The sequence below is a fragment of the Charadrius vociferus genome, unplaced genomic scaffold (genome assembly GCF_000708025.1).
Source record: "Charadrius vociferus isolate BGI_N301 unplaced genomic scaffold, ASM70802v2 scaffold169, whole genome shotgun sequence".
Lineage (NCBI taxonomy): Eukaryota > Metazoa > Chordata > Aves > Charadriiformes > Charadriidae > Charadrius > Charadrius vociferus.
The window spans coordinates 432,619-484,549 of record NW_009652966.1 but is presented as its reverse complement, the minus strand read 5'-3'; the positions used below and the strand labels follow the sequence as shown (position 1 = coordinate 484,549).

General features: G+C 40.1%; 1 protein-coding gene across 1 annotated transcript; it reads right to left on the bottom strand.

Annotated features, from left to right (window-relative positions):
- Positions 1–16,824: 16,824 nt before the first annotated feature.
- On the bottom strand, positions 16,825–49,920 carry SMS (spermine synthase). The gene is made up of 10 exons (XM_009893104.1): positions 49,793–49,920; positions 40,597–40,690; positions 39,749–39,813; positions 36,954–37,129; positions 34,927–35,081; positions 34,148–34,237; positions 32,983–33,097; positions 32,360–32,439; positions 21,310–21,425; positions 16,825–18,163 (listed from the first exon to the last, which is right to left on the bottom strand). The coding sequence occupies exons 1-10, from the start codon at positions 49,858–49,860 to the stop codon at positions 18,121–18,123; spliced, it is 1,002 nt and encodes a 333-aa protein (XP_009891406.1). The 5' UTR covers positions 49,861–49,920; the 3' UTR covers positions 16,825–18,120.
- Positions 49,921–51,931: the final 2,011 nt, after the last annotated feature.

The window sequence follows — 51,931 nt, the reverse complement described above, 5'->3', positions numbered from 1 at the left end:
AAGAGATACCCACTCAGTGGACAAATCCCTTTTTAAAGCTTCCTAAGAGCTCTTAGAATATCATGTAGCATTTTATTTTGGGAATTTGGTATGTGACACCACGTGCCAAAAATCACAGTCATGCAGCACAAAGCAATAATCAGCACAACCTACAGAATAGTGCTGCTTTAAAAACTAGGATGTTTTGGTTTTTTTTCCCCAGGCACAATATTTCAGTTCTTGCTGACACACAATGAATCTTAGGAGGCAATCCTATGCTTCCAAGTCAAGGACTACTATGAGCTTAGTGGAAAGTATCTATTTGGCACTTCAAGACTGTAGGGATTTAAAAAAAAAAAAAAAAAAAAAAAACACATTATTTATATGGACTTCTCAGTTTCTGGCTAAGACTTGATGCTCTCTCCAAGTGGCAAGGTTTCCCCATTCATCAAGTAACAAAATTAACCATTTCAATTTGGAAATTCTCTGAGCTGACTGTGACATTCAGCCCTCGGAGGAGTTTTTGCTTCCTCCAGAGCCAGACTCCCACGCAAAACATAAGGATGCAGGGAGAGGCAGCACCATGCTCATGCTCCCAACAGTTTATGTGTCTGAGTTACTTCTACGTGGTTTTATGAGTTCTTATCTCAGCTTCCCCCCTTTCTGATAAAATATTGCGCAAGTAGAGGGAAGAAAGGCACATGTCACAAGGTGTATGTGATGGCAAAGCTATCCATTTCGAGACTGAATAGCTTTTCCCTATGAGCACCTGCACACAAATGGTACTGGATCCAAGATGGGCATAAAGGGAAAACCCACTCCATCCACAAGACAGAGTTCAAAGGTCCTGAAACCCCTTCACTCCTCAACCCCCTCTACAACCTGACTGGCATCCTGCAAACAAAATGCCCTCATTTCTTCTTCCCGTCCCTCTTCTCCAGGAAGCTCCAGGAGGGCATTCTCATCTCCGCTTGGCGCAGAACAGGAAAAAAGCATTTTTTTATTTTCACCTGCCTACTTGTCCCACATTTAACACAATTTTTGACAATTTTTGACATCCATCAGCTGAGGAAGAAGAGGGAAATGATGTCACAGAACCAATAGGACCATGTACCTCCCAGTACAAGCATTCCCATTCAAGCATGAATGATTCCATGGGTGTGAGCAGATCCCTGGTTATAAACAATCCCCAGTACAAGTCTGTTACCAGTACAAGTTTGAGAAGGTATTTAAGTGACGCTGGTGTTATTGAGTCTTCATATCAGAAATCACTAGTTGTCTCAAAGGTGCTGCCAAAAGGGCGGGGTGTTGACACAGAAAATGTAGTCTTGCTGTGATCTCAACGCTTAATCACCTTTGCCCATGATCTGAACCCAGAGTAAATCTCGAAAGGACTCTTTGAGAAGCTTTTGCTATTAGTTGCCCGATCGTTTCCCTTCTTTGTCAATATTGAACCACCAACAGTACAAATACTCAACAGTTATTAGGTGTCTGCATACTGTGTCCATCAGCTTTATATCCCCCCAACAACATCAAACGATCACATCCCTACTCAAATTCCCCCATACTCTTTAACTTCAAAGTTTTGCTCCCTAGAGAAGTACTAGCGTGTACTGAATACCATCCTCTATTAGTATTTCACTAACAGCATTTTGCTTTCAAGGTATGACCTCTTTCTATGACAACATCAGGCTAGAAACCAAGAACAGCTTTCAACAGTGCAAAGCAGCAACCAGTTACTTCTTTAGGAAAACTGTGAGGGGAAGAGTTGAAAAGGGGGGTAGGGAAGCAGATAAGAGGGAGAGGTTGGACACTTCAATCCCCTCTCCTGAACAGCCAAAGAGAAGGTGAGGGCTATGGGAACATGGAGATATCCCAACAAGAACCAGCAAGCTCCAGCTACAGGACTCCTCTGCAGAGTCAGCCTCAAGCAGTGCATGATCTTTCTGGCAAGAAAATCACAAATCAGCTTCCAGCGACAGAATGACTTCTCTAAGTTTAGGTTTGTGGGCTTATTTACACTGTGGCATAGTATGTGACACAGCATGTCCTTCCCTCCGGCTCTAGGGCCTGGTTGTAGTCAGTAACTCATCCTGGTTTCCCCAGAATGTACAGAACTATGAAATTAGGGCTAAAACACAAACAGCTGTAGGCAACAGCTGCAGAAGTCCATTTCTGGCAGTATTTGAAAGGTGCACAGAGCATATGTGAATCGGCTTCTGATACTGCTGATTAGTAACAGAAGTTTGTGGAATTTGATACGTGTTTCTGATGAATGTGCTAGGATTTGGTTGCCTTGCTCATCATAGCTCCAGCAGCTCTTTGGCAGCTACACGATACGCGGCCACGCTTACGGCTGGAACTGCTAACAGCACTCCTGGCTATTACAGCCCACTAAGGCACTTAACGAGGCTGTGCAAAGACTCTGTTAAATGTTCATAAAACATTGAATAGACATGGCGGGGGGGGGAGTAATAATTAATTGCAACATGCTCTAAATCAGTCTTCATTCACTCAGAATTGCCTCTGACCAAGAACCCACTCAAACAATGGGATCGCTCTGGCACTTATAATGATGCCAGGACAATGTGCAAACATTTCCACCCAAACCCATATGCAAGAGCTGGCAAACCCTCTGGAACATGCTCCGGGCTGAACCACAGCAAGACTGTCCCAGCTTCTAGAAAAAAAAATCTGTCTACACATGTAAGTGTCCGTGCACGCTCACGCATGGACACTCACAAACACAAGCATGTCCATGTTACCTTGCTGTTTCACAGGCAGATGCAATTCCGTCTTCCACTGATTATGCCAGTCAGGCAAGAGTGCTTGATCAGAGCTAAAAATCAATAGTACTATGTCAGCTTCTCCCCACATAGCTTGGTTCAAGGAAGTTCCCATTTCTTGAGGTTTGATCATTCGATAGACACACAAAGCCCCACGTTTTGCCTAGTTTTCACTGGCAACAGACAAAACCAGAGTTACACAGGTGTCGTTGAACGTCTCAAGCAACAAAACAGCCCGAGGCCAACACACGTTCAGCCCAAGCTTGCTGAAAGACCTGCTTGCCATGAGTCCGAGCACTGTGAAACATTGTCTTTCTTGCATTTAGGTAACTTCAAAATGTATTAAAACAATTATTGATACTTTTAATGTGGACAGAAAACACAGTTCAGTTTTAAGTGTAAAAAACAAAATAATACATGTAAAATACATTAGGTTACACTAATATATTAGTTACAGAAGGTATTTCCTCAGAAGACGCTGTCCTCATGGTGCATGCTGAAGACTTACCCTATCTGGGAGGCAACTGACAGGTTACCTTAGAGGAATTTGTTAAGCTTGACAGAAGCAGTTCACAATTGAAGCATCAAAGCTTTGGCGATGCCCTATCGAGCATTTTCAGCTCATGATAAAAGGAAGAATATAGCCACTGCGTCATATGAATATAATATAATGAATATGCACTGTTGGATGCAGAGCCACCAGATACAGCTTGATTGGCTTCAGCAGAAAAGCAGAGGTATACGCTGACTTTGTTGAAAGAGATTAATTAGCGCAGGTCAGAGTACAGACCGTATTCCATTTCCTTTCAAGTGTTCCACTATGGGGCCTTGAACTGTTTTTTCAAACTACGCAGCTGTTGTAGCCAGAATTGGCCAACTGGGCTTTACGTACACACGATGTGCTTGAGAAAAACCCAACACGTTGCATTTGAAGACAGCTTGACCATTCGTCCTCAGACCTCTGAATCTTATAAATGATAGTCTCTTGGCTACAACCCCCCTCAAATTTCCGTGCTCTAGCCAACAGCAACCACACTCTGGCACAAATAGGTCCTTTATTCATGTGACAGATACAGCTGGAGATAAATAACTCCATTGTTTTCTACTGGTACAGCCACATCACAGAAGGTTTCTGTGCAGCTGTGAGAATGTGGATCATTAATTAAGAGCCAAACGCAGAGCCAGCAGGCCTTGCAGGGCTCTGAACATTGCTGGTGGCAAGCTTTTCCACTAATCCAAACTGCAACTGTGGAGAGAACACCCTGCAAAGCAGAAAACTTTGTCCTCCAACACTTAATTCCCGAAATATTTTTTTTTTCTTTTTTAATTCTAAGTAGGCTAAACTATTCTTATTGCTCCAAGAAAAACTTGTCCTTGCTACAGTAAACATTGCTTTCTCTGACCAAAAGGTGCTTGTATCTAACCCAAACAGCAACTCACTACACAAAAGCCAACATCTGGGATGATTAAAGTTAAACCACTCAAGTCTGCAAGCTTTTTCAGAGCTGCTTTTGAAAAAGCACTTTAATGAAACAATGCATATGTTCTTGAGCAGAAAGAAGAACTGCTTTAGGTCTTCCAGCAATTTTTCTTCAAGAAGCAGATTAAATTATAGCTAAACAAAACACTACTTCTCCTGAAGGCCATATTCACACTCTAACAAGAGTGTGTTTACATATAGGCATCACATGTGCATACTCCTCATCTGTCGTCCCACTGTATAGATTAAACCTGGAGTCCATGTCCAGCGTATAGCTGACAGGGACTGTAGAAAGGCACGTTAGTTGGGGATTAAGAAATATATAAAATACTCTGGAGTAACTCAGAGCAAAGGTTTTGGGTTTTTTTTCCATGTGATCTAACTGTGAACAGAAGCTGAAAAGGCACTGAAAAAGACATTTCTGGGAAATGTGACATTTCCAATGGCCACAGCAGTAGGTGCAGGGGTGTAGACAGGACACAACTATCTGTTGTCTTTAAAATATTGCATCGGGGCCACCAGAGCTTTAACCACTTATTTTGCTCTGTTCAGGCGTTTGCTCACAGATGTCAAAGACTACTGGTATGAACAGCAGAAGAAAGGAAGCTTAGTTTCCAATGTGTGTGCCTCATGGATGAATTTTCAAGTGTGTAATGAGATATATATTCACAGACATTTGAAATCAAAAGAGGAGAGTGTGGAGCACCAGGCAGGTTGGTGCCAAATACAGTCACCAGGAGTTGGTAGAAAGTAGTGGGGGGTCTGACATGAGCAAGAGCGCAGCTTGGGCAGCGTGCTTATCTGGCAAAGTCAACTGAGCAAGAGTTGCATAACTCGTTTATCTTGCGAAGGCCAGGACAGATGCAACGGCCTGTGATCTAACACTCGAATCAACTGGTGCTGCTGAACAGGAAACTGAGAGCACCCTGTCACTGCAAGAGGGTATCCACTCACTTGTTTGTGCTAACTTTTGTAGAAAACCTGAAAAAGCAGAGCAAAAACTTCTCCAAATGCTTTACTATCCAAGGCAGTAGAGCTCAGCAGTCCCGTAGGTACCAGCTCTGGTGAAAGTTCTTGCACAAAGGCTGTTTGGTCACATCCCTCTGCATGATGAATTCTCCTCTCCCTAGCAATGGCTATACTCACACTGAAGCCTTTGTAGCAGAAACAAGAGACCTTTTCACCCAGGCAACAAGTTACCAAAATTTAATCTTTGAGCCCAAATCCACTCTGTCAAATTTGGTTGAAGCTGGCTGACAAGGTCCAGCATTACTGAGCAAGGCTGGACAGGAGGGAAGGGGGAGACAGAGCAAGAGAAATCATAACTGCATAGCCTCCGTTTTCAGAGGAAAACAGGCAGGCCAAAAGAAAAAAAAAAAAAAAAGCCAAAAAAAAAACCCATCAAAAAAAACCTACCTTGCTCTTCCAGGGTATTCCTACAGCCAGCTCGGGAGCCTCCTACCTAAAGCTAGTTTTATTTTACTCAAGTGGATTCTTTTTCTTCTTTTTCATCTCAAAATGAGATTACAATTAACTCTGCACACAGTTAAAAGCCAGAAAAATCCCATATTAAATACGATGTCCTAAATACAACGCCCCACGACAACATGAGATTTTATGTCTCTCCTTCAATGGAGGTATATCCAGCTATTGTCTGTTCTTCTACTAGTCTTGGTGCTACTCCAGTAATTGTGCCCACGTCTAATAATGATCTACAGCAGCACCTCAGGAGGGTTTAAATGCATTTGGTCATCAAGTTCTCGGGAAAGGGGAGGCCAGAGTCAGCTCAGGTTGAAACCACAGCATGAGGCCCCACAGGACAAGATCGTCAAGATTAAACATTTGCTTTCCTGAAGTCACAGAAATTCTCAAGAACCAAACAGTCAGGCACTAAATATAATTATCTTTACAAACCAAATTGCTATGTCTCTGACAGCCCTTCCCTGAAGTTTCCAACATCTCTATTTAAAATAAAGCTTTGGTTTGGGTTTGTTGGTTTTTGGTTTTGTTTTTTTTGTTTTCCTATTGACACAAGGCTATAAAACACAGATTTGTCACTGCCTTTCATTTTTACAGATTTATAACCAAACCTGATTAAAAACAAAACAAAACTTTGAGTAAAACCTGTGGACACTCGCATGGAGCATTTGCTGTACTCATATATATTTCTCAAAGTCAGTGCTTCAGATTTTCAACTAAAATTGAAATGAAGATTATACTAAATTCAATCTTATTGTGCTGCTTGGGTAGAGGATTTAGCTAGGACCAAAGAAAAACATATATTGATTTTCTTCTTTGGTGACTTATCTGCATACACCAGAGTAGGAAAGTAGGTGTTCTGGATTGTTTGGTTTCAACTTCTAGTATCACAAAAAAATTTGCATGAGGAGAGCACACATCTGAAAGGGGCTTAAGCAAAAATGTCAAACATGGTTTCTGCTGCAAGCAGAATAATTTAAGAAAAACACTCATACCTCTGTAAAAGGCAAAAACGGAATAGAAACTTAGCAGTACAGTTAAAAATGTATTAGAAAAGGTGGTTGCAGCTTGTAAGAGGATCTAAAGACTCAAGGAGGGTACAGTGCTGAAGGCATCAACAACTTTGCCTTCTTAGCCATCACAGGCCAAAGGAAGAATAAATGGAATAATGAAAATTTGAAGGGAAACTGACAAAGAAAGGTGCGAGTCTGCAGCTGCTGCGAGGCTGCAGGATGAAAAAGTCAGTGGCAATGCACTGTCACTGTCTGTAACTACCTCTGAGGAAAAAGTGAAAGGCAAAATGAGCATGAGAATGCAGATTTCTATACCAAGTTTGTGTCACAAACCCCCAAACTACTTGTTAAATATCAAAAGCTGGATCACTGTGCGATAAATTTTCACTAGAACCTGAGAACAAGTAGATGGACTAGGGACCCTCTGATGAAAGTGCCTCAGTATGGCTCTAACTAGCTACTTTTAGACATTTAAATAACTGTGCAAAGAAACCAGCAATGTTCTTAGCAAAGCTAGTAATGATGACAATAATGATGACAAAAATAGTGGTGATCAAGCACGCTTACAGGGAAGGAAGAGCCTGCTGACCAAAGCTAAATCCTTTTCTAAAGCTTGCAGAAAGGATCATGGTCTTATGAAAAAGTTTCCTTAGGCTCTTCAACATGCACTTCTCAAGCAAATGACAGAACCTTAGTCCACTAAAAGACACTGGTGAACTCACAGATCTTTAGCAATTGGGTGTTATTTCTGCTCACAGTTCTTTGAAATTACTGCACGATCAGCCTCTTCCTTGGTTGAACTGGTTGACTGAACTGGGAGATTCATTACCCAATTTAACAACAATAGTCAACTCAAACTTTCATGAAGATTGTGCTTTTAGTAAAAAGTGATAGTCATTGTAAGTGTCTTGCAATTTGGACTATGAACAGAAATAAGATTGGCCAGAACATACTAATAGCATCTGCTTTACCTGGGCAAAACTCTACAGCCAGGAAACACATTTCCAGAAGCAGCAATTAATGAGAGAAATTAAGAGCCTGTGCAGGCATATTCTACCTCCCCAACCCCGAGAGAAAGCACTCACACCTGGACTGTGTGTGGACTAAGACACACAAGAGAATTTCCTACCGGCCTCCCAAACATGACTTGACTCTGCATCTGGGCACAACCCACATCCAGGTTCAGGGCGACCAGGCACAGAACACTGATAACAAGACCTTGATGAGAATTACAGTGTGTTAGGGGCAACAGAGAGATCAGGATCCCGGGCTGTGCCGGCCAGCCATGATGTGGTGATGTAGCCCAGGCCAACTATTTCAAGTGTAAGACCTCCATTTCCTCACAGGTCTTTCTTACACCTCCTAGAGCCCAAGACCTGCTCCTCTTCCATGGGCACTTCCTTACTTTATCTGGTACATCTTACCCTAGAAAAGCAGTCAGAAAATGCAGTGCTGTGTTCCAGCTTTCCGCCAAGCTGCTGGCCTTTGCCAGAGTTACTTCGTTCCCTTTTGCAGTCACGACTCACACCTTTCAGAGCACCAGAACAGGTTATCAGGAATGATGCAAACACAGCTCATTTCATTGTGGGTCAATTGGACAAACGCAAGGTCCCATCCAAACTTTCACATTGCGATGCCGCGACTGCACTCTCAGGCCATTGCAGCCTTTGCCCTCAGAAAACATGCTTTTAAGAGGAATCACGTGTTTTCATCTTCATTTCATAAAATTGTTTGTGGCTTGCTGTTTTTATTTTAACCATCTATTTTTCTTTACTTTATCAGGGGATAAAAATAGTGCTTTATAGTTTCTTTTAAGTTACATAAAATATTGAATGAAATGCATCCACTGTTGCATGAATCTGGAAGCACTATAAAACATTTAAAGCTATTAAAATGTATTTTGATTGGCATGACATAAAATGTATTTCAGTGTGTCTGAAGTTCAGATGTATTCCAATATCATTTGTCCACAACTGAATGCTTGAGAGAGGCCAAATTTCTGCCACCCACTGAAAAAATGATTCACCCGCTGCCACCAGGCAACCGAGCAGGTCCCAAGCAGCCAGCTCACAAGCGTGACCCAGACCTAGCCCATGTTCTTCTGCTCTCCCAAGTAATGCACGTTCAGTATGAAGCACTTCTGTGAGATGAAGCAAACCCCCTTGGAGTGCTTCACTGTGGCCCACCAGCTTCCTTCCAGCTGTAGCTCACTGAGGAGCTCCTGACTTTTGTAAAAACATATTACTCCTTCTGCACGTGGATCTAACCACATTGCTGATTTTGCTCGCAGTGAAAATAAAATAAAATAATAGATCTTGCGTTTTGTTCTTTTTAAAGAACATAGCAAAGCAGATCAACAGCCAGGAAGTTCACGCTGCATGAAATCAGTGCTGCCCATATATTCTTTAAAACAAACCCCTCATGAGAAAGTGTACCTAAAACTTGAGTGACATTATCATCATCATTTTTAACGTAACCTCAGAAAACAGAACAAAATCAGTCCATTTACCTGAAATTAGCTGGGAGAGCTAAGGTATTAACATAAACAGAATTTTATTTAAAATTTTTGAAGGTATGAATGGCAACAAGTAATTGAAAAATAATACACACCCCTACCAAAGCTACATGCAGAGTAACAACACAGATAAAGCTCTTTATTTCCATTAGAACAAAGTGTCATGCAGTTTCTGCTGGATCACCTTTTAGCTGCTCCTGAAAATTCAAACTATTTGAAATTTCTGGATGGCCAAAATCATAGAATATCTCAAGTTGGAAGGGACCTATAAATGATTCAGTAGATGCGATTAGAGAAAAACAGTAACAAGAAAAAAACCAAGGGGTAACTCCTTAACAAGTCCTCCCCTGTATTTCTAAAGCAGGTATAAATTAAGATGCCACAGCCTTTACTTTGAACATTTTTTCCTTATCCTGCACCTTCCTCTGACCTGCTCCCCCCCATCACTCATTCCCATGCCTGCACACCACTCAGGTCTGTCAGCCCAACTGCTTGTCTGGCAACACGATGAACCAGACAGGTCCATTTTAAGCACAGATTACTTTTTCATCCATTCATTTCAGCAGCGTAGCTGAAGCGAGATCAGTTCCCCATCTCCCTTTAATGTCTCTGCTTGCTCGTTTTTAACCTAATCAGTTTGCCACATGGCCACAGGAGAGCTGGCTGCAGCTCTCACAGCAGAGGAGGTAATGCAGGGTGAGAACAAAGAGGTGGGAGTGTAGAGAAGATGGCTGGAACCATTTACATGGCATAGCTACCAAAAGAAATGCCTTCACAGCAACCCCTTCACGCAAGCTGTAGCCCTGAGGGAACAGATTTTAGAAAACACTCCGTTATTCAGTCAGGAAAGTCTGAAATATTTTTGATCTTGGAGAAGTTATGGCTAATTAAACTTTCATACATCTCTGCATATTCATGTGCATTTGCAGCACATCTAGAAATAGAAGTTCAAAGAGACAGGGGACAAGGGCGACTATACCTTCTTGTCTCAGCAAACCTAGTAGTTAGATCAGTCTTGTGAGCAAGCTCTTACAATAGTTCTAGCACGACCCATAGACTAAAAATACACACTACGTAAGAAAGCCTTCGGCAGCAGTCCAACTCATAGAACCACAGAATGGTTTGGGTTGGAAGGGACCTTAAAGATCACCTAGTTCCACCCCCCCTGCCATGGGCAGGGACTCCTCCCACTAGACCAGGTTGCTCAAAGCCCCATCCAGCCTGGCCTTGAACGCCTCCAGGGATGGAGCATCCACTTCTCTGGGCAGCCTGTTCCAGTGCCTCACCACCCTCAGAGTAAAGAATTTCTTCCTAATATCTAACCTAAATCTCTCCTCTTTCAGTTTAAAACTATTACCCCCCTCCTCCTTTCACTATACTCCCTGATAAAGAGTCCCTCCCCAACTCTCCTGTAGGCCCCTTTTAGGTACTGGAAGGCCACAATAAGGTCTCCCTGGAGCCTTCTCCAGGCTCAACATGACCAACTCTCTCAGCCTGTCCTCATAAGGGAGGTGCTCCATCCCTCTGATCATCTTCATGGCCCTCCTCTGGACCCACTCCAACAGGTCCCTGTCTTTCCTGTGCTGAGGGCTCCAGAGCTGGGCACAGTACTCCAGGTGGGGTCTCACCAGAACAGAGTAGAGGGGGAGAACCACCTCCCTCAACCTGCTTTGGATGCAGCCCAGGCTACAATTGGCCTTCTGGACTGCGAGTGCACATTGCCAGCTCATGTCAAGTTTCTCAACAACCAACACCCCCAAGTCCTTCTTCTCAGGGCTGTTCTTGATCCATTCCCTGCAGAGACTGTATTTGTCCTTGGGATTGCCCTGGCTCAGATGTAGGACCTTGCACTTGGCCTTGTTGAACTTCATGAGGTTTGCACAGGCCCACCTATCCAGCCTGTCCAGGTCCCTCTGGATGGCATCCCTTCCCTCCAGCACACCAACCGCTCCACACAGCTTGGTGTCATCAGCAAAATTCCTGAGGGTGCACTCAATCCCACTGTCCATTTCGCAAGCAAAGATGTTAAACAGCACCAGCCCTGAGGAACTCCACTCATCACTGCTCACCACTTGGAGGCTGAGCCATTGACTGCAACTTTTAGAGTGCAGCCACCCAGCCAACTTCTTATCCACAGAGCAGTCCATCCATCAAATCCATGTCTCTCCAATTTAGAGACAAGGATGTCATGTGGGAGAGTATCAAATGCTTTGCACAAGTCTACGATTTGCCCTTAGTGAAGCCATGCTGGCTGTCACCAATCACCTCATTTTCCATGTGTCTTAGCAGAGTTTCCAGGAGGACCTGCTCCATGATCTTGCCAGGCACAGAGGTGAGACTGATCGGCCTGGTAGTTCGCTGGGTCTTCCCTTTTTTGCTTTTTTAAAAACGGGGGGTTATGTTTCCCTTTTTCCAGTCAGTGGGAACTTCACTGGACTCTCACAACTTCTCAAATACGATGGATAGCGGCTAAGTCTTTTGATTGAGCTCAAGAGAACAACCAATCTCATTATTAGCAATAAAACTTCCAAAAATTGTCAATATTTTCATGCGTCCAGGCTAAGCACTCAGCAACTTCAAAAATGTTGGGACTTAAAAATGGTTTTAAATGAGGCTGTCTCTTTCTCTACTTACCTTGAAGAGCACTAAATTCCTCTCGTCTTGTTTATTGTCTTCCCAGTCACTCACATTTAAAGTATCAGCATTTCCTTCTTACTTTCTTTTTTTTTTAGGTTAAAGGTGTTCCAGGAAGGCATTCTTTGCACATGGTCCTCCAGAAGAATCCAGGTGACCAGTGCCCACTGCCTCACCCACCCCCTATCAGCAGGGAACCCATAAATAGGCTGTGGGCTGCAAACTTCCCTTGTGGTGAGAACAGTGGTCTACCCACTTCCACCAGTCTCATTTCTGTCCCTGTCCTGTAGCTGTGTGTCCTGTGCAATTCATCTGGCACTCCTAGAAGGGAGTCTTCTGGGTGAGCACTGCACCTCACATCTGAGTTGGCCAAATATATCCAGTGCTCCCGGACCGCTCTGGTCTTACCGCCCAGGTGCAAACAGCGCCCGCAGCAAGTCTGCCACACAACGCAGCACAAGCTTATTGATAGGAAAAGGGTCCAACTGCGTGCACACAACTTGGGGATAGACAAACACACTGCCTAATATCTGCTGCAGTCTAAGGCACGCTCAACCATTTCTGCATTTCATGTAGCCAGAGGTGTGGTATCCGATCCCAGCCACCACAGAGGTAAAAGCACACATGACTTCACTGAGTAGAAGGTCAAAATCCCAAAGAAGTAGACTTGAAGCGCATCTCAACTATAACTTCTTAAAGGCACATGGCTGCCTCAAAGCCAGCTCCAGAAATTGTGAGCTGATATTTTCCCTTTCCCTATTATTTAACTGTTAAATATATGGTAAGAATTTTATGATGACAGTAGAAACTTTTTTACTACATGACACGGGTAAAAATCTCAAAAAGGATGCCAACCTTTTCAACAGAAGTCAGTGCATGTTCCTTTAATTATTCTGTCAGTCTTCAGTTTTAAACAATAAACTGTCAAAAATTTGTTGCCTGAAAAAAACCCTCATTTTCAGTCATCCTTTCACCCCAAATAACCAGTGGTTACAAAACATCATCGAACACGTAAGTGTAACAAGAGACGCCAATCATTAGGAAGCAATTTCCCAGGATGTCTCATTGTGAAGCTGAAGAGCAGAATCTGGACAAAGCATGGAATAAAATAATTTTTAAAAAGCAAAACCATTAGTTTTGATAATTAATTCACAAAAAGTTAAACAGGGAAGTGTTAGATAACATTAGCAGCTACCAGAACAAAAAAAAAAAAGCTTCACACAGCTGTGTATACTCACCTTTGTCATTCTCATCTACTAGAACTATTGTTTTAAAATTCCATTGTTGCTTGTCTTTGTATCTACAAAGACTACTAAGATGTTTCCATTATACATCAATAAAATACTTTAGTCTTTGGGTCTTTCAAAGTAAATCATACTAGTAGTGCTGCTCAGGCAATATGGCACGGAATGTGTTGTGCATTCATCACTGAGGCCATGAAACTTATTGTCCTCTCAAGTAAGATATAATGAAGTTGTCATGGCACTTTGAAGTCAGATGAAAAAAAACCTGTAATAGCTGTAGCAGTGCTTTTGGTCTGTTTGTTTTCATATGTTTACTGGTTCCGACTGGTTTTCCCAATTCCATAAGCTGAAGACAGCAGAGGTGCCACTGGTGTGGTTCTGCCTTTCACTCTTCTGTGCTCACAATAACAACCCATGACAGTTAAATGCCACAGATCCTTTTCCTTGGGCTTCATTAACTTTGTATTTATTTGCTTGGGTTATCTGTCTACCCTAAGCACACCTTAATCAGAATAGTTTCCTTTTGGTCACCATTTCATTTCCAGCAGTTATGTTCTTTTCCTCCTAAAAATACTTAGGAGCCATCTTGCAATTGTTACTCACTAAAAAAAACAAAACAAAAACAAACAAACATTTCCAGTCTCTCCTCCTTCACCATATTTACAGAAGACAAGCTAGGCAGCATGACTGGCACTCCTTTTTTGTATGTCTCAACATGCTCCCCAAATCCCCACCACGTCTGCTGTGCTGTCCTGTTTCTGGTTCCTCCTCCTAGCTCATGTCCCCAGTGTCCTCCCATCTTAACTGCTCTTGCTCCTGCATCCTTTCTTCCCTTGACACTGCACAGGAGTACTTGTCATCATGCTTCCAATTATGAAGTGCATTTCACCCTCTTCTTTCCTTCCCTTCTACTTTCTCCACTTCTACCGCTGAAGCTCAAGTTCACTAAAATGTGTGACCACTACAACTAGTCACATCCTTCCACCATTCCCATTCCACATTTCTAACTCCTTGCTTCCTAAAGCATCCCACCTTTCAAAAAGGCACTTCTGTGTTGCTCAGTGCTATTATTAATCATTCTTGCACTCACTTCCTTTGCTAGTTCTCTCACTTGCTCCTTCATCATCTCCTTCAATGATTCCAACCAATGTTTTCTTCTGTCAGCAAGGTTTGTCAACTTCCTCCTATTAGCCTCAGGCAACATCATCTGCAGTCTCCTATTCCTAAATTAAAATAAGAAATTGAGTACTCTTCTTCTTACTTGTCCCTTCCAGCAAGCTGTCAACACACCAAGCTCTAAACAGTGAAAATAAAAAAACATGAGATATTTATCTTCCCTGTCATGCATGTAGGCACTCTAAAATTACTCTTTATCCTACCCTTAAAGTCTGTATGCGAGACCTTTTTTTCCTCCCTCAAAAAGTTCAGCCTTCCGCCTTCTTTTTCCCAACTACTAAACTATTTAATATCACTGTACTTCGGACAGATGTAAATACTTCTCCTTTCCAGTTAGCTGGAATTTATGTGAACCTCTCTACAATATCTTTTAGAAGCCACAGTCTTCTTTAATTCTCTGACATTATTAATCTTTCTGAATCACACCCCAGAGAAACTTCTTCAATGTGCCCATCCTATTCATGCCCTTCTCTCTCTTCCTTAAACTTCTGTGCCAAAACTTGCATCATTCTTAATGTCTCACTTATTTCTCCTCACGTATCTCTTCTCTACGCCACACAGTGAGTCACACTGCACCCCAAGCCAACTTGCCACTTCAGCATAAAAACTAAAACTTACACTTATAGACCTCCAAAGAATTCACATCTACAGCACTGTACAGAAAGTTAACTCTTTCTAGGCAAAGATCACCAAAGCCTCAAGCGATTCTCCCAATTGCAAAGATCAGTGTGCTGTTCCATACTACCGAGTATCTTATCTGAACATATATTATATGAAAAATAATTGAAATTATTTATCTGAGAGAGACAGAAAAGATACTCAATAAAAGGACCATTAAGTACCTTTATGTTTGTTAGGTGACAAGGAAAAGAAAAAAGAGGTACAATGGTAAGCATAATACCCATCCATTCTGTCATTTTAACACTGACTGCACAATGCATTTAACAATTCAAACACACAAGTAATAATTGTGTACCTTTATTTTCACATGTGCACTGCACTGATGCAGTAGATATGATGCCAGCATTCTTCTCTTTGCACAATCTACTATCAATCAAGTTTTTAAATACTTACATCACATTTCTAGGTTGATGCAGCATTTAGTGCAAAGAATAATTAAGAAAACCCTAATGTTAACCGTATCTTGGGAACTGTCTGCATACATAGTGCAGCAATCAGCTATTTTCCAACTGGCCTTCAATATGGAAAACTGATCCGCTATAGCAGTTTGCATTTGAAAATTCTAACACAAAGACACTTGTTTTCCTTTTTAAAAAATCTACACTACAGCAACAAATAAATAAACTGACTGTGTGTATATATTTGCTCAGAACCAATTCAGCAACTTAAAAAATAAAAAGATAACATTCAGTGTTTGCTGGATTGCTTTATACTGCATCTATCACTTTAAAAAAACTACATTAAAAAAAGTTTAAAGAAAAAATAATACCTCCAACTCTTTGTACTGTATCAGTTGAAAAGGAAAGACTTGCAAGCACTGCTGCCTTTCACCTATCAATATGTAATTGAGGTCCCTGGTCATTCCAGGAACTGATTACAGAACATCTCTGCACACCGAAACATCTCTGTGCTCAGGCAGCCTTGTGCAGTGATGCTAAAGAAAAGTGCCAGCCTTGGTACAGCAAGCATATTACACCATCTTCCAGTTCACAAGTTTCTTCGCTAAAAAACAACCACCCCCACCTGTTGTGACCAATTTCTACATCTATCAGTCTCACTCAGGAACACATATGCTGTACGCCCCATCCCAGTGAATGCCCGTGTGCTTAATTTCACCTACATGAGCAATCACACTAGGAATCAAGGGAATAGTCATGCTTGCAAAGTTAAAGATACATGTAACTTTATATGACATCTGCCGTCATTTGCAGGTATACAATATATTGATTGCAGTCCCATATCACAAATGAAGGGTCACTACTAGGTCATAGGCAATAATATCAAGGTATTTTCTGGGATGTATATAACAAAGCTAAAATACTCAGAGAAATGCAACACACTTCTCTCCTGTTTAGAGGAAGGCTCTGCTCTTTGAGAATATTTAGGGATGCAGAAGCTGTAAGGCCATGGAAGAACCGTGTGCATTAAAGAATTAACATCAACTGCAATAATTTAAAACAATGACTGAAGAATACTTCTATTGGCTCTCCGAACTGAAAGCATTTTAAGAGCACAACTGTACAATACAAAAATAATTATACATCAAATCAAGACCAAATTTTTAGAAGTTTTCCAGTATCACTCTGGAATTCTACATAGGCTGCTCAGATTTCATGAGCAGTTTATGTATGTGGGATGCAGTAAAATTTTTTTATGTCTGATTTAAGGATACAGATCTCAGGAGTGGGGTTTTTTTTGTTTGTTCGTTTTGTTTTCATTGGCAGCATCTTGGCAGGAGGGGGGAATCATCTGCCTCCAACAAAACTAAGAAAATGTTGATACTAGGTGTTGAAGGAAAAAAACATCATTATGGTTCAGGATTTGACTGTTTAGGGAAATAGTGCACTTTTTATTCTATCTTGGAAATGTACAGAAATGCACAGAATGGTTATAGCCTTCCTACCTCCTTTCAAGTGGTGGGATCTTTTAAACACTGAAAGCAAAGTTTTAGTCAGTACGTAGCATGTTAATACAAAAATATAACTTTTCAGGCAACATGAGAAACAGTTAAAAGAAAAATGCTTTATCTTTCAGAATAAAACTACAATGCAACCTAGGTTCCACTGACTTTTACACTGTAAGTGGATCTAATTCAGCAAGAGCCCCACACAACACGGTCAATCTAGGGCAATACGACCAGGACTTACCCTACTGAAGTATACATACTTGCCTCAAAGCATTCAATACTGGCGCACATGAATCTAATCACACCCACATTCCTTTGCTCTGTAAAACCACCTTTCCTTCTTCAAGAACCTAGTGCTTCCCGTAAGGCTGAGGAGTGTATGCCCACAAGAACCTCGTTACACTCAATTTCTTGCACTGCAGTGGGATGGAAAACCAGCTTTAATTTTCATGCTGATAGAGTTCAAAGTGCCTCTACAACCTACTGTTAAATCCATACCAAAATCCAAACGATCAATGCGGCAGCAGCTAAAGAATTCCATGAGGTGAAAGGTCAAAGATTCTTCTACTGCAGAAGAGATTACAGCAATGATGAATGAAACTAGAGTAAATAATCAAAATTTAAGACTCACTTTCTTCTCTTTGCAATGAAGGATTTGGAGTATCCTTTTAGAAGACTTTTTTCCTTCCCCCCCCCCCAAGTTATGCCCTTCTCTATATGAAAGCACTGCAGTGTTCATTTAAAAAAAAAAAAAAAAATCAAACAAAACCCCCTCCATCCTTAAAAAGCACCATAGATTAAAAAAATCTGGTGGAAAACCGAAAAAAAACAAACCCAAAACAAACTCCATGGACAACCCTTCAGGGATGAAATGCTAAAGATGTCTTTTTTAATCAATCAGCTTGTGAAGTTCTACAAAAAAATAAAAAGGATCACATTCTAAAGGTTCAGTGCATTCAGCAGCTATATAGTTTTGCTGCTAATTCGTCTTTAAGTTGACTTTCAAAAATAACACCCTAGCTCATCAAAATATACATTTTCCATTTGCTTTTAAATTAAAATAATAATAAAAACATTTAAAGAATTCACAATCAATAGCATGACTAAGTTTCAGGATCATCTACAGCGTATAATTTAAAGGTTCAAGATGCCAATATGCAGCACGTAGCAGGCCTATATGCTCCATGCAGCATGTACATTTAGGATAATCTCAAATAATCTTGATGTTCAGATGTCAGTTTGCTTCTTCCAAATAGTGTAGAATACCCATCTGGAGAAAATAAGCAGTTAAGGAAAAAAAGAAAAAAAAAAAGGTAAGTTTGCAGTACACAGGTAAAACGGAAGTAGTTCTTTTCACTTATATTTTGATTCTGAAAACTTCTGGTAACTCATAAAGATGGGGTAGGTAAGAATCTCCACAGTGGAATCTCCCTGAATCCTCTTTTTGGCTCAGCAGTTCAAAACACCATCCCATTTCCATTGAAACTGAAATCCTCTGCAATCCCACACTTTCTAACTCCCGCTGCAGATTTTCAGGTGGTGCATTTTTTTTTGCATTGCAACCCCTGAACAAACTAGAGAAATACTTCGGGAACAGTGATCAAAACTTCGATCAGGAGTTCACCAAGTAGGGATCCCTCTTGCTCATCTTCTCAATTGTAAAGTAGCAAGCTTCACTCGGAAAGAAACATCCAGCTACCTAATTTGTGAATTCTTAATGCAGACACAATCAGACACAAAATTAATACTGAGATGTTCAACAGCTGAACACTAGGTGTCCAGGTATCTTACTGGGCAAAGATTTAAATGTCTACTGCCTCTTAAATGCCTCAACAGGGGTTCTGTTGAACGCTCACTTAACAGACGCATCTAAATTTTGCCTGGGCTTTTCTGTAAAAAGCTTCTGTGGTGTTTGCCTTAGGTACCTAATCATTTTTCAGAGAGCAGACCTTTACGTTGCCCAGACTGAGCTAGAAGCAAACACAAAGCAACCGGCAGCTGTATCGGTGCTCTTTGTGCTGCTCCTCTGGGGCGAGATGGACCCAGCTTCAGCACAGTCACACAGAAGTGTTATGCTTAAACCACAGTCCTCTGGGGTACTCCTGGCAGGACAAACAACTGATCCTCAAGAGCTCTCTTGCCATGCTGGGCACACGAGATCGGTCAGAGCTACGTAATTCCACCTGTTTCTGGAGACAGGAACATCAGGAGTCATGAGACATGAACATCACCTTTTTTTGGAGCTGCAGCAACAGCTGCAGAGTAAGGCATAGATTTCTGGGATTTATAACTTAGTAAAACTACACAAAGACATATGGTCTTCTGATTACACAGCAAGGTCACACATGCTGCAGATGGGAGCCTCCATGTTCACCATAAGGTCCTGGTGGAGACCTCAGAGACACATATGCTTTCCTTACAATAGAGAGTTGGCTTTTATGTCAACAGCTACTTGAATTTCAGATAACCCCCACAGCAACACTGCTAAACACCAGAATTTGAAGTAACAATTACACACGAAACAATTCTTGAAGTAGGCAAAACAAGTAACAATAAAAAGTGATAAGCCAGCTTAGTGCTTTGGCTGCATTCAGGTACCCACGCAGGTAACTTTTGGTCAGATTACAAAAATGAACATTTGCCTAAGTAAAAAGATTTGTTCAATGGCTCAAGAGATTTCAGGCACTTAAATGAATGTCACAAATGTGTCGCATTCTTCAAAAAGACATAACCCCCTAATTTTTTGATTACTTATCACAATTCTATTGTAAACTATCAAATCTCTCAGTCATCTGTGAAACAGCATTTAGGTATAAACTCCCATTCAGATACATACTCCTACTTGGAAATCTTCAAGTTTCAAGACAGGTGATAATCTGTACCTGAAATGCAGGTAAAGGGCTATCAGAAGTCCAAGGCCAAATTACTTTGGGCTAATCTGAAGTCATCTAGATGACTTCTCCTTTAAGATTCCTGTACCTACATCATTATATCGTGGTTAATCTATTCAGAAAAAGCAAACTAATAAAGCCTGCCCCGTTTCTCTAAGAACTGTTTACTTTCAAGCATCGTTATACCTATTTAATGGCCAGTTTTTATAAATTTATTGCTAAAAATTTTTCATATCTGCTAGCTTACTAAAAATATTTAAATGCATTTTTTAAAGGAATGAAGTAGCATTTCCTACTCAATTGTTTTAGAAACATTTTACATACTTCCAAATAAACAACACAGTAAGTATTCAGAAGACTTTCTGAGGATGCGTACTTCAAATCACGTACATGTTACACGAAGGCCTGGTAGTTGTAAAGGCAAAAATAACTTAACCAGTTTCTCTGAAATGGTAAGCTACAAGGGCAAATATCTCCATATCCTCTTTCACTCTTTCTTTTTTTGTCTTGAAAATGTTAAAATTGAATCTGAGTTTCACTGGAGAGCTGACAATAATGAAAAACAGGAGGAGCTTGTTACAGTCAGTATGGAGTCCAGAACAGCAGGCTGCAGCATTAAACAGTATCAAGATCAGAGACAGAAGGGAGGCAAAATGAACACGCTGACGAGAAAGGCCATGCCAGAGTTTCACAAGCTTAACGTATTATGAATAAGCAGATCCTGGAAAGATCTCTCCTGTCAAGAGAGGGAGAGCCACAGCAGGCATTACCCTGCAGAAATATTTCCTGGGAGATTACACAAAAGTGGTAATCACTCAAGGCAAATGCAGCCAGCAGAGCCACCCTATAGTAGATCAGAATGCCCCTCTAGAGCTAATGGCTTGAAGCCAAAACTTCTAGCTCCTTGTGTAACTTGCCTGCCACCCACAAAATGAAGAAATTCTGAAGGATTATTTTAGGAATGGGATGTTACCGAGAAACGTGTATACTGCTCCACTTGGAATATTTTTTCCAGGAACACTAACCAGTGATGATTGACATATTTTTTCACCCATTAAAAATCCATTTTGAGCTGTATGTTCAAGAATAAATCTATCAGAGAATATTTAAAGATCTGCATCATGCTGATCTGTAGGAAGTTAGTTTGGGTTTTATTGTGAAAGAAAAAAAAAAAGAAAATACAGCCTTGCCAGGACTCCCAGGCAGCATTACCCTCATCATACCGTTTGTCCTACACCGCATAAACAATACACTTGGAAACACTCAAAAACATTTAACAAAAACATAGCCTGATCTTGAAAGGTGCTGAACATTTCACCAGCTGCAAATTTATGGCACCTTTAAAAAATAATGCCTGCAATTATCCTCAAAATAAAACTGCAGTGGTTCATTTACTATGAAAAAATATTAATAGCATTTAAATTAGAACTGCCTTCTTGCACTTGAGTTCATTACCTCCAAACCATCTAGGCTTGCTTGATTTATTAATACATACTCTCCACTCTTTTTCAATCTTTAAGGATACAATTCCATGTAGGAGGGAACGCACACAGTTTCCTTTGAAAACTCCACAGGACAATAAAGCCTGCTAAGCTGTTCTTCATACAGAGTCAAGGCATCGGTAAGATTGATACAGTTTCCCTGAAAAAAAAAAAAAAAGAAAAGTCCCAGTTACAATCAAACAAATAAGCAAAATTGCAGATGAATATATACATTTTGACATTAATGCAAGGCTCCCACATACTTCAGAACCAGATACATGCTGTTCTAAATATTTAATATTTACAAGGCAAACACTGAACAGCTTGTCTTCATTCTGCCTACAGCAAACAATAATTTGTATCTTTTCAAGAAAGGGTAAGTATGGGGGATTATCTATCTTCTCATTAGCAGAAGCAACCATTACATTAGGGCTTCTGGTTAAAACAGGATCACCATGTGTTGTTTACCTATAACATCTACTCAATAACCATTTTCTTTATGATTGCTTAAATATATTAGTAAACAGTATTACAACATCCAGATTTTCTCCATTACATAACATTGCCTAGGTCTTACAATGGTAAAATGTGTTGTTTACAAATTACTCGGCTTTTGTTTTCCAGGTAGGACACGTCAAGTACAGACCCACCAAATATGAATGTACTGTTGCTGTGACACAGCACAGAGACAAGACATTCTGCGATTCTGGTCAAGGGGGACATGATGTTAATAGTCCTTGGCACACTGACACCCAGATTAATTGCTTTGTGGTCTTCTACCTCCTCCACTCTCATGAGGAACCTTCAGATCAACCTGTAAGTCCCAAATACGATGACCAAACGTGCTGCCACACTACACATGAACAGCAAGTTTTATGATGATGATGGCCACACGGGCACGTGCACATCTGTTCATATGTGGGGCAGGACTAGACATCTTCAGATGTGTGTCCCCATCCTTCCCTAATGGTTGGGTTTAATAGCTTATAGTATAAATGCATTTTACCTTGACCTAGCACAAATCCTACTTTCTTTTTCTGATTGCTTATCAGTAGAAACAGAAGCATTAACTAGCATTTCTCCACAGTTACTTTCAACATAAAAATATTCAGCTTTCCCACAAATTTTACCACTTCTAGTAGAGGAACAACAAATAATGTTTACCACAGAAGACAAAAAAAGACAACAAAAAGGGAACTTTCATGTTAATGAATACACAGTTCCTAGTAACCTAGCATACGAGCCGCAGTCCTGCAAAATTATGGCAAGAGACCCAAGTTTGCTATTTGTCTCAGATCACAAGAACATTAGTCTAGATGATACAATGATATGCATTAGACAGAAAGGTCTAGTTAAATCAAAAAAATAAGGGAAGAAACAGTCATTTACTAAATACAGCCAGCTTCTTGGGTTCTAGATAACTCCCTCTGTTCATGACTGGACAGGCCAAAAGCCTTCCAGCATAAGCACTTTCGAGCAGAGTACTGCTTTTGATCTTCAAAGGTATTGAACTTTGCAAGAAAAAGAGATGTGAACAAGAAAGCCTAAAGCAATAGACTACACCTATGGAATGACAATATCTTTCCTCTGCTCTGAATGACTTCTGGAAATGTTTGCGCACATACACACACACAATTTTGTTTGGGTTTTTTTTTTTTCCAATTACTGAATGAGGTAGCTTGTGCCTTCCTGCCCTTAGATAACGTGTAACTCACATCTGACTGAAAGTATGCAATTGTTCAACTAAAAAAAGAGTTAGTTTTAATTAAAAACTATAGCTCTCTTACAGTCACAGCTTATTCAATATTTTAAGACTTAACTTGAAACGGAGGTCAAGTTCTATAGGACCCCAGGAACAAAGGATTTATTCAACACTTCCAAAATGTCTGCACTACCTACGTTTCACACGTGTGCATTGTTCTACTAACACATTGTGAAGCTTTTAACTCCAAGCAAATGCTCTTTTTACTGTTTAACTTCTGCTTCTTGGTGCTCCCAGATTTTTAAAAGTGGCCTTAAAATATTTAAATGCACACAGATGGAACTGAAAGTTGATTTTCACAAAGCAAGGAACTAAGATGAGTTTGACCAACAAATACTACCTGTGTTCTTAAAAACAATGTACAACTGGCACAGGCCGAAGCAAGCAGAGATCTTATTGGAAATCAGTATGTCTGAACAGTTCCATCTACATTGTTTTTTCCATGTAACAATATCAGATGACAACTAGAAACAAAGTGTATAATGCATATTTTGACTTTGGTATTTAAACTATTTTTTCTACTTCTTTTTATTGGTAGGATTTTTTTTCCACGATTTATTTAAAACATTTATATTTCCAGAGGAAGTTAAAAAGAGACTTCATCCTACTGTTCCTCCTCTGAAATTTTTGCATCATGCTCAAGTTTTCACAAGTGGAAAAGAAAACCTCAACTTAAAAAAATCCTATATACAGCCTCTTCTAAAAAATTATATTCCTGAAAGTACTCATTCAAAAGAACTTGCATAAAACACGTGTTCGATTATCATTTTGATCCCATTCCACAAAAAAACATGTATGTGGTCATTTGGTAAAGGAAGATGGCATGCTCTATTGTACTTGGGTTTGGGTATCAGAAAACAGAAGAGGTTTGTTAAAAGGTATGAGATGAACACTGAGCACAACTGAACAAAGCACAGCAGTGAACCGACTACTGTAGTACTTGTTTAGTAACCTGTTATTATCCAGGGGACTGTAGCAGTTATTTGGTTCAGCCGCCCTTAACTAAACATATAATTTTGTTACAACATCAGACTGAATGCAAAAGTAAACTAAAAAACAATCTGTGTGTGTAATTTGAGTCATAAATAGAAAACACTGCTAGGTAATTTATGGAGCATACCACTATTATGGACGAAGTTTAATAGGATATACAATGAGATAAAAGTATCTAATTTCCCAGCTTGTCACTTCAGTATTTGATCCTTTCTTCCTTCTCCAACAACAGATGAATCACTGCAGACAGTGTAGAAAACAAATTACAGGAACAATGAAACATGCCAATAAGCAACGAATTGTTCAAACCCGCAACTCCCCAATCTCCAAATCAAGATCTTACCTAAAGGTTCAGATATCCCATCTGGCTGTTCTATTAACCTCCCCTGGAGACACACCACAGGTTTTTATAGTTCTAGACAGTTACAATTTTTCTGCAATTATTTGGCTTTACTCAACAAAAAGCTAAGAATTAAAAAAAAATTAGTCTAAAAAACCTAGATGAACTTATTTCAATAAGTTATTGAAAAATCACTATTATTAAGCTGGTCACTTCTTACAGAAAGGTGTTAATCAACTAAGACTACAGTGTTAATAACTATGTCAATCACATTTAGATTCTCTCGTATCACTCAAATAGGACACAGGGAACCAAGCCCAGTCTACTAACCTGCGTTCATTTTAACTTGCCTGCCTAATGAAAGTAGTTATGTGGTAGAACAATACATTTTTTGTTCTGGACAGCCACCATATACTCAAATAATATTGAGCAGTATTTAATAAGGTTTAAGGCTGATGACTCACCAATTATACTTTTTCAAAAGGAAAAAAGCAAAATCAGACTTTCTTTTTTCTCCCACACTGTTCAGTCAATTTCAACATATACAAAAACCTACCAAACTCCTCTGCCTACTCCCCCCCTTAATCTTTTTTGATGTCAAACAATTTGACAGATAAGAAATGGGGGAACACTGAAATTTTTTTTCTCCTTAACAAGTATCTTTCTGACACAAAAGTATGAGGTAGTTTTCAACTTTGAGATTAACCAATCTGTATGTATAAGGCCTTGTTTAAGGCTGACGATCCCTGAACTGTTTCACAGCCTTTGCATTCTGAGTCTGCTCAGTGCTTGCACACACTTTGACAGCTCATGCCTGTCTCCCAACACCAGTTCTGAGCTTTCATAAGGCATACATTTCTGTAGTACCATGGTTTCATTTCTGGGTTTCTACAGCACAATGCTCAACAATTTAAATAATGAATACAGTTTTGGGCAGACAATAAAAAACATTCCTTCAAATTAGTAAAAAAGAGTTTGTTTAAATTAACCCAGTAAGATCCAGTTAACTTTACCCACCTATAAAGGGCATGTACCCATCAAGTGGTTATAGGCTGAATTTAGGCCTCTATGCCTTCTCCAACCTTTGAAAGTAATCAAGTGACTTGAAAGTCTCCTTCCATACTTGCCCATTTCTTACACATGTCATTTTTACACCTCTTACCCTACATGTCACTGCTACAGGACATCCTCGTCTGCAACAGCATGCTACAGAAGTTTAATTTTTATTTTGTAATGGCAAGTGCAGGAGTTGAACACGGCCAAGGTTTTTTTCCTTCCTCACTTCAGAGTGACTAAGAAGCAAGGAGATACATGAAAGACTTAGCATCAAAGCTAGGTTCGAGTTTTGGGCGACAGGGATAGCTTTTAATGAGATAACGGAGGCAAACCTGACTGAAGGTATCTCCACTGGCTAAATGATCAATTAATTTAAAACTGAACTCTCAGTAACCCAAGGAAATGAAAAATCTGTTTCTTAAAGACTCCCAAACTGCCAAGAAATCACACAGGCTCACACACGGACACGCACCCATTCTTCCAGCCTCCTTTCACATTGCAGTCAAGGAGAAACCTGCTCCCTCTTTGGAAGCGCTAATTAGAAAACCCACACAGCAGCCAAAAAAAGGAGTGTAACTATGGAGCAACATCATGGTGGTCCGGACATTTAGAGGGCAGGGCCATGCTGCATTAAGAGAGTGGCCAGGAAGTGACAGCTTGGTGAAGGCCCGCCTGTGCATGTGGCAGACGTCTGATCCCCTGCACCGGTGGTTAGCACTGTTTACTGAACACAAACCCCTGAGTGGTGTTTCTCTCCTGCCTGGGATGGATGACCCAGACTAGGAAAGAGCAAATTCCTGTTCAGAGGTATTTTTAAAGGTTCCACTTCATAAACAGGTTGAAAATGATAGCTTGCTCAACCTCAAAGGATTAGATCAGCAGAGCAAAAAAAACTTAGCACAGAAAAAGGCATTTTCATAGCAACACGTAATCCACTGACACACAGCGACAACCTTACAATCAGTCTCTGTATCTTGCAGAGCATAGTTTCACAACTGTTGGGACAATCCTCACATGCTACACGGAAGGCACAGGATGGTGACGGTTCAGAAAAAAAAAATCAACAAATATCACACTAGTACACATACTCCACTGGAGTTGAAAAAAAAAAAAATCACTTGGCCAATCTAAAAATCATACTGGCTTTTAGAAGGCCCAATAGCATTAAAACACCCAATGTGTTCAGAAACAAGTCACTGGGAAGGTCCATTAGAGATGAAAACGGACCTTGGAATATACCAAGTTTTATATCCTCACTGACTTCCACTTCTCCCCCCTGTGATGGCTGAGAACCTGCACCTGTAACTGGCTCCCCTTGGAGAAGGCAACACTGAGCACCTCACAGACCCGGACCCATATTACATCACTAAACACTTCAAAGCATCAGCTTCAGAAGGAGAAGGAAGAACAGAAATAAAGCAAGCCGTATGACCCTTAAACATCAGGGTAGTGGGATTATCTTCAACAATAAGTTTTCACAAACACGCCTCAAGTCTTAACCATACAGACAGGGCTGCCAGTTCTGCAGGCTGAAGGCCCTGAAGCACACCTCTTTGTCCCCATCCTATGTAGGCTGAAAGGCTCTCAATATGGATGATGCAGCTACAAATTTAAGGACATGAAAAGCAAGGCTGCTACTTCTTCAAGAAAGTTTTTGTTCTCATTGTGATTACTATTTATGGATGTGTAGAGCAAGTATGGACATGTTTTTTCACCCAATATACTTAAGCACAGACTTATAAGAGCAGAGAATGAGTTCCATAAACCTCCCTTTCTATCTTTCCAGAGCTGAAACAAGCAAAAAGTTCCTCCCTCATCCTAAAATTGGCCACATATGTTCTTGCATCCCCTAGGAATACGAATAAATAGTCTGAAAAGCCTTTCACAGCCAGAATCTCTCTATAAATGTTAATAAACTGCTAGGCAATATTAGTTATCAGTCTCCACCTAGTGGTGAAAGGATATTCTGCATTAGTATTTGGAGACTGCTTTGAGGATCACCATGGCATCCTGAGGGAACAACCAGGTGTGTTAGTAGCATGCCAAAAAATAATTCTTTTGATAACCTCAAATGATAAGCATACCTAGATAAATTATACCTATCTAGAATAAAGTAGCTTTTATCTAATTTCTATCAGTGTGCATAATATACTCTTGTATTTCATAGCTGATTACCAAACCTATGAAAACACTAATCATGACTTGCTCAGAAATATCTAGCCAAAACCCCCCACACCTCCATTTTTAAATCTCACTTCTCCTATATACAGTTATTGAGTCTCCTCTTAATCTCCATAGCACAGAACTTCTTGTTATGTTATATAACTGCTGCTTTCAGAGCTCAGATCTCACACGCTCCTGAAATTACCAGAATGGCCCTCAGGATTTTTAGCTGGCTTTGCATGAGAACTTCTCATTGCTTGACTGCTTCTAGCAAGATCTCAAGCAAGTCAGGCACACAGATCTGGGAAAGAAAGCCATGCATGGCGTGTCCCACTTGAGTAAGAATTATTATCATTACCAAAACTCAAAGTAATTTCTATCTGTAAATGCTGTAGTACATACTGCAAGCATGAGTGTCGGGGGGGAAAAGACTACTGACAAACACAAATACTATTTTAGCTGTACAAAAACATGTCTGCTTTATGTTCACAAGGTAAGCTGCAAACAGAAATCATCCCACAAGATAATGAGACTGCATAATAACGTGTTAACAGCTCAGTCGGTGAAACTTAACTTTTTGCTCTCCACTTGACATCAGTGCACTTCTGCCTACATCAGGATTAGTTGCTTTTATTAAGCATTCCCAGGAAGAGTTTTGGTTTTGAAAAAAAGTGAGGAAATGTGTACAAACACTGAATAGGCAACTGCAAATTGGTGGTCTAAGAGCACTTCTCAGCTCTCGGGTCTGGGTGCATGCCCTATTCATTATGCAATTTGGTCTTCATTGAAATAAAGGATATCAATCAAAGGAAGCTACCTACATCAGCGCATTTTCTCAGAATTTTTCTTTTGCTAGTAATGCACATACCAACCTAAAAGTACACTATCTGCATTAAGGCCTGCAAGATCTAATCAAAACCAAATTGGCCTGCCAATATTCTTTAGGAAACCCATCAACTGTGCAGGCCCAGACAAGACTCACAGCCAATTACAGCAATGGCACCATCCATTTTGTCACCTCCTGCAGATGACAAAGAGAAGGCATCATGCCATCTGCACAATGCAATTATGTAAAGAATCTTTGTGTGCTGAAGCTTTGATGAACTCAGATTTTAAGTCAATTAATCAAAAATATGATTATGTAACCAGTAGGCTATTAAGAGCTTTTTTCCAGTTAATGCACATGAAATTATTAAACATTAACAACTAAGAGATAGGAAAAAGCAATGAAAGTTCAGAGCTGTATCCGAGTGTCACAACAAAAGTCCCACTTAATTCTCAATTAGGCTGCAAACAGTAAACAGAACTCTACAGGACAGTATCCTGAACGGGAGAAGAGACTAGTCATGCACCTTAGGCTGCAGCGTATTTTCTTTTTGCACTGCACGGCCTGCCATTATTGTTTTTATTGCTTCCATGTTATCAACCTACTAACAATTGCTTTTATTTCCAGAACACCCCTAACTATTTTAAAGACTGTTTTCCAGCCAACACTTCTAGACTGCGGAGCGCTGCAGCTAGACAGCTCTAGACCGCCCTGCTGACAGCAGTCCTGAACAATACCTGTAGCAGTCTGCTCCGAGCAATAACAGAAGGTACAGTATGCTGTCTACTGTAAAACATCTCAAAAGCAATTTATGGGCTGAAGAAAACATTTTCCAAAACTTGTACAGAGCTCAATGAAGAGGTGACGTTTAGAGAACCAGGCAGCAATACAGTATGTGAAAAGCTGGCACTCTGTAAACAGGATTTCACTTTTGGGTAAAGCATGTCTTCAGCATTGAAATAAATGACATTTTAACAAGACCCGCAAGGTAACCTGTGCAAGCAGAACTATCAGAGGACAGGCTACAAACCAGAGAGGACAGAAGTTTCGAATGTTAGTAGAACATAATGCAAAGGCAGAAGAAGCAACTATAGCCACTGGCCAATAGCCAACAGGACAATGACCGTTTCGCAGCATCTTTCCTGAGGCATTTTCTCATCATAGCAAAGGTCAGGCTCTAACAAATAGGTGGACATTCCCCCAGTCGCTTTTCTTGATATTAATGTATTTTACGTTTCAGAGAACCAAAACACACTTCAAGAAAGCCTGGAGGGAAGGGGAATGTACAGAGGCTTGGATTTTAACAGAGCTGCCTTAAAAGGCATGTGACTCCTTCAGCAAGTAAAGTACAGCCTGCAACCTAAGATAAGCATCCTGAAGTAGACAGTTGGAGCAAAAGTAACTTAAATTTCCAACGTTAATACACAAAGATAAAAAAAAAGGCATTTAACAGTAACACATCAGAGCATTCAAAACTATTTACGAGACCCCAGTGTGTGACTAAGCTCAGCTACCAAAGTCAGCAGTTGTCACGTTTTAACTTCTGTCCATAGTCTAACCCAATCCTTTGGATGTCCAGCTTCGATTAGTTTAATTCAAAACCTAATTTTAAAAAAGTTAGACAGCTGATTTTATTTAAAGCACCCCTAAACCTCTGTTCTTCCTATGATCAGATTACTGAGTTTTCTGGGGGATTTTGTGTTTCTTTTTGTTTTTAAATCAGGCCTAACTGGGAAGAGGCTACAAGGACCATCAAATGGGCTGGGTAGTGTATCAGTAGATATATCAAAAGCTCTGGTAACTGTACACCCCAATATTAATTTTCCTTTAACACCCTCAGGTAGACCAAGTTGCCACAGTACACTGTTCCAGCCCTTACACTGGCTACCAGTTAGCCACAAGTCCAAACTCAAGCCACTTCAATTTTAATATTGTTTCTTTCCCATCCTGCCATGTGCCGCCTTGTTGCTTTGGGACTGTGAAGCTGATATTGCACAGTTTCACAAAGGCTTAAACCCACCAGGGTTGGTTCCGTACCGCTCTTTCTTCCTGCGCAAGCAGAGATGCTGGAGATCTGAGTTATCGCCTCCCACTAGCAGCAGGACTGCACTAATCTCAACCTCTTTTGGTTTTCAGCTGACACAAAACAACTCCCCTGTACCCTGGCTGCAGCACAGCCATCACTCCATCTTTCAGCACAACCTTCTTCCCAGAGTCCTTCTCCAAAGTCTGACAGATACCTGTCCACATACATTTACATACATTCTAATGTAATGTATCTAAGACTAGTCAACTAGTCTTACTGTGTATAACTATGACAACTGCAACACAAATGCTTGCTCTGTCCAAAAGACGTAGTGTTCTTTCAATTCAAAATTTCATAAATATTTCCACTATTAACAGAACAGAAAAGCCATTAAAATTTACAGTGTGATACAACCCTATTAGTCATATTTTACATTTCAACCACAAGATAATTTATCTTACCCATACAACCACAGCATTTTAAAATAAAGCAGCACATAAAGTTGCTGAAAACCTCATTCTATGAGTTTTGCATTTCTTTATAAACCTGTCCAATTTTACAGTAAACCAGTTTCTTTACACACCTCAGAAACTCTACGCTGACAGGAACAGAGTTCAAATGCATAATTTTAGCTAGATTATTTCACATCTTAACAAGATTATTTCAAAATGCTGTACTTAGATGTTCTGCATATCAGAAGACTAGTTAAGGTATGGGCATGACAAAAGAAATACAACTTCAGAGACTTGTACTTCACTCAACCATCTGCTGGGTCTTATCACATTTTTGTAGGTTTGCATGCAGCTTTGTAGCATTCTGAATTCGGGATTACATACAGAAAGTATCTTCAGATGAAAGCTATACCCCAATTACATTATCCATGAGGTAGCTATACTGTAGCAAGTATACATCTTAAATTATTTCTTTGTAAATACAGGTGCATTTTTCACATACACATAGGACAAAAATCTTCATACACGAGGACAAAATCTGATTTATGACTATATAAAATACTTCACAAAATGCCAAGCGTTGTAACAAACATATTCAAATGTTCAAAATCCATTTTGCAAAAGCCAAACCAGTGACTTGCATTAGGAGTGGATAGCAAGCAAAAATAGAGTATTTACTCCCAAATGAGTATTTTTCTCGTCCTGTTGCACCTATGTCAAATTCTTACACCTTTCTGGATGACAATGTTCATGTCTTATACTCTACAACTGGAGACATTAGCTGAAAAACCATGTATTGTTTATAAAGTACATCTGCTTTTCCAAGAATTGCTTGCAGCTAAAATATTCTGTAGTATGCCTAGCTGATTCTTGAAATTATGCTTTTAAATTCAAAGATAGAGTGCTACAAATTCAACTGAAATAATGAAAAAGTCAGTTAGCAAAGTTCAATTTCAAGCAAAAATCCCTAAGGAGTCGTTAAAAGGAGAAAAACAGCTCGCTAGTAAGCCTTGAGAAAAGAAGGCATAGGGAGACCTTATCACCATGTTCTGCTGTTTAAAAGGTGGATACAAAGTAGACAGAGACTCCCTTTTTACAACAAGTCACATAGAAAACATGAGGGGTAGTGGGTACAAGTTACCCTTGGGGAGACTGACTGGACACAGGAGGAAAATTTTTCACAATGAGAACAATCAGCCATTGGAATAATCTCCCCAGGGAAGTGGTGGATTCCCCAACATTGGACACTTTCAAGATTCAGCTGGACAGGGTGCTGGGCCATCTTGTCCAGACTGTGCTTTTGCCAAGAAAAGCTGGCCCAGATGATCCTTGAGGTGCCTTCCAACCTGGTATTCCAGGATTCTAGTAGATTTTTAGTTAGTTGGTTTGGTTTTGTCCCCTTCCTTTCTTTTTTACCTGAAAAATGCAGACTGCAATACATATACAGCAATACTTTTTTACATCCAGGTATCATACCTGTGTGAAGTACTTTCCATCTTGTTTCAGGACTTTCATTGAGAGGTCAAGAATCAACCGCAGAAATTCCCATGTGGAATCTACATATAGAGTATGATTTAAAAACAAAACAGCACATTACTGGCTTGTTCACTATTACATATTGACTTGCAACATATCTACTATTTAAAAAGTAGCTCTCCTATACCTTTAAAAAAAAACCCAGCAAAACAACAAACCACCACCACAAATAAAACCAGTAAAAAAATCCACACAACCCATACACAATGGTAATGATGGTAGAAGTATCTCTTTTCTTCACAGTAATTCTCCAGATGTTTCCAAGAAATTACAGAGTGAGGAAAAATTTACTGGAGTGTGAACTCCCCAAATACTTTCAAGAATTACATGAGTTCATATTATTCTGGAATAAAAGCACAATTTAAAAAGTCCTAGGCACTTGCTAATGTTTTCTAACATTCAAGAAGACCAGATGTGTTACAATTATTACTTGCCTCTCAGATTTGCTATTAAAAAGGCAAGAATCAAAGTATTTTTGTTGCAAACTGCCAATTATTTTGCAGCGGAGGGGCAGAAACATGGAAAATCCTCAGAAGTTCAGGAAAATAAATTAGAAAATTAACCTTCTTCTGGAGATGTGGAGATTGGAACAGCTGTCAGATCATTAATTACATAATCAAACATCCTTCCTTCTTTGGCATACCTCTTCAGTACGGGAATACAGTCTTCAATTAGAACCTGTAAGAATGAAATACTGTAGCTAGTCCTCAAAATACCCTAAAACTGGCCAGGTAAAAGGAACAAACGCAAATTCACAGGAATTCAGGGGGCGGGGGGGGAGTATAAAATTAAATATGTGTTTAATTTTAGGCTGCATTTTCAACTCCTTACATCACAAAAGAAGGAGGAACAGTTGTAGGAATTATGACAATGACAACATAGACATTACAGGACTGAACTTCCTAGCTCTGTAATTGATTGCTGTGTGACCACTGCTCTACCGATCAAATGGTAACAACAGTTACCAGTCCCCCAACATATGAGTGAAATGAGGTACTTGTATGAAGGGCCACCGACTCATGCAAAATAGCGTGTGACTTTTGTGTTAATTTTTTTGCAGTTTTTTTTTTAGCTCACACCTGTAAACTAGTATCTGAGAGAACCTTAAGGAGGAGTAATGGAAAAAGAAAGACTTCCAATGAAGATGTAAGATTACAACTGGGTTAGTTTGTAAGCTCTGTCAAATGCAACACATAAAGACCTTAACTGCAGGGATGCATGATTTTTTAAAATTTTTATTTTTAATATAGTAGCTGTGTAATGCTGGGAGATTTTGGCTGCAAATTAAAAAAATTTAAATAAAATGTGTATTACAAATTCAGATATTCTCAACAGTACAGGACAACTAACTTAAATACATGTTTCTTTTATCTTTTCATCAGTTTAAGGAATGATGTTTAACATTGCGTCCTTGCTGCTATTTTCTCTTTATTTGTAAGCTACAACAATAAAGATTCTCCTATTTCGCATTCCTTAAAAGCTCTATGTAATTACTTTTAAAAGAGTATGAATACAGAGAGTTAAAATATTTTGATGCTAAGTATACTTTCAACACAAATCCCACTGCCAGCTATTAAAAATTTGAAGTGTCATAAAAAAGGAAAAATCCTTCCCAAACTTAAGAAAAATCAAAAGACATCTCCCCAAAATGTTGCCATAGCAGTCTTCCAGGCTAGGTATAACTATATTTGAAATATTACTTCTAATGAAAGAAAAACAAAGAATTACCTGATAGCACTCTCCTTTCAGATTGTCTAAGACATCTCCACATGTTTTACGCATGTATTTTTTACACCCGTCGATCACCATTTGGTCAATGTTAGAAGCTGGTTAAGGTATTCTACATTCCAGAAATAATACAGGTAACAGTTTCTATTTCTTCAGAAAGAAATTCTCAATAAGGTGACATTCACAAAGGAATACTTTCTTCTTAGTTTCTAGCAAGGCGATCCCAAATCCTAGGATAATCAACATTTCATATGGCTAACAGTGGTTTACATTACAAACTATTTGAACTAGAGAATGCTGAAAACTTGATTTGTATCAGTATTTTTAAGACAGGGCAAGAGTTGGTCATTCTACCACCAACACAATTTGCCAAGTCCTAACAGATTAAACTTTTTTGCTTCTAGGGATTATTTTCTTTAGAAAAACAGAAGAACCCAAGAAGGCAGAACTCAGCCCAAACCATAGACCTGACAGACCCATCTTCTGTTATCAGAGAAAATATCAGTCTGATGACAGAAGCGTCCCTTTCCAGTTCTACACAAATGGCTACTCCAGAGTAATAGTATGGATTGGGAATTTGAAACCATGTGCTACATAATTCTGCATAAATATGTAGTCACTGGGTCTCTCTAGGCTCACAAAAAGAAATTTCATTTTAGACCCTATCTCCTCATGTAAATCAGAACCTGATAGTTAATGGTGCTCAATGCTAAGACATCAGCAGAAAATGCAGGCTGAAAAATGTTAAAACAAACGATCAGTCATTTGTCAAAGGATATCTCTACCATAGTAACCATCTTTGGCTTCAGTTTGACTATCTCATATAGTATACCTCCATCACCACCTCCTAGGATTAACACTTCTTTCCCAGTGTAGTCTTCCTTTCCACTGCCCATTATGGCTTGAGTATATGCCAAGTCACTCTCTGCCAGATCTGAATGGAAGGAAGAGAAAGAATTGGAGAAAAACATTACATCTTTAAATCTTCTCATTAACTGGTATTAACACAAAGATGATATAATACAGACCAAACAAAGAGCATGTACAGAAACAACCCAGCTCTCAGAGACAGTCCAAGTAACAGGAGGCTGGTGATTTACGAAAGCTGATGAGATCTTCCTCAGAATCCTACACAGGATTTCTCTAGTTCTCAATGCAAACCCAGCAATGGCTACCTCAGCATTAGCAAGTACTGCATGCCAAGAGAAGCAAAGTTGTGGAGCAAAACAGTCAGTACTTAGGACTTGATGTCCACACTTGATACTTGAGTGGGTTTTCACCTCAGCTTAGTGCTGCAAGACACAAACAAGAAGTTTTTTGAAAGCATACTTTGGACCCCAGCTAAAAAGAGCAACTTAGATACACCCCAGTGGATCCCTGCACAGAAGCATAAGCATTAACACCTAACTGCTGAAGGGCCCTGACGCATGCCTTATGCTGACTTGTTCACCATTAGCTTCAGAACAGGCAGTAACATTCCTAAGCTCTAATAACAGATCTGAGCTACGAGGGCAAAGCTTTGTGCAGCAGCACATCATGGCATATCCTATCATTCTGCCTGGCAATCAGCACTTCACTTATAAGTGCACAATAACAAAATGACACAAATAGGTATTTTAAAATCCCATGGAAGGTGAAAAAGTAATGGCATACCTCCCTTTCTGTGAGGCACATTGAGACAATGTTCAACAAAACTCCATCTCCATACGAAACTGATGAAAATTTCTGGCTAGAGGTATGGAATACCTAATTTAGTGATTTCAAATACAATTCTAACTGAAGTAGAAAATACCTTGCTAATGAATTCAATAACACTTTTCAGCTGCCATCTGCACAGAAGTCCCCCTGACAGTTGCAGAAAGCTAACTGAATGGTTAGAGGTATTTCTAGTGATTTCAAAAAGCTATAGTCAAATTTCTTAATTACCCTGCCATAAGACTGAAATTAGGTATTCTATCCCTAGAGAGCAACATCCCTCATTTACCTCAGTCAGTACTTTTCAACATTAACTACTGAGAGATTTTACAAAGCATACTCCTTGATGCCTACATTTTCTATCAAACAGCATTCTTATCCAGCTTAAAAGGACAGTACCCCATCTTCTCCCAAGTTCACTTCCAAAAAAACAAAGATCAGCAGGCATTAAGCACCACACGTAAAGACCCTCCCATAAAGGCTGGGTCACTCTTCTCAACTTAAGAGTTCAACTGAGCATTTTGAAGACGACAGAGTCAAAAGATGTTCACCAACAAAGCAGCTACTTGGGTTAAGACACAGCTGTTCTGTATCTCACCAAGCAGGTAATTCCCTTAGAGAATCAAGGGAGCAGCAGGATTATCCCCCCTTGACACACACACACACCAGCTCCTGCTTCTTCATATTTCTTTAGAATTCCCCTGTGTTTTAAAGACCGACAAAGTAGCATGTTCTACTGTCAAAGAGAAGCTCTCAAGAGGTTGTACTTGCAACAAGCAGGTAAAAGCTCATACAAAAGAAAGGAGCAGAATTAGCTCTGCTACAGAAGACTCTGACTTCTATTCTCCTGCGCCACCTTCCACAGCAAAGAAGACAACTTTGGAAAAAGAAGAAATCTTTTTTTTTCTTTTGTACTCTAGATTTTACACTGACCAGATTTTGATTAAAATAGTTTATATACAGGAACAGATATATGTGTACATGCATATATGTAGTTTCCTGCATCCAAACCATGACCGTTAGTAATCTATTACAACTGTGCCATAGCAAGATAGAAAACAACATTTCCTACAATTTCATGCAGAAGATCCTCAAATGAGTTGATACTTACTAACATCCCCACTGAGGATAAGAATATTCCCAAACTGTTTTGAATGCAGAATTTTAATATTCTGAAAAGGTGAATCTTCATCATAAACAACTTCATCTATGTCGTACTCCACCAGGCGCCCATCTGCTGTGGGCCAGTATCTATCAATGACACCCCCTCTCAAAATGGCTGGCAATCTACAAAGAAATAATAAAAAAAGATTACAAAGCATTTGAGAATGTTTATTTCAAGAAAAAAATCCCTCTAAACATCCTGTGGATTCACCACAATAAACAAATAATATTCACAAGAGGGATCTAAGAAAACTTGCAAGATTTAACACTCAACAGATATAAAAAAAACCTATCAGCCAGATGTTAAAAAATACATAACTTGCTAAGGCACAGATGAAATATAAATGGTTCTTCTTTATGACAACTTCTACAATATGTGTGTGAATCTATCTCTACACTGAGAGGGGATTTGCATAACATACCAGCCTCTGAAGAAGAATTGGCTTGTGACTAGAAATGCATACAATAAAAAAAGGCAAAAAAACCCACGACTAAACCTCTTACCACCTTCAGCTCAGCTAAGAATGCCATTTCTTTGAGATTAGTGGATCTCATCCTTCTAAAGTTGTACTTAAAAAGTTTTTCAGTACAACCACAAACACAAAAAGTGAACTATTACAGTGTTTCAAACTGAGTCAGGTCACCCCGCAGTATATAAGCACAGTCCTTGATATCAGCTGACAGCTTGCATTAATGTTAAAAACTGGTTCAAGCATCTGCATAGATTGTTTTGGGTTTGTTGCTGGTTTTGTTTTTTTTTTTTAATTCCATATAGAAGTATCTTGGTTCAAATCAGTACTTCACCTGTAAAGACAAACTATATTTGAAACGGTAGTGAATGATCAAAATTACTGCTTTCCATTTTAAGCAAAATGTGCAGGCACAGAGTTCATCAGATTTCCCCACTCACACTTCAGATTTAAGGCGTTTTTTTCCTTCCAGAGGAGGGTGTAGCAGAAGACTGGACATAGACAAACTTCTTCTAAATGCACTAGTGATTCTCAATAAACATTTCAGAAATACTTTCTAACCTCAGTGGGCCGCAAGATGGCAGCACATAGTGAGAGGAACACTCTCCATTCACTATCTCAAGAAAAAAAAAAAGGCAGGAACAACTTTTTCAGCAGCATTAATTCTAGTGGAGCTGCATGTGTGAAGCTAACACCAGAAGGATGCAAAGCAAATTGGAAAAAAAAAAATAAAAATTGAGGGGTGTGTGACAAGATCCATGCCAGATCCACTGGTCTAGGACATTCATCTTCCTACACTAAGGTAACCAAATTAATCTCCATCACTTCAGGCAGACCTTTTCCTGACCCATTCTTAAGAAGTTCCTACCATTGGGATTCCACAAACTCCCGATATCATATTTCAGTACTAAAATATCCTCAAAGAGAAAGCTTCTCCCCCATGTACACATACACAAGATTATCTGCATTTGCACACTGCGCACCAGGTGAGGCTTTACCAGGACAAAGTAAAGCAACATAATACCTGTCTGTGTTTTACATACAACTGTTAAATGCAAAAAAATAATATTCAGGGTATAATGACACTTTTCAAATCACGACCACTTTACCTGTGGTCTTGTATACCCTTCAGACTACTTTCTACTATTCTACTGCTTAGCTGTTTTCCCACTTTGTAGTTTGCTCCTTGGCTTTACTGAATCTTATTGATTTTACACTGCTTTTTACTTTTCTTAAACCATTTCCACTTCTGGCTATGTTCTTTAAAGGACCCACTGCACCTTCTAGCAAGTGCATGCCTGCAGTAAGAGGTTGCTGGCTTCGAGATACCAGTTATTGCCAGTCAGCCACCAGTAAGACGTGAGCTGTGTCTTTCCAGACCCCTGGGGAACTTCGGCATGCATGCTGTTTCAGCAGCAGGCAATGAACCACATTTAGCAACCCTACAGTTTAATAGATAACCTTGTATTTAAGTAAACCAAAATGACAAAAGGCTTGCAAAGCCTCCCTCCTTCAGTTATCAGTTATATATTAAAAAATTTGCTACAAAACATTTCTATCTTCTTGGCAGGGCCCCAAGCACCCAGGTTCCCTGGGGTTTTTTGCCACACATGCCTAAGGCCAGCACCACAAGGCACAGAAGAGGCAGAGCTGCAGGAAACCTTGAGGGGGCAGAGCCTCCTCCATGGGCTTGAGCTTCATTTTGGCTCCAGCCCTCGCCCCTGGTCCCTGCCCAAGCTACACTGCAGTTCTGCCCATGCCTGCCCAAGTCTTTTGCTGATCCTCGATGCCCAGCATGGTCTCAGAGCTGCCTCAGTACCACAGCCCAGCCCGGCAGTCACAGGGCTGGGGCTGACCCTGGTCACCACGACCAGCCCTGCTCGCCTTACCCACAAGCGGTGGGAAGTGGCCCAGAGCGCATGGTTCATGCCCTGGCCTAATTCCCTGCCACCCCTGACTCCCCAGCCCTTCCGCAGTAGTCCACTCTTGCTTCCTGGTTGCGTCTTCTCCCACCATTTCATGCAACCATTGCAGCAAATTAAAGAAATAATCCTTGCCCAAAGTAACAATACTGAAGATGAAGCTTAACAAAATTACAAACCTCACAGCATCTTCAATTCTGCAACAAAACAATTTAAAAATACTTGGGGGGAAAACACATCCATAAATTCATACTCCAGGCTATTCATTACAGTGCAGCAAGCATAATTTGCTTATTATCTTTAGCAACTATGCCAACAAGCCACTTACAGAAGCAGATGTAAGAACTTACCGTTTCACCCTTTTTATATTACCATGAAACAATTCTTTCATTCTTTCTTCCACTTTGTTTAGAAGCTGAAAAAAAAGCAAACAAAAGAGGTGGAATTTAAAGGTGATCACTTAATATAAAAAATTAGGCTATTTGGAAGGCAATAAAAAGTAGCATCTGCATTGAAAGGCTTTGAAATGTAACATTAGAAGCCTACAAATAACTAGCTGGTCACCTTAGCCTCGTTACTGGCAAGAATGTGCATATTGTAGCAGCTGTCATCACTCCGTTTAGCTGTCCTCCAGGATAACATAGCCAAACCTTTCAAGCACAGCCAAAGAGGGAACATGAGAACCCTGTAAGGTTTCATTCCCAAAGCAGTGGCCTGTTCCCCTGCAATATCCAATTTCTGGAGCTTTCATAGCAGGGAAGGTGAAGTTATTTTTCTCTGTGAGGAAAAAATTTGAGTATAGAGGCTTCCCATCTCTCAGATTAGAGAAGGAAAAAAGTCATATACTAATACACCAGGTTGCAGGTTGAGCATCACTTCTCCCTCACAGCCCTGGGTACCTGAAGAGACATAAGCCCTAACCAAGGCTGCTATTGTTGTTCCAAAGTGTACATGCCTATGTCTTTGCAACTTTTACAGCAAAGAACATGAGGCCCAGGACATGCAAAAGAGAAAGTGTGTGTGCAATCACGCACTCATACGTGCATGCAATTTCAATAGGTGTTACTACTCCTCCTCAGCTGTAAGCATTCAGGTTTGAACAAGCTTTGATATTTAAAAATCTTTTACCAACATATACTTTGATAGACCTGAAGAAAAGAAGGAGCTCCCTACACAGTTTGATAAGCATCATTCATACCTGATCAACTTCCTCTCTTCCTTTCATATGATCATTGTAGCTCTGCAGATCCACCAACACTAATCCATGAGGGTGAATTCTCAAATTGGCAAAACTACAAAATAAAGAGACAGCGATGATGATTTTATTATCAAAAATCAGAGTGAATGAGGAAAGAAAGTCTGAAATGAGTGATGTTAAATTCAGAATGCATTTTTTTTTCCAGCCGTCTGTAACTGTTGGCAGTGATAGCTCTGGTCTCTGCAAGTCACTAATCAGCAAACAGAAAGTTGCAAGAGTGTGCCATTTAACTACCATAACTAAAAATCAGCAGGCAACAAGGCAGTGAAGCAGGGTGTTTAAACCAGAACAACTATGGTATGAAGGGAAAATATTTAAAGAGCTGAGACTAGCAGGCAGCATAAGACCTGCCTCAGCAGGCATGTTGTGTTAGTTTTGTTTTTTAATTGAAATCAAACCTCAAAAAAACAACTGGATACTTCCCTTCCCCTATAACTCCCTTCTCACTTCTTGATTTGTTTTGGGGTTTGTTTTTTGATTGTTGTTGTTGTTTCTTTTTTTAAACTTTATAGCAACTGCTCACAGAGACAGTGTTCACATTCAAAGCTGAATAAAAAATTGTGAGAAACACTAACTGTCCTGGAGCAAACCATGGCTTTGAATGGCAAAGAACTATGGCAGCAAACTCTCATTGATGAATACAGATGCAAGATATACAAAACTCCTACTGTATATTGTATTTATTACAGGAGCATTTTAAAGACCAAAGAGCAAGGCTTCACCATGCTAGGTGTTGGGTGGACAAATAGAGGACTTTCAAGAACTTGCAACAAACAAAACAAAAGATAAGGCCTAGTGGGAAGGACACAAGAAAAAAAACAGTAGCAGAGGAGATACCCCTTCCATACTGGGGAGGGGAGAAGGCAAAAAGAAACAAGGCTAAAAGGGGATTATACAAAGGAAGGGAAGCATACAGTTAAAGAAGAGGGCAGATGAAGGGATGAGAACAGGAACAACAGAGGAAAGAAAGAAGGGTATTCAGGGATGGAAATTAATTAGTAGAACACAGAGAAACCCCAGGTAAAACTGTATACAGTTCTCCGAATGCCCCTTTCTTTGCTTGTCTGCTCTTATCACCCCACTCAGCCTCAAGAGCAAAACACAAACTGTTGTCAAGACAAAAAGTTTAGGTGACCTCCCATCTCCCCACCACTCCCACCTCTTTTTTTCCCTTCCAGAGTTTCTTTCCTCAATATTTTCCTCAATCCTTTGTCAGCCTCAACACAAACACCACCTCTCCCATGGGCGTGGGACCTTTGGCCAGCAAACACCCTTAGCTGCACTCAGAGAGAAAATCCTGAATATTCTCTAGTGTTACCTGAAGATTAGCCTTTTTGGTAACTGTAAAATGATCAAATGATGAAACTGACTGAAGCGATTAAAGAATAAAAGTACTCTTGCTGGTGTTGGGACAGCAGTGATCTGTAGCTGCGATGTGTTTACAGTTGACAGCGAAATCAGTGTCACCCACTTCTCTTCAAAAGAGGAGACTGGGAAGTCTTGAGCACTCCTGAAGCCTTTACCCACAAGTCTTGCCTTCAGGAAGAAAGACGTTTCCATACAATACACACATCCCCACAGTGTTTCCCCCTCCCAGGTACCTTCAGATCATCACAATTTTCAGTGACACTCCCTACATCTCAGCGATTGTCCACTAGGTGTCCTCCCGACAAGTGTTTTTGATTAAGGACCAGAAAACAGCTGTACTCCCAATGGCCATTGCCATTAAGCAAAACTACAGAATAGCCTTAATATATACAGGAGTAATTTCCTGGTGCCGGGGGGGGGGAATGAATAAAATAAAACACACTGTTTTACCCTGATGAAAGAATGAACAGCAAATAGTCAAGGAGTAAACAAAGATACTTTCTTTTTTTATTTCTTTTTAACTACCAGATAGAATGCTACCATTTAAGAGACCAGGTTTATGAGCTAATTAGAAGAACAAGAGTGTTTTCAGTATTCAAGATATTTCTATGGCAGCTTTTTATTTCTCTCATACAAACAATACAAGAAAGCGTTTGGGGAAAAGCAGCAAACTCATTCTACTGTACTCCTGCCAAAATCAAAGCAAAGCAGAGGAAGCCATTCTGAACTTCAGCAGGTAAACATTTTACCTGCATGTTTGAGGATGCTGCGCCCCACTCGCTGGTGACTGCCACGAGTCTCTACTTTTGATACGTGGGCCACTTCATACTTTGCATAGTGACCCCAACATCATACAGCTTGAGTTGATGCTCCCATCAGTACCGCTAAGCCACAAGTAGGACCATTAAACAATTATTTAAAAAAAAAAAAAAAGAGGGCAGGACACATACACTTCCCCCCTACAGGGCTTCAGAGTTTTTAAACACTTGGTTTGAAGTCACAGAAAGAAGAGGACTCAAATTAGTTGCGTGCTTCTCCTAGAGTCTCTTGCTACTCAGCATAGGGGTAACGGCTACTGCAAAGGACAGCTCTGGAGAAAAGCCCACCAGGATTCTGTTTATATGATTTTCATGCCATCAAGGTTTTCTTTTGTAATGTGCCTAACACAAGAGGAAAAAAAGTCAGGCATAAATGCAAGAACAACCAGCAAGACTCCAGGAGATTTATTTTTTTTTAAAAAAAGAGAGAAAGACAGAAGAGCAGAGCTCGCTAGTTGGAAGCACTGTTCACTCCAGCAGGTTTTGGACACTACCATTCACAGTGAAAAGGGACATTTTTGGTGAAGTCAATAGACCTACTCCAGGCCCTCACAGCTGCAGCATTACAGACAGAAATGAGCATCTGCAGTTCATTGCAAAAGCAACAGCTCACTGCTGTCAAGCTCTTTGTAATCTGACACAGTGCCAGAAATACTTCCACTGTTAGAAAACTTCTTATCAGTTTATTCCCATATTCCAGGGGTTGCTATTTACACAAATAAGCAACAGATTGATTGTCCCATGACTTGAGTTTCCTTTTAAATTCCTTTCCTACAAGAATCACATAGCTGTCATAAGATTTGACAGCTTACATTGTCTTCACTTCCCCTGTGACTGCATGAATTATTTCCTTGCTATGTGATGTTACTGCCTTTGCTTTGAGGTCTCTTTTTTGGGTGAGAGGCAAGGAGAGGCAGAGAGGAGGGTTGTTCTGAAAAGCACAACCACACAACTTCGCATTTATCATAAATGATACAACAGCATTAGAATACAGAGACAGTAACACTGCAGAAACATCATTCACTTCATCAAATTGTTACCTCTACTGGAATAGCAGGGTCCTAACACCTGTGGGAGGGAGAGATGAAAAGCAGGCACCAGGCCAGAGCAGTGTAGCAGGGCAAAAATTCAAGTTCTGAATGTCTGGCTGATAATCTCAGACTGTTAATTTATGGTATAAAACCCTGAACGAAATTCAGAATTCTCAAAAAAGCTGATACAGATCCAGGCTGGTTATACCTTGGCTAAGTCACTTCATGGGAAACTAACACCCAAAATAGCTAAAATGCCTGCAAAGATTTAAACACACAGGAAACAGTACAAGTGTACACTCAGAAAGGTGACCTGACCAGACTAGTAGCATTAAGGCAACAGCAGCAGGCCCAGGCTTTACCCACAAAGGATTTAGTAGCTTCAATCAGTAGAGAGCAAAGGCTATGCTGGCTTTTGTTACTTTACACTTGTCTGCTTGGCAGAACGCATGTGAACACAGGTTTTCAACAGCAGCTCTTATAATATTCAGGGGAGGGCTTTAAGAACCATGATAATACAGGTTCCATTTTCTACTTATGAAAATAGAGCAAAGATTACTTTACAATCCAAATGAGGGGAAAAAATGTGAAAAATGATGTTTTCTTTGAAAGTCTCTTCTCCTGCATCTTGTCTTACTGAAAAATTTAATTCCCATTTTCAAAATAAAACACCTGCCACACCTTTGGTGCATGCATGCGTGCACCTTCAGAAAAGCAGTGAGAAAAAGGTTGAGTAAGGAGTGAACCTCTCCTTTCCATTAGGCAACAAAATCTGCACATGAAAAGTAGCCCTCACTGTAACAAAGCCCCACTTTTTGCTGCACCTGCATAAGTGGCACGTCTTCTAGGGCAGTACTCAAGCTTTTTATACTTGCATGCAAGTGAGTCTCAGCTACAGAAACAATTCTATTGAGTGCTGCGTCTTGCCACCTGAGCAACAGGGAACATCAGATGTTAAGAAATAAATCCCTATTGAACAAATCAGAAAGTCACTGAAACTGAGAGATGTTTTAGATGAACATTCTGTTTATTTAAAAAGAACCAGAAGCAGGGACATCAACACATTCTAAGACAAAATGTGTATCCTACATTAATTACTTGTACTGAAGAGTAAGAAACATTGCAATCCCATGCATCTGAGAAAGGACTGCCCCCACCACCACACCTAGGGAATAAAACTGGACAAACAGACAGGTACCTACAAACCCCTCTTCACCTTCCCCTCCTGTTCTCCCTACCCTTGTGGGGTCAGGGTGTGGGGGGAGCAAGAGGCTGCATGGTACTAGCTGCTGGGTAGGATTAAACCACAACACACAGAAAAGAAAAAACACTCACCCCTCCCTTTATGGTGTTAACATATTCATCATCTTCATCTCAGTGACATATAAACCAACTTCAACTGGGTAAATCTTGCACTGTTGTGAACAGTGAAGTCAAATACCAGTAGGATTACATTTCTTTAAACAAGAATTCAGACACAGAACAGAGCTAAAAATGGATGTGTGTATAGGGGAGGTCAAAGCTTTTCCAGAAGACAGTCTTCAACTGTAGAAACAGTAAGTTTCAGGTTTTGTGGGTTTTTAAAGAACTTTCAACTGGAACATGAATGCACAAGGGTCAAGAAAAACCCCTGGTAGCTGTACACACTATGTAACAGAAGCACATCACAAGCAGTGATGCTATCAAAATACAGTATTAGTTGAGAAGATACTCAACAATTTCAAAATATTAGCTTTAATGATTTTCTCCTTAGATTTATTTAAGAACTTTTTTTAATCTGTTAAAGTACACTGGGCACTATGACTCTGTACATTAAATGAGAAAGATTTCACATTCCTAACATATTTAAAAGTCAAATCTAAGCTAGGGTAAGTGACACTTCAATAAAAGCATGCTGCTTAAGGTGACCCTGAAAACATACTGGGAGCAATCCAAAAACCACTCAGCTCTGGAAAAACAAGACTGCTGAAGCCCCAAAACTCAGAGTTCCTCTCCTGCATGTGCTACTGTTTCCCCACTCAGCGTTTGGGCAAGGCAGCTGGCAAAGCAGAGAGAAGTGTATCCATCCCCACCATTGCAGAAAGGCACTTGAGTGGTTCAAGTGAGCCATTTCCTGCCCGGCTCTAGACCCTTGTGTTGACAACCCCATTACTAAGTGTTTTCAGTTGAACTTCCCTCAATTAGGTCCTTTGTCAGAGTCAATCACAAAGTAAATGGACCAGGTAGAGTTGCCACATGTGACTTTTGCTTGCTTAACTTCAGACAAAGGAGAAGGGGGATCTGTTGCATTGGTAATGACAACAGGAAAGCACGGCTTAATCCCCAGATCAGCTCCAATTCGTTTAACAACCACAGCCCTCCGCGGGGCTGTTCACACGGTGTCTTTGTCAGAGACGGTTTTGTCAACAGCGGTGCCCACAATTCAACAATCTGTAACACGGGACACCCCGCAGGCTACGGAGGGGTGGGGGCAGTTGTTATCTCTGCAGACTTTGGATTGTAGACACTGTTTAGCAACATATTACTATCTCATCTCAAACATATTTTCCTGGGATTAGCAGCCAGCTTGTTACATCAGCTGAGCATCTTTGTCTTGCAAGGGTTCAGTCACCTTTGGCTGAATAAAAAAAAATGTGTTTCTATGTGCATACTCACAAGACCCCCACTAACATACAGCACCAACTCATGCATTTTCATCCTGGGGAACTTCTGTGCTCATTAACACTCAGTCATCTGCTCATGACACACCTACCCCCATCACAAGTTTTTTTCCTGCTTTTTACTAGGATCTACTGTATTCCCAGAACTATACTGTTTTGCAGGGAAGGAAGAAAGGTCTGCATGCTCTGGCTAATTTCTCCCTAGTTGTGTTAGATTAATATACTTTTTTATTAGCAGGAAAATCTTAAAGACCTAAAATATAATGCAGATAAAATTGCTAGTATTAAAATAAAGCCTATTTAGTTAGTATCAAATCCTCTGTGTTCACCAGCTCATTCTTACCACTCACGCAATATTTGTTTCTGGTTTATGTTTTTTTTAACCTGTCCCCTGTATTGGTTTTTAAGGGCTCACACCCTTACTTAGTACAGTTGACTGAAACATCATCAACTGACATTAACAGAAATACACTGTTTAAGGCTGCCTTTGAAAAAACTATATGCAGTCTCTGCAAGTGATCTGAAAACTCAAGAAAACAGAACTGCTGAGGTCCTAACACTCACAGAAAGTTCTGCACATGCTACTGTTCCCCAATTCAGCGTTTTTTCAATGGAGCTGGCTAACCACAGAAGAGTACTTTAACTCACACCACTACTGACAGTAAGTTCACTAGCAAAGTGAGTAATTTCCAGGGGAAATAAATCCAGTATGCTCTGCAGTTCAGACAGCAATGAATATACCAAGAGAAAGCAATAACCGTTCTTTATTAATAGACATTTAGCACTGCACCAGAAAAAAATAGCCACTTGCAACATAAACGATCTCCTCTTAATACTCAGCTCTTCCATGCACTCTTGTTCTTCATTCTTCAGTTTTGAGGCTGCATTATAAACTGCAATTCCTTATTATGCTTAGGATGCTCTCCTGAATAGCTTCTCTTAGAAGCTCAACTATTTCCAGATGGGTATTATATCAGAACTTTGAGAACTTAAGGGTTAAGAGTTCTAGCAAACAATTTTGAACTGACAACACTTGTACACAATTTAACATTAAGTTGACAACAGTAATTTGACATTAAAACTAAGCCCAACTAAAAATTCTGACAGCTAACCACATTTCTGCTAGGGACCCCATTCATGGTTGGATTAGCGATACAAACAGTGAAGCGCAGCACACATGGGAAGACAAGAAAAGGCAAGGTTGCAGCACCTGCATATTTACAGGGAGAAGGGGAGTCTTCTACATCTGACTGCTACAAAAAACATGTCAAATGGAGAGTGAGGAAGCAAGTCAATCAGCCTATGCTAATCAGGAAAGGCAAAAATGGTGCTGTAGTAGTAGAAAACCCATTCATTTCTTATGTGGACACCTCAGTATTTAGAGCATCTTTAAGTCCACATTTTTTCCTGAAACTCAGTATTCTCTATCCTATTTCTCCTTGTGAGTTGAAAAGAGGAACAGCACTAGTTGAAGGGATGTCTAGCATATGAGGCTATTAAACAGATGAGAACCAATACCTGACTAAACAGGTTGCACTCAGCCTGGAGGGCTCAAGGAGCTGAACTCCCCTAAGAACAGGTAGGTCACATCCATGCTTACACCATTCAGCCCCAGCTCTCCCTGTGACCCCAAGACTGTGACGTTTCTCCCTCAACCCACCAACTGCCATACCTAAGCATCTGAAGTGACATGTGGGCTGCAGTTCCCCTAAGCATCTGAAGTGACATGTGGGCTCTGCTGCAGTCACCAGGGAAATACTTTACATCGAGGTGACCATATGCATTGCATGCCCTGAAGCATGGCAGGAGGGTTGTATGTAAGAAGAGTAAGGCTACTTGATACAACCACGTCACAGCAGAGGCAGCCCAAACTGTGCAGCCTCGCTTGACACCGCCTTTCTGGAACAAGCCAACCCAGGACACTGCCAACTGACAAACTGCTGGTGTAGCCCTAAAGAAGAAATCCAGGAAGCAAGCTGGTAGTCTGCAGCAGTATAGATGTCTGAGTGATTTCCCTTGCTCCCCAGTTCTTTTATTTCACACAGTAAGCAGTGGCAAGAGGTATCTAGAAACCAAGACTCAACATAACAGACCCTCCCTTCTTTACCTGCAGGAAGGCCACTAGGCCCACCTTCCCATCTTCATCTTCCCACAGCAGTAAGAATACTGTGAACTATACCCTGGTGTAAGAGCTTAAGTTGTATTTAGCAGCATAGTGAAAAGCTAGACATCGAACAAAATACATAGAGCTGTAAAAAGCATGTAAAATATATAGAGCTGTACATACAAATATGTTCAGTACATACATACACAATAAACACACAAATTGCAGCAGGCAACACATTCGCTGTTTTTCCTACTAGATTAATCAGTTCTGCTCTCTATAATGAGAGAGAACAGGAACCGACAAAACTTAAAAATCCTTAGGTAATTCTCATATTTTAGGAGTGTGGCTAACCAAGCTGAGCTGCTTAACAGGACACCCAGTAGAAGAGAGCCAACAAATTAAACCTCATTTAGCTTAACTCCAATCCTGAAGAACACCAAACTAAAGATTTTCAAAAGAACAAAAGCAGCAACTGCCACAATGAATGTCAAGAACAAACAATTGACTAACTGGACACAGTGAAGTAGTTACTAATAAATAGGCAGATAAATGTATACAGTAATTAACTAACCCTGACACTGTAAAGCAGCTTCAAGAAATAAAGCAAATGTGGTTTTGCTTACCAGTTTATCCCAGTAGGTTCTGCTTATGCGAGTGCCACTAATGACACCAACCTGTTGTCATGCTGTTAGTTACTTCAGTAGCTGCTTGAGAAGTTGAAGTGTATAATAAAATGTTTAAAAGCACATACAACAAGACAGAGATGAAGTTTTCATCATTCACATGCTAAGGTTAGACCTGAACATATTTAGACATAGTCAATTGTCAGAAGAATTACAAATACATTTAACTGACTTGAACTATCCTGCATCTGGAAGGACTGGCCCTGAGATGAAGAACATGTACAATGTTAGTGCACCAATAGAGCCCAGATCAACAAATTCAACTGTTCTGATAACCTTGTCTATGTCATCTTACAGTCTGGATATCAACAGTATTCTGCTTTATTATAGTCATTTCACACACAAGGCTGGTAAGAGAACAGTTTGCCTTGCCAGCACCCCAGGAGGAGACCCAATACAGGGAGAAATAAATATTTGTAAAGGAGGACAGAAGGGACAATCTATAGGAAGGAAAAGAAAATCCACTCACCTGCCATTTTTTTTGATATAGGTTGCTAAATAACCATGGTCTTCCCAGTTATGAACTGTTTCTGTCATTCCCTGCTCCTGAAAAATGGGCTGTAGAGCTTTAAGAACGGCATTGCAATCAGCTGTAAGATTAAGAGAGAAAAAATAATCAGTAAGGATTTTCCACTCAAATCAGTTCTGCTTTTTTTTTTTAAAGGCTGAACAGTTCTTGCTGACACCTTGGAGTACTTTGAGTTCCATCTGAACAAGAACTTTCATGTACCTTCTCCCCTCTCCCTCCATCCCCAGAGATATTCCTCAGTGCATGGAGATCCAAACAATTTTCTTTTAAATTGGCCTTTATCCCTGAGGAAAAGTGTTTATGGATGAAATAAAAGTACTTTTATTATGGCTACTATCGGTCACCTACTGTATCACAATCCAGCCAAGTCCTTACTCATGTAATTATTTTTAAAACATTTAAAAATACACAAACAATGACTCCAAAAAGAAACCAGAAGAAACCACAGCACTGACAAACTTAGTAGTTTCCCTGTCTTATGGCTCAGCATTCTTTCAAAAGCATTGAAAACCATACAGGGCAATCTACCCTATCCACTTTGCCCTATAGAAACATCCTTTTTCTAACATCCAGGACAGAGCAGGCCCCCAGCTGAAGTCTTCATCATGCTATAGAAAAGACCTCTTACTCAGAAAAACACACAAAAATTCACTTAGAAGTAACTAAAGAAGTTACTCCAGTAGTTATCTTTGAAAGCAAGCTGATTTGTCCATAGAGGTATTTCTTCAGTCAGGATGTGCTGATTTCAGAAGCCTCAAGTTTGCTGTACACATTAGTTTTGTGAGGTTTTTAAGTTATCTTCATTACAACAATTTTAGATGCACCATTCAAATAAGCATCCCAAAACCAAGTTGCAAGTTTTGTCCATTGATTTGGGATTGATGAGACAAGTTAGTAGAGGATGCTGGTAAAGCTGCACCTACTAGAACAGGAACAAAACCTGAAACACTGTCATACCAGTAAATGTGTCAGTGAGAGACCTACACAATATTAGTCTACAAGCTGTCCCAATGAGGGAATTATCATAGGTTTTGCTTCACAAGCACAAAACTAAGCCAATGCAGTCATGCAATATGCCAATAATGTAAGCAGGATTTAGAGTCTCTATCAGAGAAATCACCTGGCACAGCCACATTATAGAGGCACAGTTTATAACCAAATGCTTCAGCACTGACATTAAAAAGTTATTCCTAGGGTAATTATTTTGTGTTACTCCCTGCCCCCAAATGCATATACCTTGGAAACCAGTAAGTGTAGCCTACAGACATAACCAGCAATAGTTTCCAGGATGTTACCGATTTGTACAAGCTTCAAACAAAAAGAATCTATACCAAGTAAAGCAAAGTTTAGCTCATCTATCATCTCTACATAACTCCAGTAGACTACACTGAAAACTTTATTACTTGAAATCTATAAAGCTTGGACTTTATCATCCCTCTATGTTTTCACCAGACAGACCGAAGTAACAGATAAAGCATTTGCTTTAGTTTTCCTCTACACAAAGTCAAGAGTTAGCCAAATCCCCAATATCTTGCCAAGGATATTAATTAAAAGTGGAAAGGCCCTGCTTCTTATCACTCATATTATCTGATCTTGAATGCACATTCTGAGATAAATATTTATTTTTCATCTTCTACATCATACTTAACTCCTCATGTTGCAAATTACAGGGAAATGAAAAATAAGCACTGCTGGACAACAGTTATTTGACTGCTGGTTCTCTCTGTCAGTAGCACCACTGATGTTTTTCTACCCTCATTAATGAAACAACCCACACACAGTCCACTACCACTATGAAGCTTTGTCTCTTCCCTACCCTCCTGTCAAAATCTGCATCATTTGTATCAGGAAGTTTTTATACTTCCTATCCAGCATCAGTCAAGTACCACCACAGACAATAATTAAGGCTCAGAGTACACAGTTTACCTGCCCAGTAACAATCATTACAGCAGTAATAAGTAGGCCAACAATCAAGACAATATGGTTTTGGACAAAAGCATAAAAGAAACAGGGCCTTAGAGCCACAGTTCTTAAACTGGTTCCAGTCTCCGCAGATTTGCACTGGGAAGGGAACTTTGC

Coding starts and splice junctions, on each gene's coding strand:
- SMS (XM_009893104.1), bottom strand. CDS start 49,860: ATGACAGAAACAGTTCATAACTGGGAAGACCATGGTTATTTAGCAACC. Junction 40,691..49,792: donor TATATCAAAAAAAATGGCAG/GTGAGTGGATTT, acceptor TTTATTTTGTAG/TTTTGCCAATTTGAGAATTC. Junction 34,238..34,926: donor AGATGGTTACTATGGTAGAG/ATATCCTTTGAC, acceptor CCAGCTTCTAAC/ATTGACCAAATGGTGATCGA.